Below are 72,089 nucleotides of genomic sequence, written 5' to 3' on the forward strand. Positions count from 1 at the left end.
TAGGAGAAGGAAAAAAAAGGGTAATGGGACAATTACCAATTACTACCGGAACCCACAAAACGTTTGCTCTATCTGGCTTTTCTTGTCTATCACATTTGCATTAAAGTAATACGATATTTGTTGTGTTGTGTGGGATACAGGGCTGTATGGGGTAAGGCAGGCCCTGTTTTCACTGTTATATGATGTCCCAAAAGGGGAAAATTAGATTAGAGTGAAGTAAATTTCCCTTGTTAAATTTAGGTATCATGGGAAGGGTGAGTACTGTTATATGCATGTTCATATAAGTTTGCTAAGGTATTCTTTGAAGAGACAATGGTATAGTATATGAATAATATGACTTCTCCCCTTTGCTAATATGATTGGTTGCTAGTATGTTGGCTATAGAGCTCTGGAATGATAGGTGCTTGATTCTGCTTGAGAAGTGCATAATTTGTTGCACATGTTTAACATGTGTTTTGGTAACTTTTGGAAGGGTATCGGAATGGTATTTTTTGCAGGTTGTAAAATGTATGTGTTAGGTGGAAGGGGGTTGAAGACAGGTGGGTATTTTGGAAGAATGCCCAGGAGCGATGAGATTTAAGTAAGTGAGTAAGATGTTAATTAAGAATATCCTACATTTGTTGTGGGTAAAGTAGTTAGAAGGTAAAGGAGAGATTTGAGTTATTTATTAAAGGAAGGTGTGCATTTTGCAGTTTTTCAATGCATTGTTCTTTTTATATAGAAGCCGGGTATTAGAGCCATTTTAGAACTGACATAGAAAGAAAGAAAAAAAAAGTGAAGGAAAGTTACATTTAAAAACGGGAAGTTAGCAGAGCTTGTTTTGAGAGTTAAAGGGGACATTCTATTTGCGTTGAGGAAATGATTTTAAAGGACAGCCGGGATGGGAGGTTTTGGGCAGGTAAGGAAATTAACACAGAGAGAGTTTTGTTTAACCACTACAGATCCGCGCTATTGCCAAATGACGGCAACAGCGCGGACCTACATTTCCGGGACTACGTCTATTGACGTCGTCCCGGATACGAGTGGCCTGCGCGCCCCCTGAGGGGCGCGCGCGGCGCGCTCTGTGATCGGCGAGTCCGTGAGACTCGCCTGATCACCGATCCGTGCAAGGGGTCGATCCCGACCCCTTATCACGTGATCAGCTGTCAGCCAATGACAGCTGATCATGTGATAGAATGGAGCCGGTAATCGGCTATTATTCCTCCTCGCGCTGACAGCGCGAGGAGAAAAAAAAAAAGCCGATCACCGGCGGCCGTGATCGGGACATCAGTCCCGATCACGGCCATCAATACAAGGGACCACCTGCCACCAGCCAGTGCCCACCTGCCTCCCGCAGTGCCATCCTGAAATTAAATAAAACGCAAAAGTAAGTGCCCCCCGTCAGTGCCCCCGTCAGTGCCCATAGTGCCCACAGTGCCACCCACAGTGCCACCCACAGTGCCACCCAATCTGCCTCAAAGGTGCTGCACCCCAGTGCCGCCCATCAGTGCCCAGCAGTGCCGCCCATCAGTGCCCAGCAGTGCCGCCCATCAGTGCCCAGCAGTGCCACCTATCAGAGCCACCTATCAGTGCCACCTATCAGTGCCCATCAGTCCCATCTATCTGTGGTACCTATCAGTGCCCATCCGTGCCACCCATCCGTGCCACCCATCTGTGCCACCCATCCGTGCCATCTTATGTGCCCATCTTTGCCCATCAGTGCCGCCTTATCTGTGCCCATCGGTGCCGCCTTATCTGTGCCTATTAGTGCCGCCTTAACTATGCCTATCAGTGCCCACCAGTGCAGCCCATCAGTGCCCACCAATGCAGCCCATCAGTGCCCACCAATGCAGCCCATCAGTGCCCACCAATGCAGCCATCAGTGCCGCCTAATCAGCGCACTTCAATGAAGGAGAAAAATGACCCGTTTGCAAAATTTTATAACAAACTATTAAAACATGATTTTTTTTTTTTTTTTTTTTTTTGCATCTTTTTTTGTTTGTTTAGCAAAAAATAAAACTCCGAGCTGTAACTAAATACCACCAAAAGAAAGCTCTATTTGTGGGAAAAAAATGATAAAAATTTCATTTGGGTACAGTGTTGTATGCCCGCGCAATTGTCATTCAAAGTGCATCAGCGCTGAAAGCTGAAAATTGGTCTGGGACTGAGGGGGGTTTAAGTGCCCAGTAAGCAAGTGGTTAAAATAAGGATTTTTAAAGTGTCACAGCTAGTTTCATTTGGATTGTCAGATAAAAGGTGTTGTTAAACTAGGGATGTGCAGATCAGTGCAGATCCCTGTTTGGCAACGGGCACGGGAAAAGGGTTCAACCACGGGTAAAAAGAGAGCGAGCTGGTGGGGAGGCTAGAAACCTTGTTGAAAGCACCCCACCTTGTGAAATGAGCAGCCCTGGTGCTGGGGTCTCGTGAGACTTTTGCGGGATTACGGTACCAGAGATTCATAGAGACATCAAGATGTTGGTTTATTGGGCAGTGAATAAATTGCTGCTGGATGCACTGACAGGGGGACATGGTTACTGTTTTGGGGGGTCTGAGTTAGGTAGAGGGAGAATATGAAACTTCCTCCTTCCCCCTCGGATTTCCCCAGATTCCCTCATTGCTCTCCAATTCTCCACCTCTGAGCTGGTGGGTTTGGGGGTGTGAATTCTCACATGGATCTCCGGTGAGGCACTAGGGTCGCAGTTTTATGGACTGACTGTTTCTGTCGGAGGGAGAACATGTTTAAACACTTCTCCCATGACTGTCTCTGCTTCATGGACTGTTTGTGGACTGTGGTTAGTGGCAGTCCTTGGGTCGCCCTGTTCGCAGTTTCATAAGACGGACACCTGGGAAGAGAGAACTGGTTAATGGAGAGAAATGCTTAATTTTATGTGTATGTGAATTTTTGTCTTGTCCTGGAATTCCAATTTAGAGTATAAGATTGTTTTTGTTTTCTGAATTCAGATGTCCTATGATCCTGCCAAGACAGAGAGCGTTGCTAAAGTGGGCAGGTGAAAGGGACAGAGTAGGGTACTCATCTGTATCTTGTTTCGGGTGGATGAGGGGAACAAACTTCAACTATATTTTCACCACAGGTTTTGTGGGGAGTATATTTTTATATTTGTATTCCATAGTCAGCGAGTCAGGGACTTGCTGAAGTGGAAAATGAATGTTAAAGAAGGATCTGATTCAGAAAAGTTATCTATAAAAGGTACATGTTTATTGTTAAAATGTTGCAACTAGTGTCAGTCTATTCATGAAATATGTTGGGCATATACTAAGCCCATATTTACTCAATAGTAAATTGGGAACATTAAAAGGGGAATGTGACATGTCACTGATAAAATTACCAAATGTTTTTTAAAGGAATCTGATCAGATGCAAATTTTTAGAGTCTGACTTTAAGACTATTTTGGGTGTGGTTGCCTATCCTTACATTATTAGAGTTAAAGTGTGTTTTTTTCTGATAACAGCAAATGTGCTATATTTGTGGAAATTGTTTTGATAGTGTTTAAGCTGTATTAACAATGATTTTGAAATACTGATTTTGACAGGGTTGAGAATATTATAATTAAGAAATCCAGAATTCGAAAGTAAATAAAGGGAAGCTGTATATTCCAGGCGCTATGCCAGAGGAATTGTGGTTAGTAAAGAAAAAGAGAAGTGACTGTGTTGTGTAATTCTGGACACTAGAGAGAAAAATATTAAGGTTTGAAGGTGTTATGAATGAAATTAAGAAAGAATGGAATGGCCAGATGAATGTGGGATGAGAGAGAGTTGTTGTATGTGTGTCTGGAATGTGCACAACAAGGTGTCTCATATTGTGTTTAGGCCCATGTTATACTTTCCCTAAAAGTTTGGGGTTAAATTAAATTAAAAGAATTGATAAAGGGATTTTGGTAAAGGAAGGGTGAAAATGTGAAAATTCTTTTGAAGAAATTAAATGACTGTAATCAAGATACATTGCTGCGTATAGTGAGTCCATGGGGTACTAAAATGTGATGGGAAGGATTTATTTGAAATAAGCAATCAGAATGACTATTCTGGATATCTACCTTTTGAATTACCAGGGTGACAGTCATAGAGTGTTGATGATGAAATGTTGTTTATACATCAATGTTTTGTTTGTTCCTGATGATCAGACATATTTGCAAAGTTGGGAGACTTCTGAGTTAGAATATGTGTTTGGGTAAAATGTTCTGTCCTAAGTCCCTTGGGTCCATTTGGATCCCGGGAATATAAGAAACTAAAGAGGTTTAAGTTTTGTTGAAGTTCTGCTATAATACTGGATTTGGAAAAATGTTTAGTTAAATACATTGAAGCTATATAATGAAAACCCTTGCTGAGAAACATTTTCATTCCTGCATGTTTTACTTATGTTTGTGTCAATTAAGAATATTATTTTTAATATCTCCAATGGTTAAGGCCTGAATTGATCAGGTAGATTCTGTGACTACTCATGTCAGATGAGGAGTATCTGCCCCAGCCAGCCTGCATTCACCCACAGCCCTATTCACATGAAGAAATGCCCACCCCAGTCATACCCTACACCCCATCCATACCCTGCCCTATATCCTGTGCGAGTGAAGTGATGACTACAGCTTTAACATGGAAATCTTTGTTGTTCATCTTTGTTGTTCAAATACGATAGGAGGTGCTCAGATGACTAAAGGCGGACTCCGGCTGGAAAATGTTCCTGCGAATGATACCTCAAGGGGGAGCCACATGACACAAACCTGGGGTACAAAATTCCTGAGAGCACCACATGAAAAAGATCCAGATGTGCCAGCCGAAAGTCCCCGGTTTCGCCCAACGCATCAGCTCCAGTCTGTCTGTGGATATCAGGTTCTGTCCTTACAAATAGGCAGTGTTTTGGGGTAGAGAATTCCTTTCTGTACATATGAGTTATCACAGAATTGAACTAAAAGGTTTTGGAAAAAGTTGAGCAGAATGAGAGTTATAATGTGGACATTTCCTTTTCCTTCCTTTTCTGCAAATCTAATGGACATTCAGAAGCCTTCCAAGAGACTTTTCTTTTTGAGTATTTCTTTGGGACTATTTTTATTTGGCCTAAAGGCTATCATGCCCCTCCCACTTGCTTCTATGGACTGTCACACCCCTTCCTCCCTTTTGCATTCCATGGACAATTGCTATGCAGCTGAGATTACATGTTTGTTGTTTCCTATTTTTGTATGTTTAGAAGGTGATCCGGGTGAGGGTCAGTAGGTGGATGTCAAAGGGGAATGCTTCTGATGTCGTTCCCAGAGTGCCATTGAAAATGAAAGGGTGGGGGCTAGTATCGCCGGTCTGAGGTGGGGAGGGGACAGAGTAGATAATATATTGTGTATCGCGATACCGCTTTTCTCTCCATTAGAAACCAATCTGGTTTAGGGCCGCATGAGTAGGCAGTGGAGACCTGAGCTATTTGTTCCACCTGGTAATACTACCATATGTTCGGAAGGGCTAGGCCTCCCTGGGATTTGAGTCTGAAGAGTATGTCCTTGGAACAGCATCTACCTTTGGACACCATATGAGTTTCAGAATTGAGGATTGGAATTGTAGTAGTTGCGATTTTCTAATCAGGATTGGAAGGGATCTAAAGAGGTACAGGAGACGTAGTAGAAGGGTAATTTTGATGGAGTTCACCCTACCCAGCCAGGATATATCATGTTTGGACCATTTGGACATATCCGCTTCTAGTTTTGTAAATATTGGGGGGTAGTTACTGGAGTAGAAAAGGTAAAATTTGGGGGTTAGGTTAACACCCAAATAAAGTCGGGCTCCAGGAAAATTTTAAGTATACCCGTATACGTTCCAACAAGTCAGGGAAGACTGATATGTTAAGAGCCGAGGACTTGGGGACATTGACCCAAAGACCAGAGGCTGTACAAAACTGTTGAAGGAGCTTAAGGATGTTGGGGGTAGATATAAGGGGTGATGTAACAAAGAGCAGCAGATCGTCAATGAATAGGGCACATTTATGTTCTTGGGGTCCACACATAACTCCTTTAATATCAGGGTGATTTCATATAACAATCACCAACGTTTCTATGGCGAATATGAAGAAAGGAGGGGTTAAAAGACATGGGAAAGTGTGTCTCTTGGAGCAAGAGGACATCTGTTTTTTGGGATTGATAGAGTCTAAATAGTTTTCTTCTTTTGACTGGAGAGTTAAGACCCTGTACATTATGTGAGACTATGTGTAGCTGAGATGAGAAGTGTTATTTACGGCATGGATAAGAGGATGGGGAAGCTACAGCATCTGTGTGGGTCTCACCCTGCATTAACCAGGTAAAAGTATGTCAAAGATATATGCAGGTGTCTATATGTTAGGCAACAAACAGAGGAAACCCGTAGAACTGAAAAACATTCAATGTAAAATTAAGATCAGGAACAGACCTAAAAAGAAGAAAACAAAACACAGAATAGTGCTTTCAGCACTCCTCAATAGTGTTGGAGGGGTGTGGAGGGCTGTGCCAAGCATAGCTTGGTCAAACAGGAGAGGAGAGTAATAATTCTTTAGGAGAATCTGTAAGGATCAGGGTGGACCAACAACAGGCCTTGGCGAGACCCAGGCGATGGACCCTAACTAGGGGGACCTGGAGTCTTTGAACTTCTTGAATGGGTGCTTCTGCCACATTGGGGCAAAGGGGACTGGATGGTGGTAGTCTCTTAGAAGATGATGAGTAGGGGCCACTGCTGGCCGATGCTGTCATATGGTCTTCTGTGATGAGGCCCAGTTGGAGGAGCAGCCCTTCCCCATCTGCAAAAGATGGGAAGTCGTAAGGTTATTCAGGGAGAAAGATAGGTGAAAGGGGAAGGACCATCTGAAGGAGATATATTTCTGGGTCAGCACTTGCAGGAGAGGTTTCAGCGATCTCTGTATGGTATAGGGTGATAAGTCCTCAAAAATTTGTATGGAATGACCCTGGCATGAAAGGGAATCTTCCTCGTGGGAGTGGTACATAACCACCTCCTTTACTTTGTAGAAGTGTGGCTTAACAACAATGTCTCTGGGGAGGGGTGGTTGCAGGGCTCTATAGGCCCGGTCCATCTCTAGGCGGTGGTCTGGGATGTTAGGTATGAGTTACTTTATAAAAGAGCATACTATTTGGTCAGCATCCTTGAATGATTCGGGGACCCCCCTAATCCTGAAATTATATCTCCTCGATCTATTTTCGTGATCATCAATTTTGGAAAAAGTGCTTTCAACCTGGTCATGGAGATCTTGAATTTGGGCAGTATTCTGGTTCACTCTGTTTACAGTCTGGTCCACTTTGGTTTCTATTGCATCAATTCTTGCACCTAAATGCTGTAGATCTGCCTGGATGGCAGTGGTGATTTGGGTAGCAGTTTGAGACAGACCCCTGGAAAGCATTGTGGAAAACATTGCTATCATGGAGGAGAAGTCCTGGGGCATAGAGGGGAGTCCCCATGTGGAAGCATTGTATCCCTCTGGGCTGTAAGTGGTATCCTCCATAGGGGATAGGGGCATGTCCTCCAGGGTTCTGCCTATGAGGGATTCTGTGGAGGTGGGAGACAGGCTGTTGTGGTAGTGTCTACTCACTGTGGGGCCCGAAGGCCTGGCTGAACAGACATCCTGGTCTGCTATAGAGTCCTCTGTCCCCAGCTCTCCTCCTGGTGTACAGGCAGTAGCCGCCATCTTGGATGAGGCCACAGGTCCCGGTCTGGCATCCAGATTGCGGGAATGGTCCCTCCTCGCTATTCCCCCTCCATCCTGGGGAACGCTGCTGTGTCCCCTATTCTCAGGCAATGTCGGTGGCTGGGTCTCTGCCTTGAAAGTGGCTCTAGAGTGGCTATATGGCCAGAGCGGAGCTCTAAGATCAGGCGTCCATCCAACAAACTTTGGAATTTTACATTTTTATTGTTACACTTTAATTCACTAAATTCACTGCTCCTGTAAAACCAATCTTTAAAAAAAAATTTTTTTTCAATGTTACATGTACCCCAGGGTAGTAGCCGGATCCCCATACATTTTTATGTCCAATTACTTGCATATAAGTCTTCAAAATGGGGACTTTTAATTTTTCAAGTTCGGTCCCATAGACTATAATAGGGTTCACCATTGGGGTCAGAACTTTGTCTCTGTTCGGGAGTTCTGGTGCAAACCGAACGGGGTGGTGTTCAGCCCATCACTACTTCTAAGCATAAAAAAACATTCCATTTTAGGGAAAATTAGATAAATATGCAATTTAGCAGGGCAAATAGTCCAAAAAGCCTAATAATCACCTTTGTTCTAGATAACCCCCGCCCGTTAGCTGAACAAAAAAGCGCTTGCACTAAATAGCGTGCTTTCTAACTGGGGGCTGTGGAATTTTAGCAGCTGTAATAAAAGGCTTTAAATATAAAACCACCGCAAACATCAAAAAAAACTCTACAAGGTGGATGAATATTTAAACAATCAAATAGTTGGATTTTATATAATACATAACTCAAAATACTGCATGTAAGGCATATTTGGGGTAGAGTAATTTAAAACAGCCAAAGGTAACTATTGACGATCTCCGATGTATGACGGGGATCGGGCAATGTATGGTCCATTCATTGAGACAGCGATGTGCTCAATGGGAGTGATCTGGTGGATGCCACGGCTTTGGTTGTAAGAGAAGGATGAGGACATGCATTACTTATAATGAAGGTTCTTCTCTTAGTCCGCGTGTGGGGTGAGATGAGAGACAGGTTATGATTAGTTTCGAATCTGTCCTCTCTAATAATGCCCTCTGCAATGAAAATGATGGTTTAAACTCGGGATACTGGGACCAGCAGAATCATGATGTTCTGGTAAATGAATGAATGAACTTATGATATGCCCGCTGGATATAATCAACATCGGGAATAATAGCGCAATATGGACGATCCGACATACCCGCATCGGCGAGTGTGTGAGGGGAATAGATTGGGACCTTTTTGATAAACTAAGTGCAGATTTTTAGAGGCGTCTATAAAATCCTGTGGTGGATGGTTTATAAAGAGAGCTGCTTATAGAATAGAGGGGGATAAAAACAAAACCGTAAAAAACAAATAATTATAAATGTTTATGAAGGGTTAATAGCATACACATAAAAGAAGGGGATAGGACTGGATGCCTCCACCCTCAGATGATGTCAATACGACGAAACGCGTCAGGGTGGAAGCATACAACAGCAGCATAGAGAGACTGACAGGAGGGAGGAAAGACGTGCAGCTAAAACCGTGAGCTATCTTATAGCAACAACTTGTGGCGGCTGATGCAAACATTCTTCCTAATCCTGACTATCGCAAAGAACTATGCATGTAGAATGAACCAATGTTTTTAAAGAATTGTTTGTTTGTGAGTGCAATATTTTTTATTTAAATAAATAGCCTTTTTTTTTACGAGACGGAATTACGCTATGTGTGCTCTTTGCAATTACTTTTTTCCGAGATCTTGAAACACCTGGTGCCTATGATGTGGATGAGATCCAGCCGATGAAGAGTGATTTCTGAAAGCTTGTGAAACCAGGCGGATCTGGTAAGAATAAAATCAAGGGGGGTTGCTTCAGGCTTTTAATTACCCCCCAGAAATTTGGGAGCACTGTATCTTATGGTCGGAAGTCCAGTCACGTTAAGGAAGAGTTATACTGTATACTCCTCATGAACTGTGGCAGAAAACTTTGTTTCAGTTTTGCTTCTCATGAACTGTAGCAGAAAACTTTGTTTCAGTTTTACTCTCACTGGGATGGCTTTCAGTACTAAGTGAGAGTTGATGTATATTGTGGTATAAACTGGTCACATGGACAATTATCATGAATAATTTTGCACACTAATGATTTATTCATATATAATTGGAGTATACATATATGTTAACCGTAGAATATGAGATTGCACCATAACAATATTTATTTTTAATAGAGTAATACGCACTGTTTTTTCTATGGGTAGATTGATTTATTCATCCACCTTGTAGAGTTTTTTTTGACGAGTCCAAAAAGCCTACTAGCAGTTCGGCTGCAGAGCTCTTTATGCAGTTGTTTGGCTGATTGGCTTTGTCCATGCGTCTACAACCATTGTTTTTTTTAAGTGGACAGGATAAGCTCAAGAAATTTGAATTCAATGCCAACATGTTTCAGAATTGGTATTATTACTATTATTATATATATGATGTTAATCTGGAGGTCTTTTTGCAAATTGTAACCACTGAAAGTCAAGGTTGTTGGGATTACAGCCCACCTGAAACATTTTTGATTTTTGGTGCACCTAACATTTTGAAAATCATTTAGATAAGAAAATAGTGTTCCAAACAGATACGTTGGTAAGAAAAATTATGTATTTAGCTCAACATTTGCATGAAAATTAGTCTTTGGAATGGTTAGAAAAGCTATGGTTAGGAAAACCAAGAACACTCTGGAATACAAACTTACTGTTACATTAATTGGTCTTTACTTTTCAGCTACCATTCAACCAGTTGTGTCCTCTTTATAGAAATTTAATTTGAGTATATAAGCCCCAGGTTATTTTTAATGAAAGGAGGAATGTTCTAAAATAATGTAGAACTGTAGTAAATCACAATCTGTTAAACATTTTAAACCATTTATAATTGAATCAAAGAACCATTGATGTCAGTGTAATTTAGCATTATTTTCTTGTAATACTGAAGTACTTCAACATGTATCATGATGATCCTAACTGAATTCATATTGAAATGTATATACATATATATATATATATATATATATAAATTATTTACTTATTTCAGGTACTTGTATAGCATCATCAATTTACGTAGCACTTTGCATATACATTGTACATTCACATCAGTCCATACCCTCAAGGAGCTTACAATCTAAGGTCCCTAACACACATTCAAACACATAATGGGGTCAGTTTAGACAGGATCCGATTAACCTACCAGTATATATATATATATATATATATATAGTCTTTTCCCTATGACGAAGACAGATATGGATCACATAAACATAGGACAAAACTTACAACATAAATAGACCTGAAGTGTGTCTTTGTCATCTGGTCGGTATGCCAAGGAAAGGGGGCATAACCAAGATAAATAATGGATGATTGTGGAGAGAAATGCGCTGAGAAGTCCCCTGAAAAGGGGAAATGGGAGGAAGGGTATAGGGTACTGGAACCAACAAAGACCACAGGTGAGTGGTCTGCTTAAATTCCCCCCGGGCTTCTCCTGTAAATTCAGGCCACCATAGTGGCCACCTTATTTATGGTGGTGGCCATATGACTGTGACAGATATGGATCACATAAACATGCGACAAGACTTACACCATAAATAGACCTGATGTGTGCCTTGGTTGTCTGGTCAGTATGCCAAGGAAAAGGGGCAAAAATACTCAGATAGGGGAGTAACTCTTCATTGGTTCTGTTGTTATTGAGCCAGCTTGGTGAAGGCCTGTGCCATTTCCACCTGAGGATTTGGGTGTATGTAGCAAAGCAAATGGACTTCCATCTGCCTAACTTCTTAATCACATACTCTGATGCTCCATCTTGGGATGCAGCAGAGGCTGCTCCAATCTGGAAGGAATGTCCAGAGAACTTTGTTACTGGGCACCAGGCGTTTTTAGTCTGAAAGAGGCTGATATCAACTCCGGAACGGGTTTGTTGAGTTTGGAGACTGTAAGATGAAGGATGTAATGGTTTTAAAAGCGAGTCAGGTAACGCCTGAGCAGTATCTGACTGCCGGTGCCATTAAAGGTAATTTCACTAGGCCACAAAACTGTAGAAGGCCAAGTAGATGGCCGCATGGGTGACTAAGCTGGCCAAAACCCCAAATGGAAAATGTGTAAGGATTGTAGACATGTCCCTAAAGATGGCACTCGTGATAGGTAGGTGTTTGCCACTGAATACGGGCTGGTGCTTCTGGATATCTTGTAGGAGGGATCTGACTGAATGGGCTGTGAACACTGATGACTTTCTGGGGTCCTGTAAGAACAGAAAATGCTGGACGCCTGCTAGGTATAGCCTGATGGTGTTGTGAGAAGAGCCAACTACATGTGGAAATACGATATAAAGGCTAGCGTCACTTGTTGCTGCTTCAGGAAAAGAGGCTAAAAACCTGCAATAGGTGTACTTAGCAGTCCAGGTATCTGCCTTGTTGATGATGATGGCCGCGACCTGATTGTCTGTAGTGAAGACCACTGTTTATCCTGTCCAGGTGTGGCTCCAGACCAGGGCAGCTGCTACGATGGGGTATAGCTCGAACAGTGATGATGACTGAGTGAAAACTGGGGATTAGGAGGATTTCTGGAGGCCATAGTTTGGCAAACCAGTGATGGCCAAAAATTGCAGAAAAGCTTACGGAGGCTGCAGCATCCATGAATACCTGTGGTGACAGAGCTAAAGCTAATGCAATAAACATGGATACAACATAACAGTTTGTGGGAAACTTGTTCTACATTGTCAAATCTGCTATAGCGGCTGGGTCCAGCTTGAGAATTTGATTGGGGTCTTGTACCTAAAAGAGGAAAACCAAGAGGCGTGAAATGCAGGACCACCCATGAGGGATAACCCTCACATTAAAATTAAGCATCTCTAAAAGGAATCGTGGCTGTCTCTTTGTATGCCCTGCAAAAGGGTAAAGGCGTGAATGACCGACCTGATTCGGACCAGTTGGTTGGGAGGTGAGCTAGCTTGCCTAGGAAGGCGATGGAATGTAGCGGTGAAGTTAATGGTAAAATAAATATTATTGTACCTATATATTAACTTGTCTATTACCCACGTTAGCTAGTCTATTAAAACTCTGACCACGTGTTACTATTGATATCACAATAATACAAGGTTAGCTATGAAACCAAGCACACGGCTTAATAACAAAGTCTTATTTATTTCCCAAGAAGATAGGAATACGCTAACACAAAATACTAATAAGATATTACAATATTACAAATCATATAACCAGAACATATAATACAAGAACATCAAAGATACTCATCTCATGGTCTCCTCGGTTGGACTGAAAATGGTAGAGAGAGAGCCATTAGGCTTAATATGGTGGAGAGAGCCATGCAGTTCAGAGACAGAGAGAGAGCTCTTGGACTTGTTCAGTCCTTTTATACTTCAAACATACACCATCCAAACCCAACCCCATTGCCATCCCATCTAGACTTTTGACGAACTGCAGTATTTATGGGGCAGTCCTTCCCAACAGTTTATATTACTGTCTGTCCTGCTGTACTTTGGCATCTAGGGGCAGCATTGTCCATGTCAATCTTTAGGCGCCTGTTGATTCTTTGATCCTTGTCACCCACCGTCATCAATCATCCTGTCAGCCATGGACCCTTTCAAGTTTACGTTATAGCAATAGATGGTCCAAAGCCAAGAGCTGAGAAACGACATTCCAGACCGCCCCCAGGAAAGAAAATGCTTAGTTGTATCGACCAGAAAGAAACCTTTTTAAAACCATGGCTCTGAATCATGCATAGGTGAAATCTGGGAACCCCTTATGGTAATAAGCTCACCTCAGAGTGTGTGACCAGCTTTTACACTGAGTCTAAACACGCATATGACCCACTATAGGGTTTTCAGCTGTTACACTGGATCAGTAGTATCCTCAATGCAATGATCTCAGAAGCGCATGAAAAAAGGAAAAAGACTAATAGTGCAATACCGTTTTTCAAAATTTAATAGACAAGTTAAAAAACATTCCCCCACCGGGGTAATCACATGTGTAAGGTGCGTCAGTGCACCATACTTCATAAGGCTCAATAAAATACTGTAAACAGTATAGGTATGGTTTGTATATCCTCTAGGCAGGTGTGCTGTCTCTCGCTCCGTCCTGGCCCCTCCCCGGGTGGAGACAGTACACCTGCCTAGAGGAGATACAAACCATACCTATACTGTTTACAGTATTTTATTGAGCCTTATGAAGTACAGTGCACTGACGCACCTTACACATGTGAGTACCCCGGCGGAAAATTTGTTTTTTAACTTGTCTATTTAATTTTGAAAAACAGTATTGTACTATTAGTCTTTTTCCTTTTTTCATGCGCTTCTGAGATCATTGCATTGAGGATACGACTGATCCAGTGTAACAGCTGAGAACCCTATAGTGGTTCATATGCGTGTTTTGACTCAGTGTAAAAGCTGGTCACAAGCTCTGAGGTGAGCTTATTACCATAAGGGGTTCCCAGATTTCACCTATGCATGATTCAGAGCCACGGTTGGATGTAACAAGCATGTCAATAGTATGGTCACTGGAGATCACGTCACCTGCATCTAGTCTCACATCAATCAATATTTTGTGTTTCTTATCACAGCCCAAGACAGACTGCCACAAAGAACTGTTTTTTAAATAATATAGAGACACTTGTATGGTTTATGCACTTGCACCTTTTTATAAGTTTTTTATTTATACATGTTTGCTATCACATATGTATGCATTTAGCACTTTTTCATCTAATATTATTATTATTATTATTATTATTATTATTATTGATATTTTATTTCCTGGTGTGTTATCGTGCATGACACCTTGTAAAGCTAAGGTGTCCATATAACCTCACAGAGTTTTATAGGCACTTGTGCACTTTATATTTAGTTGTGCGCTTTAGTTGTGCGCTTTAGTTGTGCGTTTACAGATTTTGTGCACATTATTTGTTTTGCTATATTTTGCACTTGCACTTTACGCCAGTTGTATGTTTACTATTTTATGCACATTATTATATTGTTATGGATCTATAACTATAGATTAAGATACAGATTATTCAGTGCATAGCCATTCCAGCGCAGCGTATATTCAATTTTGGATTTAATGTGCATGAACGTATGAGACATGTTTAATGTTTGCAGCTTGTTAGTGGCAGATAGATAGGGGGTTCTTTAAGGCTCACAGGATTTTGTTGTTTTGTAATCAGATTATACCTGGATCCACTTTACCTATAATACCGCGTACAGGTAACCGGACTTTCCGGTAGAAAAGGTCAGACGGAATAATTTCATCAGATATTCCGATTGTGTGTGGGTTTCATCTGACTTTTCTTTTCAAAAAATCTGAGGGACCTAGAAATAGAACATGTTTTAAATCTTTCCGAGGGAATCAATTCTTGAAACCGTTCGTCTGTATGTTCGGAGTGGTGGACCAAAAACAACGCAAGGGCAGCTATTGGCTACTGGCTATTGAACTTCTTTTTTCTAGTCCTGTCAAACGTCATTGCATTTTAAACTAACAGACTTTGGTGTGATCATGTGTAGGCAAGTCCGTTTCAGCGCAACTCCATCGGAACTCCGTTGGAAAGACCATCAGAGTTTATTCTGATGGAAAAACTGGTCCCGTGTACACGGCATAAATGTTAGTACCCAATTATATTAAGTACATTTAGGAAAGAATCTAGGCCTTTCTTAAAGCAATCCACTGAGCAGGTGAGAACTCCTCTCTAGGGAGTCCATTCCACACTTTCACAACTCTTACTGAGAAGAAACCCTGGGTGGAGGACTGGCAAATAGCACAGAGCGGGGGGCGTAGATCAGCAAAGTGGTGGCAGAAGAGCTCTTTGTCATAGACACTCCAGTTTGAAGAGCAGCCTGGAGAACTCTGGTATCCTGGCTGTAGTGGGGTAGGGAATGCCCTTGCGCTGCAGCTCTGCTGTGAGCTTGGGGAAGGTCCATCCCCTAAGGGACTGTACGCTGCCACTCTCTGAGCTTGCAGAGGGTGACAGAGGGGCAGAGGTGAAGTCCTCGCTGCCGGCCTGCGACATGGCCCTGGCCATCAGCCAGAACAAGGGGGCGCATGTGTTGAGAGGAGGCATTGCAGTAGGACAAGGAGGAAGAAGGAGAAGTACAGGAAAAGAAAGGCACAGGGAGAAGCCAAGTGTGTTTTATATTGTAGAAGGGATATTTAGCGTAACCGCTTTCATTCTTTAAGAAATTTGGTTTCCATTTTGTGTCTCTCTAACATCCACTTCACAAATAGACATGCTCAAGTTTTGCTAATCTAGTTTAGTTTCTCATGTTACTGTTATCTTCTTTCAGTTGTTTTGTTTCTTGGAAAGCACATGATTTTGAGGAATCACTAGTTTCACTTTTATTGTAGGCTGTACTTGTATATGATTGGATAATCTGTAAGACACGTTCAAAGAGCGGTACTTTCTGAAAGCCCCCTTTAAATATTCACACCAAAGAATAAAGATTAGATTTGCTTGGAGAGACTTTGTTGTTTTGTGTCATTGTCTCAATGGGCTAATCTCCCAGGCCTTTGTGGGTGATTGGACCTCACACTTTAACAGACATGAAGGGGGTTAAAAACCACCTCTAGACAATCTACAATCCCTTCAGTTTGGGGGCTCGGTCTGGGGTCGATTATAATATGTATGGTGAGTTGAATTGATACATGTATCTTCTCTCATCTCTAATCTTTTCTTGTGAAGGAACCTGTCATTTATGAAGAAGTTGTTTTCAGACCCCGTTGATAAGTTTAACTGCTCTCAGAAGCAGTAAAAAAGGCTGTTCTGAGTTAACAGTGATAAAGCCTTGGGTGGGCTTTAATGGACTCTGAGAAGTTCATTTAATAAGACTGCTTTAAGAAGCAGCACTTGTTCCCATGTGAACAAGGAGAAAGCCCTGGGGGGGCTTTCACGGACTATCTTATCTATTGCGTAGAAGTCATAAGATGATTTGTTAACTGTCTGTGTGGAATTTGTCAGCGTTGTAAGGTAAGACAACGCCTTCCACTGCACTGTGTTATAATGGGATGTAAATAAAAGGCGACAGACGCGTCTTGCGGTGAGCTCCCGCCTCCTTTTTGTGGTTGATGGAAGTTCCCCAATCGAAACGTAGAGCGATGCTAAAGTATCCGGTGATGTATTTATGTTTTCTCTTAATGATTTACATGTGAATGCTTTGACTCTAATGTATGAGATAGTGAGCATAATAGCTTTTGAATATTTTGCTTTTTGCCAACAGGGTTCAAGTGCTAATATCTCACTTACCATAATAGATAGTGAAGAATTGTTTGCGGCATTGGTACTACAGCAATTGAAAGTACTGTTTGAACCTGTTGGCACTCTTCCAAAAAGTAATAATGCATAAAGCTTGCTTGTGATCAGGGGAACCTCTGGCAATAAGGAGTGCTTATTGGCATTTTGCCAAGAAAAAAAAAAGTAAAGGAAATAAAAGTCAGAATGTTTAGAAAGAAAAATAAGGATAAAAATAAACATGCTGTGGAGATCCCCGGCTGGATCGAGGCTCCCTATAGCATCCTAGCCAAAACATTGTCCACGATGGGTTTAACAGAGACATGAGATTGGGAATTTAAGGGTTAAATTAACGTTCTCTATGCCTGTACCATGCGCCCCGCCTCCTCCCCCTTACATTCCACAACCAGATCAAGAGTTTCACAAAAGACTTCATTACATGAGGACACACAGCAAATATCAGAGTGGGCTACAAGCACAATAACTGATTTCTGACAGCGAAGGATGTTGCAGGATGTTTTGACATCCTTAAGCAAACACCAGTGCAGACACATTATCAAAATGATTTCTCAGGAAATCAAAGGGGAAACTTTTATAAACAGGGAGGAAGCAAGGACAAAGAGGGGGTTACACACAGAGACAACCAAGAGGGAAATTGTCTAGCCCTACATTAACATTAACCCAGTAAGAAGGCAAATGGTGAATATAGGTTTGTACAATACCTAAGGGCCATCAATAGCCTAATGGTACCAATTGCCCCAATAGTGCCTAAAGTGTTACCAATACTGCCATACCACAGGATGCAGAGTATTTTACTGTGATTGATTTATTGAATGCTTTTTTTTATTTCCGTTGCTGTGGATGAGGAGACACAGCCAATCTTTGCTTTCTAACTAACTAACATGGTGTAGAATGCCCCAGGGCTATGTAGACTCCTCTGCAGTGAAAAAAAGTATTTCAATGACTGCCATTTTATTCTCTAGGGTGTTAGAAAAAAAACAATATAAAATGTTTGGGGGTTCTAAGTAATTTTCTAGCAAAAAAAACTGTTTTAAACATGTAAACACCAAATCTGAAAAAGAGGCCTGGTCCTTAAGTGGTTAAATATTCACACCAAAGAATAAAGATTAGATTTGCTCGGAGAGACTTTGTTGTTTTGTGTCATTGTCTCAATGGGCTAATCTTCCAGGCCTTTGTGGGTGATTGGACATCACTAACAGACATGAAAGGGGTTAAAAACCACCTCTAGACAATCTACATTCCCTTCACGTGGCAACTAAGGTGAGCCAAGAGGTTACTGGCCAGGTAACTGATGCTCTGGTGTCTGTCTATGCTGAGCACAAACCTGTAGACCAGAGCCCCAGAGCATACTGGGGCAAGCGGCAGAAGTCTGGTATTTTCTTCATAGGAATGTTGTGGTCTGTGATGTGTTCTCGGCCTGCTAACGCATGCACTGTCAGCAAACGTTTTAGCGACCTTGTCTGCGTAGGTGAAGGGTCATCCTTTGAAAACAGAGTGTAATGCAGAGACACATGTGACAGTAACTAACGCCTGATGAATCAGTCAAATTTGTGTCTGGTGCCCTAGTAGCAAGGTCCTGGTATGGATTGAGACTTGGTCAACTGGAAACCTGTAGTGGGGGTGACATAAGTGTAACATACTGTATATATATATTTATTTATATTATTTTATTTTCAAAACAAACTGCCCCACCCTTGTCATGCAACTGGCCCTGGTAAAGATGTGATCCCTATGTATCTTTTCCCTGTCTCTTTTTTCTTTTTTTTTACCTGGAGGAGAAAATATCCAACCTGGTGTAGGAAGGAACCTGAACTCGACTAACCTAAGGGAGACATGACAGAGAAAACGAAGAGTGGCTTGCTTGCCACTGGAGATGAATGGCCAACTGAGTGCTGCTACATTATATATAGATTATAGATTGATAAAGGAGTAAGGGATGCTGCCCATCACCTAAAGAGCCATGTGTGTTTGACCTGAATACAGTGTCAACTGAAAACCAGAGTTAAATAAAAATAGTGCCCCCTCCCACAGTCCGTACACTGATGCAATAGGTTCAAGCCGCATGATCAACTATGTATTTATACAAGCATTAGCTCCCTTAGCCACTGGGTGGCACTCTGAAACTAGAAATCTCTGTACTCAGATTTTCAAGGAGAAAGAATTTTCTATAACACCTCATAGTTATGTTAAGGTGGAATTCCACCCACTTTTCAAAGTCCTCGGCATCTCCTGTTGCTCTTTTACCTTAAACAGATTTGGCATATATGTTTTTTTTTTTAACTCACTGTTATATTATTCATATTAATCTCAATTTCCTGTGTTCGGCCTGGGCCTGAGCGAGTCATTCCCTGTGCACTATGCCTCCTGGGAGATGTTTGTCATCAATCCCAGGAGGCAATAGGCATTGCTGGGCCATAGTATCACGTTATTTCAAAACCGGAAATGACACAATGCCGGCACCATTTTAAATAAGGGCAACCAGGTGTGTGTTGCCATTGTTACTCCCCACACTCCACTGACAGTTTCACACACTGAGCGGCTCTGTGCTCAGTGTGTGAAACTGATTTTCAACTGACAGTAGAGAGAGGAGCTTGTAAGGAATCAGTGTGATGTCGGGGGTGGGCGGGACCCAGGGCGGGACCCAGCCCAGCAGCTATCAAGCACTAACACCAGCCAATGGGATGAGATCTGGATGGGTTGCAACGTGTATGTGACCCCGCTTACTTTCTTAAGCAGCCCAAACATTGGCTGGTGTTTGATAGCTGCATGGCCCCACCCTCCCTGGGTCCCGCCCACCCGACATCACGCTGACAGCTGATCTCTGCATTCAGTTACATATAGTGTAACTGAAACTGACAAATCGGCTCAGTGTGAAACTGCCAGTGTGAAACTGCCAGTGCCACCTGCCAGTGTCAGCCAGTGCCAATCTGTGCCACCTGCCAATGCCAACCAGTGCCACCTGCCAGTGTCAGCCAGTGTCAATCAGTGCCACCTGCCATTGTCAACCAGTGCCTCCTGCCAGTGTCACCAACCAGTGCCACCTGCCAATGTCAACCAGTGCCAACCAGTGATACCCGCCAGTGCCAATCAGTGACACCTGCCAGTGCCAACCAGTGTCATCTGCCAGTGCCAACCACCATTGCCAGTCAATGACAACCTGCCAGTGGCAGTCAGTGCCACCTGCCAGTGACAATCAGTGTCACCTGCCAGTGCCAACCAGTGCCAACCAGTGACACCCGCCAGTGCCAGTGACACCTACCAGTGCCAACCAGTGTCATCTACCAGTGCCAATCATTGCCAACCGCCAGTGCCAACCAGTGCCACCTGCCAGTGCCAATCAGTGTCACCTGCCAGTACCACCTGCAAGTGCCAATCAGTGCCACCTGCCAGTGCCAATCAGTGCCACCTGCCAGTGGCATTCAGTGCCAACCAGTGGCAACCAGTGCCACCTGCCAAAAAAAGAAACATTTGCTTAAAATATCAGCCATACCCCCCCCCCCCCCGATTTCTAAATATCGGCATCGGCCAGAGAAAAACCCATATCGGTCGACCTCTAATTGTTACTTTAGTATCCTAAGCAACAAGATCAGCGGCAGAGGAGGATACGAAGTGCAGCATCATATATTTTAGACAAGAGCTTGCTATGGAAACCTGACCTGAAACCTATTACACTGCTTGTGATGTACTGAGCATGTGCGAGATCTGCAAGGCTGAGATCCAGGAAGAAATAGTTTCATATGCCCACACTTAAGATGACCACGATCTGCTGCAAGTTTATAAAGTTACAAAATGCTGTAATAACCTAACAAAACAGACCTTAGTTTACAGACTAACTTTACTAGAATACATTAAGCTTGTTTATTATAGGGTTATTTTTATTTAAAAAGTATAATTGTGGCCGGAACACCTCTTTAACTCATATTTTATATGATAAATTAATAGTTCTCTATAAAGGATTCAACTATGTTCGTTGGCTTGAAAACATAAAATGCCCTTGAGAATCTGGCAGTTTCCTAATTTGTGATAGTAGCATTTACATGGAATTTTTTTTTTTTAAACTGCAACTAGATATACATTTTAGTCCATAATTACCATATTGATGATACACCTAAAAGAAGTAAAATAATTTGCATACTTAAACCACTACCTGATTATGGCTACATTATAACACACACAAAAGGTAAATCTCTAACAATGTTGATCACAAATAAGCAAACCTTATTAACCACTTGACAAAAGGACACTTAAGCCCCCTTTGTGACCAGACCAATTTTCAGCTTTCGGTGCTCTCACACTTTGAATGACAATTACTCAGTCATGCAACACTGTACCCAAATTAATTTTTTGTCCTTTTTTTTCATACACATAGAGCTTTCTTTTGGTGGTATTTGATCACCTTTGGGTTTTTTTTTTTGCGCTATAAATGAAAAAAAAAATGAAAAAAAAATACATTTTTCTTTGTTTTTGTGATAAAATTTTGCAAATTATTAATTTGTCTTCATAAATTTTGGCCACAATTTATACTGCAACATATCTTTGGTAAAAAATAACCCAAATTAGTGGATATTATTTGGTCTTTGTGAAAGTTAGAGAGTCTACAAGCTGTGGTGCAAATCATAAAAAATTGATCACACCTGAAGTACTGCTGTCTCATTTTGTGAGCCAGGAAAGTACAAATACCCCCCAAATGACCCCTTTTTGGAAAGTAGACATTCCAAGGCATTTAGTAAGATGCATGGTGAGGTTTTTGATGTTGTCATTTTTCCCACAATTCTTTGAAAATGAAGATTTTTTTCCCCACAAAATTGTCATTGTAATAGGTTATTTCTTTCACATGGCATGTGTATACCACAAATGACACCCCAAAATACATTCTGCTACTCCTCCTGAGTATGGCGATATAACATGTGTGGGACTTTTCCACAGCCTAGCCACATAGAGAGGCCCAACATGCAGGGAGCACCATCGCGTGTTCTAGGAGCATAAATTACACATCTAACTTCTTGACTACCTATTACACTTTTGAAGGCCCTGGAGCACCAGGACAATGACGCGTGACACTGACGGGGCACTGATGACAAATGGCACTGATACATGACACTGATGACAGGTCACACTGATGTGGCACTGATGACAGATGGCACTAATACGTGGCACTGATGACATGTGACACTGATGACAGATGGCACTAATATGTGGCACTGTTGACACGTGCACTGATGACAGATGGCACTTATATGTGGCACTGATGACACGTGGCATTAATACATGGCACTGATGAAAGATGGAACTAATATGTGGCACTGATGACACTTGATACTGATGACAGAATGGCACTGATACGTGGCATTGATCACACATGACATAATAACAGATGACCTGTGGCACTGATAGGTGGCACTGACAGATAGCACTGATACATGGCATCGATGACAGATGGCGCTAATATGTTGCACTGATGACAAGGGACACTGATGTGGCACTGACGATAGATGGCACTATGTGGCACTGATGACACGTGGCACTGGTGTGGCACTGATGACAGATGGCACTTATACATGGCACTGGGGGCAGATGGCACCGACAACAGGTGGCACTGACAACAGATGGCACTGACAACAGGTGGCACTGGGGACAGATGGCACTGGGGACAAATGGCAGTGGGGACAGATGGCACTGGCACTAGATGGCAGTGGGGACAGATGGCACTGGCACTGACAGTGGGGACATGTGGGCATTTAATTTTTTGTTTTTTTGTTTTTTGTTTTACTCACACTGCAGTGTTCATCTCTCCCCCCTCACACACTTTCACTGTGTGAGGAGGGAGAGCCAGTGATGAGAGATGATCTCATATGTTTACATGGACACGCTGATCGCACTGTAAACAGCCGCTGTGATTGCCCATTTACAGTGATCCGTGACTAGCTGTGTCCACATGGGCAGCACAGAATTTCCCTGATGCGCACTCACGGGAGCACACATCGCGGAAGTAAACAGGAGGACATCCAGGGACATCCTCTTGGCAATTGGCGTCCACGCTGCAGCTGTCTTTCGGCTATAGCACGGACGCCTAGTGGTTAATATTAAGAAACAAATTTTCCACTAATGGGATATTTTGTCAGGATAAAATATTTTTGTATCCACTACACATATATACATTGCAACATTGTATTTAACCCCTTCAAATCTGCGCTATAGCCGAATGACAGCTAAAGTGCAGACCTACTTTACCTGGAGACCATCAATAGACGTCCTTCCCTTTGTACGCTCCCCAAGCGCACCATGCAGGGCGTGCGCAGCGCACGCTGTGATCACCGAATCAATGAGACTCAGGTGATCACAGATCGGAGTAAGGGGTGGAACCGGGCCCCTTACCACATGATCAGCTGTCAGTCAATGACAACTGATCACGTGATGTAAACAGAAGATCGGTAATTGTTTTTTTTTTCTCAAGCTGACAGTGTGAGGAGAAAAAAAGCCTATCAACTGCGGCTGTTGATGAGACATTGGTCTCGAAGAGGAAGAAGCGAAACTGCCTCATTTCTGTCCACCAGTACCGCCTGCCAGTGCCACGCATCAGTGCCACAAATCAGTGCCCACAGTGCCATGAATCAGTGCCACCAGTTAAGAAAAGTGCCAGCAATCAGTGCCACCTATCAATGCCCACCAGTTGTGCCAATCAGTGCCTCATCAGTGCCACCTACCAGTGCTGCCTATCAGTGTCACCTACCAGTGTCTACCAGTGCTGATCAGTGCCCGTCACTGTCAGCTACCAGTGCCAGCTGTCAGTACCACCTATTAGTGCTCTTCAGTGCCACCTATCAATGCTCTTCAGTGCCGCCCATCAGTGCCACCTATCAGTGCACACCAGTGCCACCTCATCAGTGCCCATCAGTGCCACCTATTAGTGCCCATCAGCACCGCCTTATCAGTGCCCATCAATACAGCCTATCGGTGCCCATTAGTGCAGCCTATCAGTGCCCATCAGTGTAGCCTCATCAGCATACATCAATGAAGGAGAAAAATTGCCTGTTTGCAAAATTTATTAACAAAATATAAAACGGCTTTGTATATTTTTTTCTATTCTGTCTTTTTTAATTTATTTAGTGATCAAATACCACCAAAAGAAAGTTCTATTTGTGGGGAAAAAAAATCTAACAATGTCATTTGGGTACAGTGTTGTATGACCGCGCAATTGTCATTCAAGGAGTGATAGTGCTAAAAGCTGAAAATTGGTCTGGGTAGGAGGGGGTATGCATATAACAAGTAAAACTATAAACATATATGCCCTTGAATAGTAAGAACAGAATACAATCTAGATTTGTGGGGGCAGGGAGAAGCGTCCCCCACTTCCAGACACCCCTAATAGATTCTAACTGTGTCATGGGTGAGGGCAGTATACCCAGCCTGCAGGTTGCCGTATAAGCACTAGTATGTTGTCAATAGCTATAGAACTGAAGGAGGAAAAAGTAGACAAAACAAATTAGCGATAGCCATAAGAGTGAGCCTCATCCACAACAAATATAAGAATTCTCAATATAGTGAATTCTGTCACCAACCTTATACCATATGGGAAATCCTGGAACCTGCTTCCATGAGGTCAATTTGACTAGTACCCTTAGGTACCACTTACATTGGAGTTTAACAGAGAAAACCGATGACGTCCCCATAAGAGAATCTGTGGGTCAGAACATAGGTAGGAAAGAAGGGAATGAAAGAAGACCTAGTGACCAAATGAGCCCCTTCTTCTCCCAGGAAACATGGACGGAGTCAATTGGTGAGTTTCAGCTGTATATATTGGGTCCAAGATTCCCAGAAAGCCTCAAATTTCTCATTAGTGTTCTACAAAGTGCTTATTATTAAAGTACTATTTTTTCCTGAGCCATGATCCAGGAAATTTTCCTTTTGACCAAGGTGAAGGAAACATGGTTGTTTCCAGGCTTGGGCAATTGTTAATTTAGTCCCTAGGAGAATAAACAAAATAAGGTGTCAAGCCAGTTTGGTGGCCTTAGGGACCGGGAAGTTGAGCAGTGCTAGGTGGGGAGATTTCTGTATGGGGAGACCCGAGATTTTACAGAGTAAGTGGAAGACTTTGTTGGGACATTCCCACCATATATGCAGTATCGATCCCACGTGTCTGCAATTTCGGAAGCACTGGGGGGAGGATGACGGGTAGATTTTAGCTAGTTTTTGTCACGGATGTCACATCTACCTCAATGCAGGTGGTCAGACACTATAGCAAGCTGTGTGTTTCACCTATAGCAGCCCCCTTTCCCTTAAGACAAGCAGGCATAGCGGTACTTGGTTGTATAAATTAATAAGAATGCGGCGCTACCTAAAAGTGCTAAAACATATAAATGAATAATAATCCCAAAATAAATGTAAATCAAATAATATCCACTAAATGTAACATGGATATAATACGAAATGAATCAATATAAATAATCCAAATTAAAATACGCGTGCAAGCAATAAATGTGCAACAATTAGTGAATGAGAGTCCGTGAAAAAATCAATCAAGTGATTAAATAGAAATAATCTGCATAGATAATCCAAATGTAAACAGGCGTATAAAAAATATATATGTATAAAAATATATAAAAATGTATAAGGTGAAAATTCGTGAAAAAAAGCAAATATAGTGATTATTTAAATAATCAATATACACACGTGATTGTCCATAAATAAAGTGCGCTGATGACTGATAAAATTGCAAAAAATATAAATAAAGTTCATGCAAAAAAGTGTGAAGAATCAATTCCCAAGAGTGGCAAATCACTGCAAACTTCAGTGTTTAATGGGTGCACCAACTATTTCCCCCAGCCTCTCACCTCCAATAGCTGGTAAATAGGCACTGTGTAAAAGGATAACTGCTGGCTTCTTATTCATTCAGTCACACTGCTCCACCGCTGTTTGTATTTCACTGTAAGGCTATGTATTATATGCCCTCCCAATAGCTCCAGGATATCCAAGCCATATAGAATGGAAAAACACAGAGGGCTTTCATGTGTAGTATCTTCGCTATTTTATTGAAATAAAAGGTAAAATCCACACTTACATTAACAAATACAGCAGAGTGTGCAGCAAACGCAGACTTCCGGTTTCGGCCGTAAACCGGAAGTGATAGGTCCGACACCAAATTCCTTCCCTGACGCGTTGCGTTACAGAACGTAACTTTTTCAAAGGGTTGGTATTTGGTTGCCTCCAGGACTGCTATAGTGCACAATGATATAGTGTCTGGCCACCACACCAGGGCAAACGCGAACAGAGCAAACAACAGACTACTTGCAGTTTAGCAGATAGCGTGGTTCTAAGAAGTCCAGGTAATTGGTAGGAGGAGTTCAGGGAATAATCCAATATGCGATCCAGGTCATACACAGTATAATCCAACAGCAAAGCAAGGCATGCAAATGGGAGGCTTGATCAGAAACAATGCAAGTAACTGTCTCTATCACAAGCAAAGGATAGAGTGTTCGGTTTGCTTATATATGGTGACTGATCAGATCAATCATCTTGCAGGTGAATACAGACAGGGGAAAATCAACAGCCAACACCTGGGTGCTGGAATGAGGAACAGGGGCACTAAGTGATCATGACATATCCCCCCCTCTGAGGAGGGGCCTCCGGACCCTCAAAAACCAGTTGGTCATCCAGCACAAGACCATCAGACTGGGCAGAGGTCCGTGAATCCATGGGGTCAGGCTGGTTAGCAGGGAACATGTCACAGGGGTCAAGCCAGGCAGTTGAAACACAAGGGCAATACAGAGAGCCCAGAAAAAAGGATTAAAAGCCCCACCTGGCCGAATGGAGCAGTTTATCCAAAGGGTGGATTAAACCTCTTAGACCGGTTAGAGAAGTATAGTGAAGCCAGGTTACAGAAAGCCCTGAATAAGAAAAAGCATGAGGCACAATGGGAATGGGCCAGACCGGCACAATTAATGCAGTGGCCGACTGAGCTGCATCGCTAAGCTCAGTGACTGTCTGAGTCACATCCCCAGAAGGTCCTGAGTAAGAAAAAACAGGAAGTTCAATGGCCTTGGCTGGACTGGCATAACTGATGCAGTGGCTGACATCACCAGATATGGCGACAGTCTCAATCACATCACTGAAGGGTCCAGAATAATAAAAAGCAAATGATGCATTGGCCAGCTGGGCTGCATCGCCAGGTGTAGCAACTGTCTGAATTGCATCGCCAGGCGCAGCAACTGTCTGAATCACATCACCAGGTGTAGCGACTATATGAATTTCATCGCCAGGTGCAGCAACTGCTTGAATCACATCACCAGGTGTAGCGACTATCTGAATTGCATCGTCAGGTGCAGCAACTGTTTGAATGACACCACTAGGCGTAGTGACTATCTGAATTGCATTGCCAGGTGTAGCAACTATCTGAATCGCATCACTAGGTGTGGCGGCTGTTTGAATCACATGTCCAGGTATAGCATCAGTGGAAGGAGAAGGCGAAGGAGAAGGAGAAGGAGAAGGAGAAGGAGAAGGAGAAGGAGAAGGAGAAGGAGAAAGAGAATAATAATAATAATAATAAGAATAATAAGAAGAAGAAGAAGAAGAAGACTGTAATAGATTCATAAGCTATGGTGTAAAAACTACCCAGCTGAGGGTGATATAATAGGCCACTACCTATAAAGTCCATAAGGGTATCCCATATAGGATCGGTCCTTATATATCCAACTTGGAATAAGAGGGAATTAGTGGCTTATATAATGAGCATCAGATACAAATGGAAAACTCCCAGGGAGAGATGTCCTTGTCATCACATATAGTACTATTGTAGTTTATAGCAAGGCATCTATTGTCCTCCCTTTATCGGTAAATTAATCACATATGAAAACTTCTCCAACTGTGCAATATGTGGTTTTTCATTGCCCAGTGTGGGGTCCATCAGTATAATTTGAAGAGAAACAAAAAGACATTTGACACTGAAGTAAAGGAAATGTACTTAGCCATCCATGTGGATCTTGAAGAGTCCAAGTTTTTTTTTGTAACAGTAGAGGTATATAAGTCCATACCCAAAGAGATCAGTCACTTAAAGGAATGGGGGAGTTAGGGGAGGAGGTATCCCAGACCAAGCTGGAATCCTGACTGGTTTCGCCCACCAGCCCTGGGTTTCGCCTCCCCCCGGGAGGCTTCAGAGACAGCTGCCACCCTTTCATGTGTGGTCTTCTGTAGGGAATATGGCCTCTTACATACATATGTGTGTATATTAGGATAGTGTCATAAGGTCTTAACCTTATGGCTTGGACTTGCAATATAGAGTCCATGAAACTGACTTATGTTATATGAATAATCTGGGCTAGGGAAATAGTAGGCTTTTACAAGCAGTTTATGTTTAGTGGAGGTCTTCCCTCGTGTTTGTTTTCCCAGGGTTGAGACATTGGTGACCCACTGGACAAACAGGCTTGTTAATTGCTGTGTGCACAAATGATACAATGCAGGGTTCATAATTGTTGATTCCTAAATATAGCCCAGTTTCAAACTGATAAGAGATCCTCTCCAAAGGTCTGGTATGTCCAGAGAATTTGTTCTGTAAGCAAGCTTGTTGCTCTATCTACCCTGGTAGTTTATTTCCCGTGGGCTGGTTAAATGTTAATAGGACCCATGTCTATAGCCTGTTTAGACTCTAAGGCCGCGTACACACGGGCGGACTGTTCGCCCAACTTAGTCCGCTGAACAGTGTTTCAGCGGACAGTCCGCTCGTGTGTGGGCTTCAGCGGACAGTTTCAGCGGACAGTCTGACGAACAAAGTTTTTCGGAATTTCCGTAAGACAGTCCGCTGAAACTTGGTTTCAGCGGACAGTCCGCTCGTGTGTAGGCTTGTTCGACAAACTAAGTTTGGCACATGCTCAGAAAGGATTTACACGGCGAAGGTTGCATTGCAGTGTATTGGACGTCGAATTTCTCGTCCCGTCGTACGTGCCGTTCACGTCATCGCGCACGCTTTCAGCGGACTGTTCGTTCATCGTGTGTGGTCAAGTCCGTTCATGCAAATTTTGAGTGGACTGTTTGTCGGATTGTTTGACGAACAAAGTTGGGCGAACAGTCCGCCCGTGTGTACGCGGCCTTATAGTCCAAAATGAAAATGATCACATATATTTTGTTTTCCATAAAAGTTCTTAAACCAGTCTGGAATGCAGATTCTCACCAGCAGAAACTGTGGTGTGGCACTGAAATTCATAGTCAGACCATCTTAGTACCTTAGGCCTTAGTAGCTTCAAATCTGTTATGTAACCAGACTAGGGATCAGCTTCGAGTTTGAGTCGAACTCATGTTCAACTCGAACATTACCTGTTCACCAGATCCCTCCTAAATATCCATACCAGATCATCCGTCGCTGGATAACAAGAGTGGATTACCACCGCTGGAATCTTTTTTTTTTATTATTTGACGCGGGGTTCCCCTTAATATCCATACCACACCTGACGGGCCTGGTAATTGAATTTGGGGGAACCCCATGCTTTTTTTTTTTTATCAATGACTTTCAATGAGTGTTCTCTGCATTACGGGAGCCAACAATTCATTATAGCCGCGAGTGATTTTAAATGACTTTTTTTCTGCACAAATGACACTTTGTGCAGGGACAGTTCTAAGCATGGGAAACATGCGCCTCTTCACTGGCATACTATAGACACCCCCAGGTATGAAATTTAAAGGAATATTACACTTTTATTGTTTCACTTTAATCATTATTAAAATCACTGCTCCCGAAAAAACGGCCATTTTTAAAACTTTTTTTTGCATTGATACATGTCCCCTGGGGCATGACCCAGGTCCCCAAACACTTTTTAGGACAGTAACTTGCATATTAGCTTTTAAAATGAGCACTTTAGATTTTGAACTTTCGAGTCCCATAGACTTTAATAGGGTTCTAAAGTTCACACGAAGTTTAGGTCTGTTTGCAGGTTCTGGTGCGAACCGAACCAGGGGGTGTTCGGCTCATCCTTAAATCAGACCTCTAACTATTAAGTGGCCATTGGATGCCTAACCTGTCTCTAGCTTTTGCTTGTTATTGAGCCCTCCACTAAAACTAGATCTTGAAACCCCAGACCAGAAGGGACACGGTTAAAATACCAGGAGGTGCATATAATTATAATTATTTTAAAATAAGCATGTTCACCTACTAATATACTGGACCATTACACACATACAATAGCATAGACTATCTGGCACTGTGTAAGTGAGATAATAACATTAGGACAGAGATATGTCTGTCACAAGGATTCAGATACATTCTCAAGAAGCTATGGGCAGCTGTAATTAAACTAATAGAACATAAGGATACTTGTCTAATAGTCTCTTCTTTTGATCTGGGTAAAATACAGCAGCCCTTGTATGTATAAGGTCATGTTGGCTCAGTTCAGCCTCTACGTCCTAAAAACTCCCCTTTATTGTATGTATATCTATATCACAGTCTTCCAATCAAGGTTTCTGATCCAGCTAGCAGGGACAGGGAGTACCTTTATACAACCAACTGACTTTGTGTTAAATAACAAAGAACAGCTGTTTACAAATACAGACAGTAGAGGCCAGCAGATCCATACAACAGATATATACAACTTGAAATAATTTTCTATGTAATATTAGGCTTTATCTGTGATGTAAACCAGTAGTCTTGGCTTCACACTTAGCCAAAAGGTCATAAAGGAATAACTTTCATGGCTTTACCCACTATTCTAAAAGGAGAACTACACCCCTTACTTCTCAGATCTGTAGTAAAACGAGACATGTTGATTGGAGAAAAGCGAATGTTAGCATCAATAGTATGCAAGCTCTTGGAGGGGATGATAAGGGACTATATACATGATTTTAGTAATGAGAATGGTATCATTAGCAGTAATCAGCATGGATTCATGAAGAATTGTTCTTGCCAAACCAATCTATTAACCTTCTATGAGGAGGTGAGTTGCCATCTAGATAAAGGAAGGCCCGTAGACATGGTGTGTCTGGATTTTGCAAAAGTATTTGACACAGTTCCCCATAAAAGTTTACTGTACAAAATGCGTCAAAACTATGTAGAATAGTGGGAGTGCGGTACCAGCGTGAAATTATTTTATAGTTTGCCTCTTGAGTGGAGACATTTATAGACCCTTTGTGGATGTTACGGTATATTTTGTCCCATTCACTGCTCGATAATTCTATGTCCAAGTACTTTGTTCCAAGCTTTGCAAGCTCTTCCGTCATCCGCTTGGATATTACTCCAAAATAGATTGTATATCCTGGAGATGACATGACGTTGCGGGGTGTTACTAAAGCCCCATACACACTATCAGATTTTCTGATGAGTTTTTCCTTCAGATTTACCAAAACCATGTAGTAGAAGGGCCTGCCTGATTGCATACACATTGAAACTCCTAAGGTTTGACCTCATATTATATGGTTTTGGTAAATCTGAAGGAAAAACTCAGCAGACAATCTGATAGTGTGTACGGGGCTTAAGAGATAGCTTTTCGTATTCAGTTAGTGTTTCTGTTAGGTCCGTCTTGTTTATAATACTGTCTACATAGTGCTTCAGTTGCCAGTATGTTAGTGCGTTTAATCTTTGCGTGGCCCAAGTTGTTTCTATTTGTTCTTGTGTGAACAATTTGTCTCCATGTGTTATATGGTGTATGTGCAAGCATATTTCTGGTTGGGCTAGGGGATGATGTGTCATACCTGGTGGAAACTATGGATTTGATAGGACTGGTGTTAGAGGACCTGGAACTTTAGAGATGTTAAGTTTGTGGTTGGCTTGTTTGAAGCATTCCAGTGTGGCTCCAATCGTTGGGTGGTACATAATGGTTTGCGGTTGGAGGTTGTATTTTATCCACGGAATCCCAGTTATGGGAAGTGAGAAGAAGGAAATTGCAATGACCACCCAATCTTTTGTCTTTATATGTATGTGCCAGTCTATGATTAGTTGCAGGTGACATTCCCAATAATAGTGCTGTATGTCGGGTAAACCTATTCCCCCTTTAGCTTTAGGTTTAATTAGCTGATTATAGCTAATTCTGGGGCGTTTTTGATTCCATATAAAATTCCTGTTGATACTTGAGATGTTTTTTAAGAATGTATTAGGGAGTTTAATAGGAATCGTTTGGAGATCGCCGTTTTCCCGAACCAGGAGAAATGTGCTTTATTCCATTTCTTTAGGTCGTCCCTAATGGCGTTAAATAGTGGAACGTGATTTTTACGGAAAGAGATCTGATAATTTTGTGGGTAGTTGTATCCCTAAATAAGTCAGTGCGTCTGCTTCCCATGTGAAAGTGGGAAAAGCTATTTGCAAAGTGATACTTGTTGCTCCGTTAGGGTTATATTAAGGGCGTGCGATTTTGAAAAGTTAATTTTGAGATGGGCTTTATATTGGAATAGTTTGAAGTCTTTAACCACTTCCCACCCAGCCAATGTACATATACGGCCGGGTGGGAGCCGTCCACTTCTGATAGGACGTTCAGGACGTCCTTCAGAAGGAGCAGGATCGCGCGCGCGTGCCCGCGCAGCTGCGCGATCCCGATGTGCTTGTGTCACCCGGACACGGCACATCTCAGATCGGCAGGAGGGCTCTGTGATTGGCCCTCCTTATCACATGACAGCCATGTCCAATCACGGCCGTCATGTGATGTAAACAAACAGCCGGTTGCTAGGCAATCGGCTCCTCCTCTCCTCACACAGAAGTCATCGCTGAGGAGAGGAGAGCAGATCTCTGCAGCCGGCTGATGATCAGTGAGTATGAGCTGTTTTTTACAGCTTTTTACTCACTGATCATCAGTCTAGTGTAAACACACAACACACCACACAGTATAAACACAATGTCCCCACATATGTCCCCAAAACACACATGTCCCCAAAACATACATGTCCCCAAATAATAAAAACACATGTCCCTAATAATAAAAACATGTCCCCCACATATGTCCCACTAAAATCACATGTCCCAATGATTATCTGCACACATATGTACGTGATCATCTGCACACATATGTACTTGATCATTTGATCATACAAACCAATTATTATACACTTAACGGGATTTTTTTTACCAAAACATGTAGTAGAATAAATTTTGGCTTAGATTTATGACAAAATTTGATTTTATTGGATTTCTTTTAAAATAGAAAAAAGAAAATATTGTTTTTTTTCCAAATTTCCGCTTTTTTGCGCTTATATCGCAAAAAATAAAAAACGGAGTCGTGAATAAATAACACCAAAATAAAGCTCTATTTGTGCGAACAAAATTATAAATGATTTCATTTGGGTACAGTGTAGCATGACCGCACAATTGTCACTGAAAGTGCTAGAGTGATGAAAGCTGAAAATTGGGCTGGGAAGGAAGGGGGCGAAAGTGCCCTGTATTGTAGTGGTTAAGAAGGTTAGAAAAGGTTTTAAGGGTGTTGGATAGAAATAGGAGAATATCGTCCGTGAATGCAGCTAATTTATATTTTTTCCCGGCTATTGAGATACCGTGTATGTCTTGGTTGTTTCGTAATTTGCATAGGAAAGGCTCGAATGTGATGTTAAACAGGTTGAGGGAGAGAGGGCATCCTTTGCGAGTGCCGTTTTTTATTTGGAAGTCGTTTGACAGGGATCCATTTACTTTAATTTTTGCACTGGGATTAGCATAGAGAGATGCTATCAGGTTTGTCAGGTGTTCACCGAAGCTGAGTTTTTCCGCAATACAGCTCCGAGATAATCCCAGGCTAGCCTGTCAAAGGCCTTCTTGGCATCTAATGATAGGAAGAATCCAGGGGATTTATTGGTAGAGAGCTAGTAATTGATATTTATAGCTTTGAGGTTATTGTCCCTGGCTTCCCTTCCTGGAACAAACCCAACCTGGTTCTTTTATATAAGTTTTGGAATTAGGGGGAATATGTGATTGGCTATGATTTTTATGAATATTTTTAAGTCTGTGTTAAGTAGGGAGATCGGATGGTAGTTTGAGGCTAATTCATTGTCTTTTCCAGGTTTGGGGATTTGGGGATTACACATATATGTGCTTCAAATAGAGTATTAGATGTTATTTTAGGTTGGGATAGTGTGTTGAAAGCTTTTAGGAAAGAAGTTGTAAGTAAGTTAGAGAACGTTTTGTAGTAGGCCATGCAGAACCCGTCTGGGCCGGGGCTTTTGCCTATTTTCATTTGTTTAATAGCTGTAAGAAATTCTTCTGTCAAGGGACTGTCTATAGATTTTTCTTGTTCCGAGGAAATGGGTTTAGGGCTGTTTTGTGTAAGAAGGGCGGGGGGGGGGGGGGGGGGGGGGTGTATAATTCTGTGTAATATTGGGCAAAATGGTTTGCAATGTCATCGCAGATACTGTTGTTGTTGGGGATGATCTGATTTTATGTATTGTGGTATTCGCTTTTTTTGTTTGTAAGGCTCTAGCTAGGAGTCTTCCATTTTTGCTGCTATGCTCTTCGAAGAGCTTTTGGGAGAGGATGACGTTTTTCCTTGTTTTTTTCGCCCAGTTCATCTTTAAGTTGCTTTTGGGTTTGCTCCAATTCCCGTAGAGTGAAGCGGGCCATATTGAGTTTGTGTTCTTGTTCTAGTTTCTTTATTCGATTTAGTAGGTTGTTTGTTGTTTCTTGCTGACTACGTTTGCGGGTGGAGGCTAGTTTAATAAGTGCTCCCCTAGTCACAAATTTTTGTGCTTTCCATTGGGTTAAATGGGATATGTCAGGAGTGTTATTTATTTCAAAGAAGTCTTTGATGGTTTCTGTAACTTTGGCCAAGTATGAGGGGTTAGTAAGTAGCGGCGCGTCGAGCCTCCAGATGTTGGTGCGTTGTGTGTGTTTGGGGAATGATAAGGTGGCGGTAATGGGATTATGGTAAGATAGAAATGCAGGTTCTATGGTTTCTTCTGACAGGTAAATCCCTTTGTGTGACAAACAAATAGTCAATTCTGGAGTGACGGTCATGAGGTTTGGAATAGAAGGTAAAATCTCTGTCACTGGGGTTTAGGGTGCACCATGGGTCGTGTAAAAGTAAGTCCTGTAATTGAGTTTTGATTTGCTTAAGGGCCTTAAATGTCAGGGATGATATTCCAGAGGAGGTATCTTCGAGTGGATTCAGTGCTATATTGAAGTCTCCTCCGAGTAGTAAAATACCTGATTGGAAAGAGGTTAGGGCTATTGCTATCTCCCCCCGAGTTGGGGCTATATATGTTGGCTATCGTGACTGGTTTGTTCCATAATATGCCTTTAATTAATGCAAAGCATCCAGATTCATCTATCTGCGAGTCTGTAACTTCTAGGGGCAACGTTTTGGATATTAAGATCAAGACGCCTTTCGTTTTCGCTAATGGATTAGTCGAGTGGAAGGTTTTCGGAAGGTCTTTGCTTGAAAATTTAGGATTTTTTTCATTTCTGAAATGTGTTTCCTGTAGTAGAATTATATCCGCTTTTAGTTTTTTCATATGTATTAAAAGTTGTGATCTTTTTTTTTGGGTATATTAAGCCCTTTCGTGTTGAGGGAGACTCATTTAAGCTTCACTCTCCTGAGCGGTGAGTTATTCATGGGCATTATAGTGTGTGTAGTACACTCCTAGTTGTGAGGGTAGTGCGGTTTTAGTTATACTTCTGGCCGCTGATGGTGTGCGGGGAGAGAGGGTGATAGGGAGGTGGCAGGTGGGTCAAGGGTAATGGGGAGGTTTTGGAATAGCTGGTGTTTATGCTTGTATAGATGAAGTGTATACCGGCAGCAGGGATAGACCCGCTAACCTGCCTTCAAAAGGTTTGTTTATGCTGGATAAGGTCAGTACAGTGGTAGCTACTATAATGTTGTAGGGTGTGGTAGGATGGGAAAAGATCACTATAGGTGGTGTGTGGTCAAGATAGGTTTTGTTCTTCATGAATGCTGCTCACGCGGTCGCTATCTATGAGAAAATGTGTCTGAGAACAGCATATGGTGACAGTGGTGTGTCTGCAGGGGTGTTTGGATCTTGTGGTTTTTCCGGGGTATTTTATATAAAGTCATGTTTGTCAATGTTTTGGTTTGGTTTAGTTGGCCTTTTGCCGTGGAGTGTAGTGATTTGAGATGAGGTGTGTGGACAATGCACTATGTTAATAGTTAATAGGGCGGGGTAACATTGGGAACTTGCACTTTTGTATGTAATGTCTTTGTTTCTCCAGTGTTTGTAGGTTAGAGGGAATGCACAGACTTAAACTTCTATAATATGAACAGATAATACCTATCTACTCTACATAAATCGTTCAGTAAGAGATAACGATTGTGTACCAAGTATATCCCAACTCCTCCAGGGTTTGCATGAGTGATGTTTTTTTTTTTTTCCCTACAAGTGTAGGGGTTACCTGTATATAATGGGCCTGGATGGTCAGGCTGTTGGGTGAGTTGGGTGTTTTGTCTTGTTCGTTTTTGTGAGGAGTTGGGATATATCTTTTTATGGCTCATTAGGCTATGTATAACATAACCGTGTAAAACATTTATTTTCGCTTTCAAGACAATCAGATTTTCCCCTCGGTTGAGGTGTTCTTCCTCCTGTGTGACGGTTCCCCTTTTTGTGCTAACTGGGCACAGGCAATGTTGGGGAATGTTCATGTCCTTGGGAGAGTTATTGCTCCAGACAAAGTCTATACTTGTATAGATGTGCTGTTTTTGTAGGAATCAGCCTTAGTAATCTGTCGGCCTTTGTGCCTTACTACTATATTTTTGACATCTAGGTCTTAAGCCTGCTAATTATCTGTAGTGTGTGTCCTTAGTGGCTCATGCAGTGCTTATTATCCAAACAAGTTTAGCATAACTGAAGTCATTTAAGCCTAGTCCCGTATGAACAAGCTATACTTAACATATTGTCTTTTTAAATGTGTTGTTGGACTTGTTGTTCTATTTATACGTTTGTATCCCCAATAGGGATGAACTTCGAGTTCGAGTCGAACTCATGTTCGACTCGAACATTGCCTGTTCGCCTGTTTGGCAAACAGTGGACAATTTGGGCTGTTCATGGCGAATTCGAAAAGCTGCGGAACACCCTGTACAAGTCTATGGGAGAAATCTAAAGTGTTAATTTTAAAGGCTAATATGCAAGTTACTGTCCTAAAAAGTGTTTGGGGACCTGGGTCCTGCCCCAGGGGACATGTATCAATGCAAATTTTTTTTTAAAAACTGTCGTTTTTTTCCTTTAAATTTCATACCTGGGGGATATCTATAGTATGCCTGTAAAGGGGCGCATGTTTTCCATGCTTAGAACTGTCCCTGCACAAAGTGTAATTTCTGAAGGAAAAAAGTCATTTAAAATCACTCACGGCTATAATGAATTGTCGGCGCCCATAATACAGAGAACACCATCGAAAGTCATTGATAAAAAACTAAAATAAAAAAAGCGTGGGGTTCCCCAAATTCAATTACCAGGCCCTTCAGGTCTGGTATGGATATTAAGGGGGGAACCCCGCGTCAAATAAAAAAAATGACGTGGGGTTCCCCCTAAAAATCCATACCAGACCCTTTATCCGAGCACACAACCTGGCAAGCCACAGGAAAAGAGGGAGGGATGAGCGAGCACCCCCCCTCCTGAACCATACCAGGCCACATGCCCTCAACATTGGGAGGATGCTTTGGGGTCCCCCCAATGTACCATGTCCCCATGTTGATGAGAACAAGGGCCTTATCCCCACAACCCTGGGCGGTGGTTTTGGGGGTCTGCGGGCAGGGGGCTTATCAGAATCTGGAAGCCCCCTTTAACAAGGGGACCCCCAGATCCTGGCCCCCCTGTTTGAAATGGTAAGGGGGTACAAAAGTACCCCTACCATTTCACAAAGAAAGTGTAAAAAATAGTTAAATAAGACAAACACACTTTTGAAAAAGTCCTTTATTAAAAAAAAAAAAAAAAAAAAAAATGATTCCAGTGGTGGTAATCCACTCTTGCTATCCAGCGACGAATGATCATTAGGGATGAGCCGAACACCCCCCGGTTCGGTTCGCATCAGAACTTTCAAACGGACCGCAAATTCGTACGAACGTTAGAACGCCATTGAAGTCTATGGGACTCGAACGTTCGAAATAAAAAGTGCTAATTTTAATGGCTAATATGCAAGATACTGTCCTAAAAAGGGTTTGGGGGCCTGGCTCCTGCCTCAGGGGACATGGGTCAATGCCTAAAATGTTTTTTAAAATGGCAGTTTTGGCGGGAGCACTGATTTTAATGATGATTAAAGTGAAAAAAAGTGAAATATTCCTTTAAATATCGTGCCTGGGGGGGTGTCTATAGTAAGCCTGTGAAGTGCCACGTGTTTCCCGTGTTTAGAACAGTCCCTGCACAAAATGACATTTAACGGAAAAAAAGTCATTTCAAACTGCTTGCGTTTTTAATGTAATATCTGGTTCCGGCAATATGGATGAAAATCATTGAGAAAAATGGCATGGGTAGCTCCCCCTGCCCATTACCAGCCCCTTTGGGTCTTGTACGGATATTAAGGGGAACCCCGTACCCATATTAAAAAAAGGACGTGGGGCCCCCAAGCCCTATATACTCAGAACAGCAGTATACAGGCAGTGCAAACAGTAGAATCTGTGTGTAATTTTGAACTGGTACATTTTTAAAGTGTAGCTCCAGTCAAAAAATCTATTTTTAAGCTTTTTGGAAAACATAGGGAAGGGTTATCACCCCTGTAAAATTTGTTTTGCCGTCCATCTTTTTTCATCTCACTTCCTGTTGTCTCCTTCCGTTTGCAAGTAGGAGACGTTTGTAAGTTGGATGTTTGAAAGTAGGGGCCTGCCCTATATGCTCTGCAGAACTGGCGGAACAAGGTGTTTGTGTTGCCACAACATTGTAAGCCCTCAAAGTGACTCTTGGTGGGCTCTGGAGCGCCCTGCTGTGAACGATTATATCAAGAATTGTAATTATATGCCATTGTTGAACAGTGGTAGAAAAATTGACCTTTGGTGGTTGTGGTGCTGGTGCCACAACACTATAAGTCCTCACAGTTACTCTGGGTGGGCACAGGAATGGGCCCTGCTGTGAAATATTATTTCAAGAATTGTAATTACATGGCCCTGTTAAACAGGGTCTGAAAAATTGGGCCTTAGGCACTGGTGCTGTTGCCACGACACTGCAACCTCTCCCATATACTCTAGTTGTGGTGCAGGAATGAGCCCTGCTGCAAATATAAATTATATTTTATATAATATCTATTCATGTGACTACACTGAAGAAAAGACTTTGCTAAAATGTAAATTAGTGAGTGTATAGCTTGTATAACAGTGTACATTTGCTGCACAACTCCAACAAGGCAGGATGTCCTCCAGGGGGCAGCTTAAGGGTGTATATATATATATATATATATATATATATATATATTAATACACCTCCTGACGTGTATTAGAAACTGTACACACTGTATAAGATACTGTGTACACCGCCTGCACTGTATTAGCAACTGTACAATGGCTGCACTGCATTGTATACTGTGTACACCACCAAGAGTGTATTAGAAACTGTACACCCTGAATTATATACTGTGTACACCACCTGAAGTTTATTAGAAACTGTACATCACCGAATGCACTATATATATATATATATATATATATATATATATATATATATATATATATATTGATACACCACCGGAAGTGTATTGCGCTGAATGCACTATATATACCCTACACTGAATGCAGATATATATAGAGGCTCTGTTGCTATAAGTTTAGAACTAGCATCTCTCCAGATTCAGTTGTTCATTGAACATTCAATCCTGGGTCCAGATTTTGCTAGACGCCTGCAACCTGGCTCACTACACAGGTGTGCAGGATCATTATATAGTCAGGCCTGAAAATTGCTCAAAGCTCTAATTTTGGAGATAGCTTTCAGTTTGGAGATGGAAGGTCTCACTCGAGGTCAGGGGGCTCCAGCCAGAAGCCACAGGACAGAGGTCTCTTAAAGGGATCAGAGGACCCAGCCACAAGCCAGCAGATCTCGGTTCTAGAATTTAAGTCAGCTCATATCAGGGATGTCAGGAGAACCCCAATACCTAGGCTAGAGGTGGGCCATGTAGCAGGGCACGGCAACTGAAGGCTAGAGAACCAAGTTTGCAAGAGAGCTGAATGACACAGTCAAAGGAATGGTAAGAGGAGCAGCAGTGCTGCCAACATGTAAGCCAGGTGGCTTGGTATTTTCATGAATTCATGTTTTGTGGAAGAAACCCCTGCGTGGGTAACTGGTATATAAGTGAACTTTTCCTTTACTCAATAAAAGTGAGCTGCCACGCCCTAAAACTACAGCTTGGACTGGCGCATTGTAAATGTATCTGCTACTTGAGTTTAACCACTTGCTTACTGGGCACTTAAACCCCCCTCATGCCCAGACCAATTTTCAGCTTTCAGCGCTGATGCACTTTGAATGACAATTGCGCAGGCATACAACACTGTACCCAAATGAAATTTTTATCATTTTTTTTCCCACAAATAGAGCTTTCTTTTGGTGGTATTTAATTACAGCTGGGAGTTTTATTTTTGCTAAACAAACAAAAAAAGATGCAAAAAAAAAAAAAATCATGTTTAATAGTTTGTTATAAAATTTTGCAAACAGGTCATTTTTCTCCTTCATTGAAGTGCGCTGATGAGGCGGCACTGGTAGGCTGCACTGGTGGGCACTGATAGGCTGCATTGGTGGGCACTGATAGGCTGCATTGGTGAGCACTGATAGGCTGCACTGGTGGGCACTGATAGGCATAGTTAAGGCGGCACTAATAGGCACAGATAAGGCGGCACCGATGGACACAGATACTGCGGCACTGATGGGCAAAGATGGGCACAGATAAGATGGCACGGATGGGTGGCACAGATGGGTGGCACGGATGGGTGGCACTAAGGGGCACTGATAGGTACCACTGATAGATGGGACTGATGGGCACTGATAGGTGGCACTGATAGGTGGCTCTGATAGGTGGCACTGCTGGGCACTGATGGGCGGCACTGCTGGGCACTGATGGGCACTGGTAGATGACACTGATGGGCACAGATATGTGGCACTGGGGTGCAGCACCTTTGTTGAGGCAGATTGTGGGCACTGCTGGGTGGCACTGTGGGCACTGCTGGGTGGCACTATGGGCACTGCTGGGTGGCACTGACAGGGGGGGACACATTTTTTATTCATGTGGCACTGGCAGGGCTGGCCGTGATCGGGACTGATGTCCCGATCACGGCCGCCGGTGATCGGCTCTTTTTTTTCTCCTCGCGCTGTCAGCGCGAGGAGGAATAATAGCCGATTACCGGCTCCGTTGTATCACATGATCAGCTGTCATTGGCTGACAGCTGATCATGTGATAAGGGCTCGGATCGGTGATCAGACGAGTCTCATAGACTCGCCGATCACAGAGCGTGCCGCGCGCGCCCCTCGGGCTCGTGCACGGGACGACGTCAATAGAAGTCCCGGCAAAGGAGATCCGCGCTGTAGCCGTCATTCGGCTATAGCGCAGGTCTCAAGTGGTTAATCACCCCAATCTCACTATATATATATATATATATATATATATATATATATATATATATATATATATATATAATTATTAATACACCGCCTGAAGTGTACTATTATATACTGTGCACCGTTGAATGCACTGTATATATAGGCTACACTGAATGCAGAGTATGTGTGTGTGTATATAATATATATACAATAGAATGATTGATATATGTATATATATATATATATATATATATATATATATATATATATATACAGGACCGGACTGGCCATAGGGCAGACCGGGCATTTGCCCGGTGGGCTGGGGCCGCCCGCTCCGTGGCCTGTTGATGATCAGGCCGTACAGCGGGAGGTAAGCTGCGACTGCGGCCTGAACATGGGTAACATAGGCCATGGCCGCCGCTCGCCTACCACCATGTGGCCGTGCCTGTGTCATGTGGAACTGGCGGCTGCATAGGCTGAGCTGTGTGTCTCTCTCACACACAGCTCAGCCTCAGAGCCGCACTGACAATTCCGCTCTCCTCCTCCAGCCATGGGCGTCCGCACGGTGGGGAGAGCTGCAGGCTGCTGTCACGATATTCCCCCCTTGTTCCCCCTCCCCTTCTCGTGTCGGCAGCAGGGGAAGAGAAGGCTTTCCTGTCTGTTCGTTTTCCCTCCCCATTGGCCAAACAATCAGGAACAACTAGAGGGGCATCATGGGAAATGTAGTCCCAGAGATAGGTGGCACCATTGGTCTCAGCAGGGAGCAGACTACAGTCCCCAGCATGCACTCTGCTGGGGTGAAAGAGAAAACCCAGAAACAAGCTGAGGAGTGCTTGTAGCAGCTACTACAGGAGACATGGAAAATGAAAGAGAGGGCTGTGCTGGGGGAACTAATAGCCCCAGCACCACCAGAGAGAGAGCCACTCTCTACCCACACCACCAGAGAGAGAGCTACGCTGTACCCGCACCACCAGAGAGAGAGTCACGCTGTACCCGCACCACCAGAGAGAGAACCTGCACCACCAGAGAGAGAGTCAGGCTGTACCCGCACCACTAGAGAGAGCCACACTGTACCCACACCACTATAGAGAGCCACGCTGTATCCACACCACTAGAGAGAGCCGCGCTGTATCCGCACCACTAGAGAGAGCCACGCTGCAAAGCACCACCAGAGAGAGCCACGCTGCACCGCACCACCAGAGAGAGCCACGCTCTACCCGCACCACTAGAGAGAGCCACGCTGTACTCGCACCACTAGAGAAAGCCATGCTGCACTGCACCACCAGAGAGAGCCACACTGTTCCCGCACCACTAGAGAAAGCCACGCTGTATTCACACCACTAGAGAGAGCCGCGCTGTATCCGCACCACTAGAGAGAGCCACGCTGCAAAGCACCACCAGAGAGAGCCACGCTGCACTGCACCACCAGAGAGAGCCACGCTCTACCCGCACCACTAGAGAGAGCCACGCTGTACTCGCACCACTAGAGAAAGCCATGCTGCACTGCACCACCAGAGAGAGCCACACTGTACCCGCACCACTAGAGAAAGCCACGCTGTATTCACACCACTAGAGAGAGCCACGCCTTACCCGCACCACCAGAGAGAGCCGCGCTGTACCTGCACCACCAGAGAGAGAGCCACGCTGCATCCGCACCACCAGAGAGAGCCACACTGCACTGCACCACCAGAGAGAGCCACACTGCACTGCACCACCAGAGAGAGCCACACTGTACTGGCACCACTAGAGAGAGCCACACTGTATCCACAACACTAGAGAGAGCCACTCTGTACCCGCACCACCAGAGAGAGCCACGCTGTACCCGCACCACCAGAGAGAGCCACGCTGTACCCGCACCACCAGAGAGAGCCACGCTGTACCCGCACCACCAGAGAGAGAGCCACGCTGTACCCACACCACCAAAGAGAGCCACGCTGTATCCACACCACTAGAGAGAGCCACACTGTGCCCACACCACCAGAGAGAGACACGCTGTACCCGCACCACTAGAAAGAGCCACGCTGTATCCGCACCACTAGAAAGAGCCACGCTGTACCCACACCACCAGAGAGAGCCATGCTGTACCCGCACCTCCAGAGAGAGAGCCACGCTGTACCCGCACCACCAGAGAGAGAGCCACGCTGTACCCACACCACCAGAGGGAGCCACCCTGTACCCATGCCACCAGAGGGAGCCACGCTGTACCACACCACCAGAGAGAGAGCCACGCTGCACCTGCAAAACCAGAGAGAGAGCCACACTCTACCGCACTGCCAGAAACAGAAAGAGAGCAGGTCAGTGTCACTGGGCTATGGGCACAATAGGAGACGGACAGCACTGGCATTGTATGGCCACAATAGGACTGGGACACTGTAATATAAAGGGGACTGCCCTGTAAAGGGGCACTGTAATAATTGCAGTGCCCCTTTTTAGTGCAGTTCCCTTTATATCACAGTGTCCCTGCACATTACAATGTGGAAGACCGACACCAGCCACCCCCGCTAATGTCTACCGACCCCCCCCCCCCCCCCTCCGGTCCCTGGAAAAGTTGGCTGCTCAGTCTAAAATGCCCGGGCCTATTTTTTGTCCCAGTCCGGGCCTGTATATATATATATATATATATATATATATGTGTATATATATATATATATATATATATATATAAATGCACTGACTGAATATAGAGTATACACTGAATATATATAGTCTATGCTAAATGCAGAGCATGTGTGTGTGTGTGTGTGTGTGTGTGTGTGTGTGTGTGTGTGTGTGTGTGTGTGTATCTCACGGTGCATTATGAGGTGTTTCCGCGGCACTAGAATTTCCTGCAAATGCCCCATAATGTTCGCTGTTCGGCGAACACTCGATGTTCAAGTCAAACTTATGTTCGACTAGAACATCAAGCTCATCCGTAGTTTAGACTATGCTTATATTTGAGAAATAACTAGACATACAGTAAGACTATTTTGTATTAATGATGGAAATAATGTGGCCCATCATTGTACAGGGAAAAAGCTAGGTGATATCACTGGTTTCTAAGGATGCAGCAGATTCTGGCACCTGTTCCTTAGTAATCTTTGACAGATAGGAAGCTGCTATAGAGAATAGCAGTAGAAATACTGCTGCTACACTGTATATGATATTTGGCTCTTGCCCATCAGGCTAAAGGTCAAGTGTTCAGACGAATGTCCACACAGCAAAAGTCACACCTTGAACTCATCCCTAACTATTTATAAACCTAAGCAATGCATGTATGATCAATGTATCCTCCCTGTAAATATCTGTAATCAACATCATCCTGTTAAAAATTGGTACATTTTTGTTTTCAAAACTATGGAGGTACTTCAAGCTTTCCATAACATGTTTTTTCCACATAGAGTTACTTATAGGAAATATGTTATAAATTACCATAAGCAATAATAATAATACAGGTTTATTGTTGAATAGTGGTTTCATTTGAAGACTGTCTTTTTTAATTATTCGCTTGAGAGCATTTGTTTAGTCTTTGAAAACTATTTATACATTTTTACATATTATTATAGGTTTTTGTTTGTACAGTAACACATATTGTATTCCACCCAAACATTTCATAATACTGAATAAAATGATATATTTTTAACAATAAGATGCAATATATGATTTGTTAAGCAGCAATGACTTAAATTATTTTTTCAATTATTTCAAGTTTGCATATTTAGAAATATAATAGCTCAATTTGATTTTAATGCTTGGTTATTTGAATTATAAATCATTATGTCCCTTCTAGCTGATCATTCACAAAAAATCTTTGAATTTATTTGCATAATGGAAGACAGTACATAAGTATATTCATGCAGTCATGGTTACCCTGCATGCTTGTATAGCAGCAATAATTACATTTTACAGTGTCGATAAAGTAAAAGAATGTACTGTATATAGTATACTGAAACTTAGCCTATTTTTTAAAAAATAATACAGCTATCATTTATTATGTTTCACATGTACTGTAAATATAATTAGAGTTTAGAAATAGATATTGCAGACATATACATATTGTCTTTTCTTTCCTGTCTGTCCCACTAAGCAAAGGAACTTCCCATCTTAGGCATTAGTCCCCACTGGGATTTACCCTCACCCCTTGTTTTTGTAACACTTCTAGAATTTAGGATTTATTTGGTGAGAAAAGTAGACAGACAGCAATAAAAATTTGCAGAGAGTCTAATCCAAAATCTGATGGGTAACATTTGGCAATTTTGCTACAGAGCATAGACTCCAGATTAATAATTATGCTACCAAAATGAGTGTGTGATGTAAATTGCCTCTAGCATTGCTCCTGCTTCTTCTTGTTGGAGGCTGATATTTTTCCAAAGCCAAGAGACCCGGTGTTCTGACACAAAGTGTCCGCCTATCGGATAGTGTCCGGGCCGTACTGCACGGACGTTTTAAAAAAAAAATTTGCATTTATATATGTCCCCTGGGGCAGGACCCAGGTCCCCAAACAAATTTCCAATATATTTATAATTACCCCAACAAGTAGCACCATACCTACTACATACACCTCAAAAGCATAATGTGGTAGTATGATGCAGAGGTTCCCAACTTCACCCATCTTGCTTCCGGGTTCGTTTACTCCGGCTCTGTAACTGGCCAGAGCCACAATAACATCACTCCTGAGCATGCATGCATGAGCCGCTGTTTATGTCACAGGGCTCTGAAGGAATGGCACGGGTAGCCACTCCTTCAGAGAGCATTCACCAGTAATGTCACTGGCTGCATGTACAGTAAATATCTCCTAAACGGCGCCCATTTAGGAGATATTTACCCTCCCTATAGGTAAGCCTTATTATAGGCTTACCTATAGGTAATAGTTGCTCATGGAAGTTTACCTCTACTTTAACCACTTAAGGACCGCCTCATGCTGATGTACGTTGGCAGAATGGCATGGCTGGGCACAAGCACGTACCTGTACGTTGCTTTGTGAGTGCCCAGCCGTGGGTCGGGAGCGTGCCGCCAGTGAGACGCTCCCGACCCGGTCCTGTGCTCCATGACCGTGGCTGCGGGACCATTGGACCCGATCGCCGCTGGTGTCCCGCGATCGGGTCACAGAGCTGAAGAACGAGGAGAGGTCTGTGTAAACAAACCTCTCCCCATGCTTCCCTGTGTGGTCCCTTTTATAGGGAAGGACGATTAGTGACATCAGATGCCAGGCCACGCCCCCTACAATAAAAAAAAAACATAACATCATACATAACACCTACACTGCCCCCTAGTGGTTAACTCCTTCACTGCCAGTGTCATTTACACAGGAATCATTGCATTTAAACAGCACTGATTGCTGTATAAATGACAATGGTTCCAAAAATGTGTCCAAAATGTCCGATGTGTCCGCCATAATGTCGCAGTAACAAAAAAATCGCTGATCACCGTCATTACTAGTAAAAAATAAATATTAATAAAAAAGGCTATAAAACTATCCCCTATTTTGTAAACGCTATAACTTTTGCGCAAACCAATCAATAATCGCTAATTGCAATTTTTTTTACCAAAAATATGTAGAAGGATACGTATCGGCCTAAACTGAGGGAAAAAAACTGTTTTTTTTATATATTTTTGGGGGATATTTATTATAGCAAAAAGTAAAAAATATTGAATTTTTTTCAAAATTGTCGCTCTATTTTTGTTTATAGCTCAAAAAATAAAAACCGCAGAGGTGATCAAATACCACCAAAAGAAAGCTCTATTTGTTCGCCTGTGATCTTTGTCAGTTTCCTGTGCGCAATACTCACCCTCCCATTCCCTTTTTAGGGCATTTCTCAAAGTATTTATACTCCTCAGAGACTACTCATTTTATCTCATTTCATATTTTATTTCATTTCATTCCTCATTTCTTATCTAGGGTATGCCCCCTTATTTTGGTATACCGTACGTTAGACCAAGGCACACTTTCAGGTCTTTTTCATGTGGTAAGTTCTATGTTAACACTGAACGTTATCCATATCCGTATCGGCCATAGGGCTCCAACCATAAATATTGTTACTGTTTTCCACAGAAATATTGTAGTAAAGACAAATTTCTGTGTTTTATCATAACCTGTGTGTTTCTCACTGTTCATTGCACTTATACTATTGCCAGGTGTGCCAGAGGGGCTGAGGCTGTTATTGGGGTTGAGAGACAGAGTAATGGACTAAAGTAACTTAAGCAGCACCTGAGGGGGTATCGATACATTTATATATTTATAATAAAATGTACAGTACAATTATGGAGTTATTTTATCTCTCAGCTCCAGGTCTAGTCATACCTAGTGCATGTATGTCCCAAGACAAAGAGAAAGCACAGCTTAGTAACAATTAATTAAATCTCCCTCTCCGTTTTGTACAGTTTCTAATATAATAAATCTTAATTGGTCACTATAACTAGCAAATGTATATTGGGCACAGCCTGATTGGAGGATCCAAAAAAGGCTGATGTTTACAACCCATGTGAGATGTAATAAGGATAAACAATGGCCAGAACTTTGAAGTGGAAAACTATTTACAGTAACACCAACTGTGAAGCTAGGAATAGTATAATGCTGAACCACACTCAATAGAAATATATTCCCATCTTACTAAAATATAATTCTAATTACAATATTATTTACATCTGTTAACTGAGAATGCACATACATTGATTATCTAACCACTTTTACCCAATGATTAATATGTAATCTCCTTTAATATTCAGAGCTTTTGTCATTGTATTAAGAAAAATAAAACTTTATGAAAAAGCTCTTTAAATACCTGATCTCTAACATCCATATTTCTCAGTCTCAGTATCTGTAGTCCATTACTTGTTCTGGATGTAATAATTCCATAATAATGCAATAAAAAAAATGAATCTTAATTCTTAACAATCCAATAATAAAGTTCTGATCATGTTGCATTTGCTTTTGGAGATCCTTTCATGGAGATTTTAATTTGGTATAATGTTTTCAAATAGAGGCATTTGGATCATCTTTCCTGGTTTTCTGTAGTTGCACTTAATTAGCCTAGGTCCATACACAATATGCACAAGTTTCTAGAGGAGTATTTAGACAAAGTGATGCTTACAGTATCTTGAGATTTTGAGTAATATGAACCTTTGTTTAAAATGGTTACTAGATGTACTGAGATGTAACTATAAGACCCATTCACAATGCCATGTTTAACAATTTGAATAATTAAAAACGTTCAGCCATTTTCCCAGATTCTAACAACACCATCTTTTTCATCCATTGTCATATGCCTGCAAATAACTCCACTGTTGGTGTATAACCTTTACAGTCTCCCTTTACCATAGCAACTCACCACTAAATCCTTTTACTAGGATTTGTATCCAGTTCTACAAACCCTAATGGGCTGAAACCTTGGCTAATACTCCATATTTCTGCACATAGTTACATAGGTATATTTTACATACCGCTTCTGATGATATATTATATGATATGAATGATATTATATGATATATTGAAACATGTAAATTAACCTCAACTCGTATCAGCCCATGGAGGCTCGCAGTCTTTGGTTGCTGCTGAAGCCAGCGGTGCTTGCTGTACTTTATCCACGCTGTTTCCCCCGTGTCGTGTATGACACACAATTAATCCAAATCCCTTTTAATAAACCATTGCAGTTTGGTTTTTACTCTATATTGCACTCTGCTTGTGTTCCCTATATATACATCTGAATCATCTAAAATGGAGAAGACTATGGGACATTTGTATTGATTGTAATTGGAAAGAGGAGGTTTGCACCTTTCAGTTGAAAGATTCCAGGGAGAGGAGATTCCAGTGATCTTTATCTTCACATGTATTGAGTCACTTCAGATTATTTGTTTTTTTTGGACATGAGAAAAGGACTTTTAGATTTTTTTTATTTACTTGCACATTTAGTGCCGGTTCACACAGGGGCGACTCAGATCCGACTTCAAGTCGCCCCAAGTCACCTCAAGTCGCACAACATGTAGAAATCAATGTAAGTGAATGAGAGCCGTCTTAATGCACGCTACTGAAGTCGCTACTAAAACTTCAGAAAAGGTTCCTGTACTACTTCAATCTGACTTGCAGGCGACTGGTACCCATTGATTTCAATGGAGGTCGCCTCCAAGTCGGATCTCTGTCTATACAGAGGCGACTCTCAGAGAATTATCAGCTCTCAAAAGGAGTTCCCCCCTGAGAGCTCATTCTCTGATTGGCCACGGCAAGTCACCTGGCCTGGAGTAGTGTTGTAAGTCGCGTCCAAGTTACGGCAAGTCACATCAAGTCACGTCAGGTCAAGTCACGTCAAGTCACGTCCAAGTTGCCTCCAAAAGTCGTGTTGCCCCTGTGTAAACCGAGCCTTACACCTTGTGGGGATTGCACTTTTTGAACTTTGGACATTATTTGAACTCTTGTTTTTTTCCTTGGGGGGGAAATGTTTTAGACTGAGGGTGGGTGTGTTTTGGATGGGTGTCAGAGGGTCTGTGTTTTTTTTCTCCTCCTCTCTCTTTACTGTTTTTGGTATCTCAAACACACCAACGTGTTGGTCTGCTGTCTGCATAGTAACTAAGTTACCATGTTGGTCGTAGAGATACCCATTTAAAACATACTGGCTCTACCTGATCACAAGTCCTTGAAATGCTAATTTAGGATATATCAAAGAGGGCTGATGGTTGTAAATCAAGAGAGATAATTAAACAGGTACTCAGGTTTTCAGACACTGAGGCACCGGAGTTAGCCTCTTGCTTGTGTGGGAAGCATGCTTAAATTTCAGCCAATCAGGATTCAATGCCACTTCTGAACCAATGAGGTAGTCCAGGGTTTTGATTGGCATGGATAGGTAGAGAGGGAACAAACAAACCAAAGCCTAGTTATGCTAACTCTCTTCACCTCATGGTCTGGACCCAAGAAGGCCACACGTAAGAATGCCTGTGTAATGTATTTTTATATTCCTCTTTACCTTTTCTGTAACTTTTTCTATCGTACGATTTTGCCTTAATATATTAATCTCTATTAATCTCCTTATAGCATTTGTATGACCATTATAGCAATATTTTGTATCATTGGCAACATTGTTGTTTTTAGGAATGTGTCAATTATGTTGTAGTTACTAATGTCGGATTAATACAAGTTACTTTTCTGTAATACGTTTAAATAAATTAGATTGTTACCCTTTTCGCACAGGTATCATTCGTTCTTACTTTCAAGGTTTGATTCATATAGATAAAAGGTTTTTATGACACTTATGTTATGTATCATTAAGCATATAAGTGAGGAAGGTAAAATTAGCCATGTCAAATAGTGCCTCTGTGTGAGAAAGTTTAACGTTTGGGTGAATGCGATTTAGTGTATGGAAGATAGAGCTGGTCTATACAGTCCTAACTCCAGCATTTTTTATGTCTTTTGTTTTCACCTGTCTCTAAATACCCAGACTAACAAACTTCTCAGAACTTTATTTTTTTTCAGCTGTTATCTATGTGAATATTTTGATGAGACTGATTTTAAATAGACATGTGCAAAAGGAAAAAATTAGTTTAGTTTAGTTTCGTTTTAATTCATTAATTAATTAATTTCCTTTAGTTATATTCGTTAAATTAGTTTTCGTATTTCGTTTAGTTTTCTACCGAATTCGAAAAATCAGCCCCTTTGGAAAATATTTCAACCAAATTCGAAAATATTTCTACCGAATTCAAAATGATTTCAACATGATTCGAAATAATTTCAACCGCATTAGAAACTATTTCAACCGGATTCAAAAATATTTTGTGACCCGACTTTAGGGCCATGTATCTCGTGGTCACTTGGTGCTAGAAACCCCAAATTTGTATATGTTGTAGTGCTAGTTCTATTGTGTTTGCATACCATTTGGTGTTTCTAGCTATAAGTAACCCGGAGATATGTGGCCCCAAATTCGGGTCGCAAAATGTAATTCTCTGCTGCAGAAAAGTACTTTCATATTGCCCATATCTGGGGTCGCTTGGTGGCAGGTGCTGTGGCAAGTGGACAATCCACAACTTGGTCACATGCCACTCGTGGCCAGTCAAGTGGCACTCATGTCAGGTCACGTGGCCCTCGTGGCTGGCCACGTGGCACTCGTGTCAGGTCACGTGGCAATCGTGGCAGGTCACGTGGCACTCGTGGCAGGTGTTGTGGCAAGTGGACAATACACAACTTGTGGCAGGTGACCTGACAAGTGGACAATACACAACTTGTGGCAGGTGACGTGGCAAGTGGACAAATACAATACACATTCTTCAATCAGGCATGCTGACAACTTAATTGATACCATAAATATAAATGAAATAAGATGTGTGTGGTTTTTTTTTGCACTGGTACACTGCAAGTATGAAAAGTTGATGTGACAGATATATATAAGTAAGTATAAGTATCTAACCATCTTCCAAAATTTCTAAACTTGCTGCCAAGTTTCACAGCCCATTTAAAACCCCCAATGAATCATAGAAAAACTCTTCATGTGAACAATTGAAACAAAAGGAAAGAGGGGGGGCGTGGCTTGGTACCTGAAGAAGATGGACGCTTAAATCTCTTCTCCCGTTCCCAGAGGTCCAGCATCCTATCGCTACGACACCCTACCCGACTATCATGGGGAGTACACAGCAAAACACCCCCTCTGCGAGCTCCCGACCACCCAGGAGCCAAGAACCCTCGCTAGCCCAGCACATACCTGAGATATTCAGGGCCAGATCCCGAGGCACCGCGCCGGATTCACAGGCCGCAGCGCACGAGGCCCCACAAGCGAGCAGGCCCACGCACAGATCACGGAGCCGCAGCCCTCCGGCCCCCGCCGCTACCCCGCCGACATCCCAGGCTCTGAGCATTGCAGATCTGCGAGCAGTAGCGGCAGACATCAAATCCACGCTTTCTGGGGCCATCTCTGAACTCAGAGCGGACTTCCATGCTATGGCTATGCGGGTAGAAGAAGTGGAAGAAGCACAGGCCCGCCAAGACTCCGCACTCTGCCACGTCCAGCAGGTCTCGGACTCACATGCGGTTCACCTCAGAGAAATTAACCGCCATTTGGAGGACCTCGACAACCGCGGGAGACGCCGCAATTTACGGGTGAGAGGCCTCCCAGAATCTTTTGAGACACAACAATTGTCCCATGAAGTGTCTCTCATCCTCAACGACTTGCTAGACAGACCGCCGGATACAGTGATTGCCTTCGAGTGTATTCACAGAGCACTTCGCCCCAGAGGAAGGGAAGCAGAACCGCCGAGAGATGTAATATGCTGCCTCACAGACTTTCTTGTAAAGGAAGAAATAATGAGAAAAGCGAGAGAGAGAGGCAGAATACTGCACCATGGAGCTGAAATAAAAATCTTCCAGGACCTATCCTCCATCACTCTCCAACGGAGGTGGGAACTGAAACCACTACTGGATGTCCTCCGGTCTAGAGCTATACCCTACCGTTGGAAATATCCATTCTGCCTGTCAGCTTCAGCCAACGGTCACACTGTAAATCTCCGAGTGCCTGAGGATTTGGATCACATTTGTACCATCCTCAACCTGCCTTCAGTGGATGTTTCGGACTGGTACAGTGACTTTCGCTTACCTACCGTACACAGGGCTATCTCCATGGATGGTATAAATGAAGCTGGTAATTTCAACATCGGCCGCCGTCGACGGTCACACCCACTACCAACATCCCCACGTCCTTCAGGCAACCTGCGAAACCAGAGCCCTTTGGCCTCTCCAGACTATAGGAGACAAAGACGCTCGTAAGATAACTCAGGAGGATACCGTGCACGACGCAAGTCTGCTCTACCTGAACTTCCACAGATCCCCTGGCACTCGTCGATAAATTCGACAGAATGGATCATCCACGTTCTCCTCTTCGACTGTCCTCACGACTACTTGGTTTCCACATAAGAATACAGCCCCTCCATGATTGCTACATTGCCTCCCATATGCACCTCATAGTGCAGATTTTCCGAACAACCTTCACTAAATTCTCTGACAGGATCGGTGAGTAAACCTTTCTGCTCCCCACCAGTATCCTGACCCCCCTCTCAGAACGCCTAGATGCCTCCCCGGTTCCCCCGACGAACGCAGTATAACCATTCGGTCAGCCCCACCTCGGGATGGCAATGGACACTATACGAGGATCTTGGGAGACTATCCAGTTAACGTTCGTGGAATTATGCCGGTTCTGTCGGACATACCGCCACCGCGACCATCTTCCACTATGTCTCGCTATTCCAACTCCCTCTTAACTCCTCCTCCCTTGAGTTCCATTTCATCATTCCTTCGCTACTAGCCCAGGGGTATTCGGTCTCTCTCCCCTCCATGTACCGCAGACCCCAGCAAGTCCTTACTTCCACACTCATAATTAACCCGTCCTACACCGGGACATATGCTTTAGAACTGGACACCCAGTGTCACAGCACCTCTCTCTGAGAATTTAATTTTTCGGCTCTCTCATTTAGGGGAGAGCCTTGATCCACAGACTCCCTCCTTATAGTAAGAGACCGACTGCCTCTAGACTACATATTGTACACCCTATGTTAACTGTTTTTTTTTTTATCTATGTACTTTGAACGTCTTATGATGTTTTGTTTTGGGTTAATGTTTTCTGCGATATAACTGAGAGAAGCAGGTGCGGTGAGAAGACTACAGTTTCTTGGTTTAGATTAATTTACTAATTATAATACGTTGTTTAAGAATCCCGCTGTCTAATCTAGATGCGGCTATATTTGCAGGCTTCACGATTACCTCGCTCTGCTCAAATTTTCTACTTCACAACGCCTTCCCACGATCCTATTGTTAAGATGTACCTACTGACCAGTTGTGCACCAAACAGTGGCATCCTCTTCCTGCATACGTGCTACCCCAGCCTACCCACATACCCGGAACCCATGCTGGTTTCTCTGACCTGTTGGACCACAACCAAACGTATATCCCCTACCGCCATACCTTCCTCAGCCACACTCGTATACTAGGGGCCTTTCCCCCCGGTAATCCCAGGGGTCTAAACTTACCATAGACGTGTTGAACTTTAGACCTCCATACCCTCTTTCTACTGTTGTACAACTCTACCTTCATTGCCCCCATTTCCTACAATTGGTCGACAGTGTTACCACCAAAATCCCCTCCACACTATCCATTTTACGTGCACTAGACAGTCGTATACATTAACACTTTGACCTCACGGGAACCTGGACACCGAACTGACTCGACTTCAACACCAATCACCCCCACCCACAGGGCTCTTTATTTAAGATATCCCTGACCCAAACTGGAAAAATATTTTTGTCGGGTGTAGCTAGTCAAGTTACCCCGACCCCAGTTATTGTATATTTTTCCAGCTGTGTACTTCTCTGAATACACAGTTGGGCCCACCCTAGCTCCAGCGGAGCTCCCTAATACACCTCTCCCTCTCCCTCCTTCCTTGCCTCTCCTTATACTTCTCGCCACCTCCTCCCCCCGACTGTTTTCCGCTGTTCTCCGATAACATTGCACTGTTCTCAGATACCAGTGCTTTCTATTAGGGGACGATACTGGTCTGCTACAATGACCTCTCCCCACACTACCTCCACCCACCCTACGCTTAAAATCATTTCCTTAAACGCAAAGGGTCTAAATATCCCGGAAAAAAGAAAACAGGCGCTGATCCACATGAAAAGCCTGAAAGCAGATGTAATATTTCTGCAAGAGACGCATTTCAGCACCCAAAATACACCAAAACTCTTCAATATTTACTATCCATACGGCTACCATGCAACAACACCAAATTCTAAATCTAAAGGCGTATCAATATTACTATCAAAACACGTCCCCATACAAATCTCAGATACTCTAGCTGATGAACAGGGTAGATACATCTTCCTCAAAGGCACATGGCACTACAAACCGATAACCCTTGCTAATGTATACAGCCCCAACAAAGCACAAGTGCCTTTCTTCCGGGAAGTCTTCACTAATTTGCTCAACTTCCAGTCAGGAATGCTATTACTAGGTGGAGACTTTAACGCCCCGTTAAACCCACTCATGGACACCTCAACAGGCACTTCTCACCTTCCATACAGCGCCCTCCGACAAATAAAACTGATCCTCCAAAAGCTCTCTTTACATGACACCTGGCGCACTATGCACCCTAAAGAGAAAGATTATACCTTTTTTTCTACCCCCCATAACTGGTACTCACGACTTGACTACCTTTTCTTGACTCAACCAGACCTCTCATACTTGACGACATCGAGTATAGAACCAATGACCTTGTCAGATCACCACCCTATCTCAGTCACACTAGCACTTCCAGACTTGCAGACACATACACGAATTTGGCGACTAGACCCCACTCTCCTTACAGACACAATACATACGACAGAACTCAGACAGTGCCTAGTAGACTACTTTACAGAAAACAACACTCCAGACACATCCAATATGACCCAATGGGCTGCCCATAAATGCGTAATTAGAGGAAAGCTGATCTCAATGTCTGCTAAAATCAGAAAAGAAAAATAAATTCGCCTCCAACAATTATTCGACAAACTAAAAATCCTAGAAGCAACTCATAAACAGACTTTAGCCTCGCAGGCCCTTCAGGAGTTACTAGACACCAGGTCTTCCATCAAGGAAGAACTGGGTAAATCCATCAGGAAAAACGATGTGCTTTCCCAAAAGCAATTCTATGAATTCGGCAATAAAAGCAGTCGCCTCATGGCCAGGGCCCTCCACTCTAGACATACGAAATCTACCGTACATAACCTGTGTTCTTCCTCAGGTGATATCTACACGAAGAATACAGAGATTGCTAGGGAATTTGAAAATTACTACACCAAATTATACAACCTTGATGGGACACATAAACCCCTCCACCCTTCTCAAGCCAGAATTCGTGACATTGCGACATTCCTGCGTAAATACTGTCCTCAACTCCCACCAACAGAATTACTTCAGGAAATTGATAGCCCTATCTCACAATTGGAATGGGATACGGCACTCAAACAAACTAAGTCTGGTAAAAGCCCTGGCCCAGACTATCACGGGCTATCATCGATTTACTACAAAACCTTCTCTGACATTCTACAACTCCCTTTCAGGAAAGCCTTAAACTCCCTCTCCACCTCCAGTGATCTCAATGCGGATATGCTCGAGGCCCACATCGTAGTTATCCCTAAGGAAGACAAAGATCCCACACAAGCTGCCAATTATAGGCCCATTTCCCTATTGAATGTAGACATCAAAATCTTCGCGAAAATATTGGCCAATAGACTCCTTCCCCTTATACCCACACTCATCAAAAACGACCAGGTAGGGTTTGTCCCTGGCCGAGAAGCCAGGGACAATACCATTAAAGCCATTAACCTACATCACCTCATCTCAAGCTCCAAACAAAAGGGTTTCTTCCTATCCCTGGATGCGGAGAAGGCATTCGACAGGGTGGCATGGGATTACATGCAAGCTGTCCTACAAACCATTGGCCTCGGACCTAGATTAACTACTTTCATTCAATCACTCTATCACAATCCAACAGCCAAAGTCAGAGTCAATAATACCCTGTCGAATGCCTTTCCCATACGCAATGGAACTAGACAGGGATGCCCTTTATCCCCCATCCTCTTCATACTCACCTTAGAACCACTTTTGAATAGTATACGACAAAACCCTGACATAAAAGGTATCCAAACTAAAGTTAAGGAATACAAACTGGCTGCATTTGCTGATGACATTCTACTATTCCTAACGCAACCCCATACAACAATTCCGATCCTCCTGCAAGAATTTCAAAATTTCAACCAATTATCCAACCTCAAGATAAATTTCACCAAGTCCTATGCCCTCAATATTTCCCTTCCCCCAGACGACGTCACCCTTTGCAAAGCCAACTTCTCATTTCACTGGCAGGAAGAACACATCACCTACCTAGGTATAAAAATTACAAAGGACCTAAACGATCTCTACGCATGGAACTACCTAACCTTGATACGACAACTCACGCTTGACCTGAAACGTTGGGATAAACCGACATTTTCCTGGTTTGGTAGAGCCGCAATACTAAAAATGAACGTACTCCCGAGAATTCTTTATACCCTACAAGCATTGCCGATACACCTCCCCCAAACTCTATTCAGATCTTATAGAAGCATGTGCACCAGATTTCTCTGGAGTTCCCACAGACCCAGAATCAACTATGACCAACTATCCTTGCCCAAACATCTCGGCGGCATAGGACTCCCAGATCTCTCCAACTACCACAAGGCAGTACATTTGACAAGGATCATAGATTGGAATATCCACGCGACTAACAAAGACTGGGTGCACCTAGAATCCTCATTCATGTCTCTTCCACTCAGATCTCTACCATGGATCCAGTCCTCTCTATGTATCAAGGAAATCAAAACGCACCCACTCCTAGCTCCAACACTACACTGTTTCAGAAAACTGTGCACACACTCCACCCTTTCTACCATCACAGGGCCATTGACACCACTGAACCTGAACCCCGACTTCCCACCGGGATTACACCAAACTTTTCTTCAACCACACTGGTCACAACCACAAATTCTATTACAACACTTTTACAAGAACGGAAGCCCACTGACACGAGCCCAAATAGCTACCATTATGCAAAAACCCCCTATACCTACCTGGACATTCCAACAAATCACCCACTACCTACAGTCAGTAAGGAAAAAGACAGACTGCTCCCGTAAACTGACGCCCTATGAGACCCTTTGCTCCTCGACTACACCCCTATCACATCTTATCTCCCAGACGCACTCTCTACTGTTTCAGGACCACGACACCACGACTTCCAAATTTTGCTCCTCGTGGGAGAAAGATCTAGATATCACTCTTACGACAGAAGACTGGGAAAGAGCCTTCTTCAATATCCACAAAGGCTCTATAAACGTGTCCACTCAGGAAAACGGTTACAAAGTATTATCAAGATGGTATAGAACACCAGACAGACTACACAAATGGGACCCCTCTACCCCGGAATGTTGCTGGCGGTGCCACCAGCATAGAGGTACATTACTTCACATTTGGTGGCCCTGCCCCCTGCTCCAACCTTTCTGGAGGTTTATCCATAAGCTGATTAAGGACATAACGACCTATGAACTACCCTATACACCGGCCCAATTCCTGCTACATCACACTACTCTGCCGCAAGCGTCCTATCGCAAATCAATAACGATCCACCTGATCAATGCAGCCAAACAATGCATACCGACCCACTGGAAGTCTCAGACCGTCCCTTCTACTAAAGATTGGCTGCATAGAATACACAGAATCTCAGAAATGGAGGAATTAATCCACATAGCAAGAGATACCCCTGATAAATATAACACAAAATGGGCGTGTTGGAAACACTTTAAAACTACACCCGAATATATCCGCATACAAAGTCACTTAATATAATTTGTCGAACCTTGTTCTGCCCTTCGCTGTTCATTCAGGCAATACCACTAAGACCCGTACACATTTACCCTATCATGTTACCCATGCCATGATTAACCGTTTTTTTTTTTTTTTTTTTTTTTTTTTTATATTACCAATTTTGGGGGGGGCGTGGCTCGGCGGCGTTCCGAGATGGCGGCGTAGTCCTGGAGCTCCTGTCCTCGAGGCCCAGCACACTGTAACCACGGCGGGGAAAAAACGCCAAAAGCACAGCGGTAAGCAGGGGCCACCACAGGGGATGTCGGCGGCTAGATCCCGCTCCCCTCCGGAGCAGCATACCCAGCCGAACAGGCAGATCCCGGACCTCTTCCGCGCGAGGCCTAGAGGAGGCTCGCAAGCCGCGGCCTCGAGTAGATCGCGCTCCCACAGCAGGAGCCCGCTACGCGCGAGGGCAGATCCTGAAGCCCGGGAACCGCAAATGCTGACAATTGAAGACCTAAGGAATGTAGCTGCCGACATCAAGGGCACGCTATCCGCTGCCATTGCGGATCTAAGGGAGGACATCCACTCCATGTCTGTCAGGGTGGAAGAAATTGAATCGGTCCAGGCCCGCCATGATGCCTCCCTGTGCCATGTTCAGCAGATTACTGAGTCCCACGCTATCCATCTAAGGGATATCAACAGGCACATGGAGGATCTGGACAATAGGACGTCGGAACCTTAGGGTGAGAGGTCTCCCCGAATCTGTCGAACCTGACCGCCTTACTCAAGCTGTCACCCACATTTTCAATGATTTGCTGGAAAGACCCCTAGAGACTCCAGTGGCTTTTGAGCGCATTCACCGAGCGCTCCGTCCGAGGGGTAGAGATGCAGACCCCCCGAGAGACGCAGTATGTTGTCTGATAGACTTTCAGCTTAAAGAAGAGATTCTCCGCAAAGCCCGTGAGAGAAATCAGCTCATGTACAGGGGAGCCTCCATTAAAATTTTTCAGGACCTCTCCGGTATCACATTGCAACGCAGAAGGGAGCTAAGGCCCCTCCTGGAGGTTCTCCGGCGTAGAGAAATTCAGTACCGTTGGAAGTTCCCTTTTGGCCTGTCAGCCTCTCACCAGGGCCGTAGCGCAACCCTTAAGGTACCAGAGGATTTAGACCACTTCTGTGCAGCCCTGGATATTCCTGTTGTGGAACTTCCTGATTGGTACAGCGATTTCAAGCTCCCTTCTTTAATGAGAGTTTCTTCCATGGAAGGTCTGGAGGTAGCTGGTAATTTCCACCTGGGACGTCGGCGCAGAGACTTCCAACAGCCTCCCCCTCCTCGTTCGCCACGGAGGGTCTCGGACGCCCCACGGAATGGTAGTCCCACCGATTCTCCTGTTCACCGAAGGCCTAGACATAATTGATCAGGTACTCGACGTGTTCTTACCCACATAGCATGTTCTATTTGACCTGAGATTGTTCATCGATTTCTCTGAAACCATATGTTCCGCCTCAGAAGAAACTTACTTACCACTTGGCCACGTTGGTCTAGGCGGGTCTGGAGACCCCACGTTTGGTTTATCTCAACCCCACTCAGTGACCCTCTCTTTTTATGATAGACTTGGTTTCCTCATATAGGCTAGCATCTACCAACGCAAACCTCTGGTCCCTCTTCAAGCTGACTCTATGTCCATATGTCAATTTGACTTCCACAGACACTTTTGCAGAGGTCCCCCCCTCCATAGCACAGATTGACTGCTGTAGAAACCACTTAACACAAAGACTCTCTATTAGAGGGAGAAGAAGGGGAATTCTGTGCTCCCTAGATGCCACAGCTCTTTCCCTCCTCCACTATGTTATTCTCTTCTTGCTCACCTCTCCTGTCTCCTTTGACTATACCCTCTCCTCATCGTGTCTTTTAAACCTCTGCCTACTTTTTCCTCCTCTTTCAACCTCTTGCTTGTTTCCTCTGTCTTTGGTTGATGGTTCTTGGCAGCTTGAGCCGTAACCAAACTGTTATATTATACACCATTGGCTCTGTTTTCTATTGCAGCCCAGCTCACAATGAAGAGTTTGATCGCTAGATAGCACTCGGGGGGAAGGAATCTGGTTCAGTATGCCTGAGGGTGAGTCCCCCTCCTGTTCGGAGGTTTCCCAAATTGTGGAGAACATTTCCCAGGTATTTTATCTTCTATGCTACACATGTGGGCCCAAGCCCGTGTTTCGCCTGACACATCAGGCAATTTGGTTTCATAGGTTCCAATAAGGGTTGTGAGATAGACAACTTGCACAGATTCCTTCCCCTCACATTTGTTGGTTTCGTTCTTCTTTCATTTTGCCCTGTGGTGTGGGTACTAGAACATTGGTTCCAACGTTATGGTTTCATTACTCTGTTTTGTGTTTTTTTTTCTTTATTTTTTTTTATGCAAATTGTATCTTTCTTGTTGATAAACTCATTGGTACCGACAAGGTGATTGTTTGCTCAATTTAAAATCTTGCCATTCCCTAGTGATGTCGTAATATATGTTATTTAAGCTGTTATGCCCAGTACCATGACTTTGCACTACCCTTCCTCTGATTATCCCTTCTGCGTGATAGTCTTACTCAACCAGGTAACAGGTGACTGCGCTCCTGAATTAGGCCGTTCCCGGTGAAGGGTGCAAACTCTGAATCCCAGGCATTTTGTAAACCTTAGGAATTTTTACCTTCCACTAGATGACACCCTTCCACATTCTACCCTAAGCACACCGCTTGTTTATGTGCGTTCTTATGGACGCACATGCCCTACAATATCTAGTTTAACCTAGGGTGGGCTACTCCTCCCCTCTAGCTGTTGCTTCTAATAAAGTAGTCTTCCTTCTGATTCTTCTGTAGGGGATGCACATGATAGGGTGATAGAGTTGCTTGTGGCCCCTCTTCCCCCATCTTGACTTTCCATCTGTTATATATGTCACCCCGCCTCCCATATATCACTACCGGCCTTGTTAGGACCCAGAGCTCGTCTCCCCTCGAGTTACCCCGTCCGCCACCCCCACACAACGGACGCTGGTAGTCCCTGTTGACCACGCCGAATTTGGACTCTTTGAGAAGGTTGACGAGCTCAACCTACTCTTCGGCTTGATCCTTGTCTCCCCTCTCCCCATTCCGTAGAGACCCATCTATCCAGGCCAACACCCTTCCCCCCCCTTCCTCTCTTTTCCACCTCTCCTTTTTCCTTTCTTTTTTTTTTTTTTTTTTTTTTTTTTTTTGTGTGTGTCTTTGCTTGGTTATTTGTTGTTGTCTATCCTCTTCTCAGTTCCCCTACTGACAATGCCTGCTCCCACTCCACGTCAACAGTGCAATAGACTAAAACTAGTTTCTCTGAATGTGAAAGGGCTTAATGTCCCGGAGAAACGCACTCAAGTGCTCTCCCTTATGCGATCTTTGCAGGCAGACGTCGTCTTCCTGCAAGAAACTCATTTTTGCTCTAAGTCGATCCCGAAATTATTCAGTCCTAGATTCCCCATTTGCTACCATGCCACTTCCCCCACCTCGAAATGCAAGGGGGTATCCATTCTCCTTGCTAAGGATTCCCCCATTCAAATAACAGACACACTAGCTGATGAACAAGGTAGATTCATCTTCATCAAGGGTACATTTAGAAATAGGAACATTACACTTGCTAATCTTTACAGTCCTAATTCTGCACAAGTGTCTTTCTTCCGTGAGACGATAAACAGACTATCCGACTTTCAAGCAGGCCTTTTGATCCTAGGCGGGGATTTTAATGTTCCACTTGATCCTCTCATTGATACGTCTTCCGGCACCTCCAGCATCCCTTTCAGAGCAATTAAGCAAATTAAGAAATGTTTTCAAGAGGCGTTCCTTCATGACACTTGGCGCTTACTCTTCCCAAAAGAAAAAGATTTTACGTTTTTCTCTATTCCCCATAATAGATATTCGCGCCTAGATTACATTATGGTTTCTCAACAAGATCTCCATCATCTAACGAGAGCTACCATAGAACCCATGACAATCTCGGACCATCATCCTGTCACCACAACTCTCTCATTTCCCGACAAGCTGACTCGCTCTAATATATGGCGACTAGACGCAAGCATTCTGACGGATAAGATTAGGGAGATGGAAATTAGAGATTGCTTAAGACATTTCTTTCACGAGAACGATACACCCGACACGTCTTCCCAACTGCAATGGGAGGCCCACAAATGCGTAGTGAGGGGAAAAATGATTGCTATTACTGCCGCAATGCGTAAAGAGAAGCAAGCTAGAATGACAGCTCTATTGGCCAAACTTAGAAAATTAGAGGCGCAACACAAACGTTCCCTTGCCCTAGATACTCTGGCTGAATTGACAGAAACCCGTACTTGCATCCAGGAAGAGCTAAATCGCCACACCAAAAAGAAATACATCTTAACCCAGAAGCTCTTTTATGAATCGGGCAATAAACCAGGCCACCTACTGGCGCAAGCTTTGCGGGCACAAAGGGTCAAGAACACAGTACACCAAATCCGATCTCCAACGGGTGATATACATGAATCAAACCCCGCAATTGCGCGTGAATTCGAAAAATATTACGCGTCCCTTTATAACTTACACGGGCATTCCTCACATACTCAAGATACACAACAGAGGCAGCAAAACTTTAAAAAATACCTAGAAAATTTACCAGTAGGAAAAATCTCGAAAGACACTTCGGAGGCCCTAGAAGCCCCGATTTCCCCCACAGAATGGGTAAAGGCAGTGAAACAATTGAAGCCAGGTAAAAGTCCTGGGCCGGACGGTCTGACGGCAGCTTACTATAAAATTTTTATGGAAACTCTCCAGACCCCTTTTTTAAAGGCATTCAATACCCCCCATCTCTCTAGATCTCTTTCGAAAGGGCTTCTTGAAGCACATATTACGGTCATACCTAAGCCGGACAAAGATACTACTAACGTGAGCAGTTATAGACCCATATCCCTCCTAAATGTGGACATCAAGATTTTTTCAAAAATTTTAGCTAACAGGCTCCTTCCACTTCTTCCCTCGTTAATTTCCACTGACCAAGTGGGTTTTGTCCCTGGCCGTGAGGCGAGGGACAATACAATTAAGGCTATTAACCTACACCATTTAATTACTAAATCAGGGCAGAAAGCCATGTTTCTTTCCTTGGATGCGGAGAAGGCGTTTGACAGAGTTGCATGGGACTACATGGAAGCGGTGCTATTAAACTTGGGTTTGGGTCCCCACATGCTCAATCTGATCATGTCCCTGTACTCAGTCCCAACTGCTAGGGTCAGGGTCAATAATACTCTGTCAGACGCCTTCTCCATCCTGAACGGCACGAGACAGGGCTGCCCTCTTTCCCCAATTTTATACATATTGACATTGGAGCCCCTCTTACAAAAAATTAGACTCAATCCAGATATTAAAGGAGTACGATCCCCTTATAGAGAATTTAAATATGCTGCTTTTGCAGACGATATTCTTCTTTTCATTTCTGAACCCGTGACATCCATACCAGTGGTCCTCAAAGAATTCGAGTACTTTCAGTCGATAGCTAATCTTAAAATCAACTACAATAAGTCTTATGCTTTGAACATCTCTCTACATAAAAAGACGAAAGACCAATGCAAACTTAACTTCCCCTTTCACTGGAAAAGTGACTGTATCCCCTATCTGGGAATTAATCTCCCATCGGACCTGTCTGAATTATATACTAAAAACCACCTACCCCTACTGTGTAAATTAACAGACGACCTTGTCAGATGGAATAGACCCACGTTTTCATGGTTCGGCAGGGCCGCCATTCTAAAGATGAATGTGCTACCTAGATTGCTATATGTGCTTCAAGCTATCCCTATACAACTGCCTAGCTCCTTTTTTAAGTCCTATAGGAATATATGCACCAAATTCTTGTGGGGGGGAAAAAACTCAAGAATCAACTTCAGACATCTCACCTATCCGAAACATTTAGGGGGGATCAGCCTCCCCGATATTTACAATTACTATAGGGCGATCCATTTAACTAGAATAGCGGATTGGAATCTTCATAGTCAATACAAGGACTGGATCCCATTGGAAGCTTCCTTTACCAATCTCTCTCTAGCCACTATCCCGTGGCTAGAGCAGACCCACATCCTGCCGGAACTATACCAACATCCACTAATAGGCCCTACCCTATTGTGCTTTAAGCAAATTTGCTCCCAAACAAAGCTATCGTCGGTGACAGGCCCCCTTACGCCACTCAGGCTCAACCCTAACTTTCCCCCGGGGATGTCTTCCCAATTCCTCGCAGACAGCTGGTCGAAAAATTTTGTTCAGGCCTTTCACTTCTTCGACGCGGGTAAACTACGTACGACCCAAGACATTGCGACTCAAATGGATAAAGTGCCCATACCTCCCTGGTCTTATTTGCTGATTGTACACTTCCTGAAATCGATAGACAAAGATTCGGTTTGCTCTAGACCTCTCACCACATTTGAAAAACTATGCACTCAAAACACCCCACAGCGGCACCTTATCGCCATCACACACAACCTCCTATTCGAAGATATACATCCCAGTTCGAGTAAGCCCTGCCGGAAATGGGAAGAGGATCTCTCTATAACGGTGACGGATGATCAATGGGAACACATATTTAAGCATATACACTCAGGTTCACTCAATGTGAACACGCAAGAAAACGGGTTCAAGATTCAGGTTCGGTGGTATCGCACGCCCGCTCTCATTAAAAAATTTTACCCTTCGGCCTCTGACACCTGCTGGAGATGCCGGAACGACATTGGAACATTTCTGCACATTTGGTGGGAGTGTCCGTTGATTCAGGCTTTCTGGAAAGATATTTGTCAAATTACTTCCCAGGTGACGACATACCAGATAGACGCAACTCCAGCCCAATGTTTGCTTCACCTGACACCTCTAGCACATCGCACATACCATAAATCACTGGCAATGTTTATGCTTAATGCTGCGAAACAATGCATTCCCATACTATGGGGTTCCCCTAGGGTTCCCACACTGAAAGACTGGTTTAATAGGATCAACAAAATTGCCGATATGGAAGAACTGATTCACATCTCCAGAGATACAACTCAAAAATTTAACATGATCTGGTCCTGCTGGAAACATTTCACTTCCACCCCAAGATACACTGAAGTTATGGCACCAACAAGAATATAATTAGGTTCCATTTCTTGGTTTATTTCACGAACATATTAAAGCAGCCTCTGAGTTGGGGGAAGTGGCAGAAATGATGGTGTAGCAGAAAGCGACATTCTTCTCCACACTTTAAGGTTGTAACATCCTACTCTTATATGTTTGCCCCTGAGTGCGTGCAGGCTTCCCCCCTCCCCCCCCCCCTTTTTTTTTTTTTTTTTTTTTTTTTTTTTTCTCTCCCCTTTCTCTCTTTCCTTTTCTCCCCTCTTCTACCTCCACTCCTTTGCCTACCCCCTCCCTTCACCTATCCCACACTTAGTCATTCCTGAGAATATGGAAACGTGCATCTCACCGTGTAAAATACGGAAACCGGATACATTTCTATATTAAGTACGTCTGAAGAACTCTAAGGTGATAGCTTATCAGGAGTAGTTTAGGTAGTGTACTCTATACCATGATACTATTTACTCTTTACCTGTCACCATTAGACCGGGCTTCTTTGAAAGTTGTCTGGGGAAGATATTCCAACTACGTAAAGAGATTAGACTTACCCCTCCCCGAGTACCACACACGATCTGGCTACACCGCACCTACTAAGTAATTGAGGTCTGTTCTTTTTTTTTTTTTTTTTTTTTTTTCGATTGTGCATGTAAGTGTTCATTTGTTAACTTTGATAACTGTTCATGTTATTTGTTGCTTTACGGCCTCTAGATATGTGTTTCCGTAAGATATGATGGAATGTCCTGTACTTTCTTGTATGCCTATGTTACTTCCCTTGTTTCCCCCAATAAAATGTTTTAAAAAAAAAAAAAAATATTACCAATTTTGACCAGACCTATGCCATAAAGGATTTGACCTAATACATGATACTGTACGTTTCTATATGCCCCATCTTTACCATGGAGAACATCGGTGAACGGACCCTTATTCCCCTCCTTCCCAACCCCTACTACCCCTCTGTCTTTCCCCTTCCCACCCATCCCATCCCCATCCACGTTACGGGTACTACTTTATGCTCCATGCATTGAATATAGCTGATACACCCCCCTTCATACCACTAGTTTGGTCCTGCTCCTTGAGTTCTAACTGATGAGAACCTCGACTAGCTGACTATTTTTGGTCCTTACAACTTGTACCGACAGGACCCTATTATACAAATATGTTTGTTATTTACTAGTTATGTACTGTTATTAATGCAATACTAGACTCTATTTTGTGTTGTATTATGCTCCGTATTATCTCTGTAATATGCGGGCTGTACCAACCTGTGTTCTTTTTTTTTATATATACCTTCATGTATGTTTACTGATATTGTACTCTCTTCTTTATTCAATAAAAATCTTTTGAAAAAAAAAAAAGAGATAGCACAGCAAGCCAGGGGAAGGGAATGATGGAATCAAGGGAGAAAAGCCTCCTCAGTTGCAGAGACCATATTACTGTCTGCGAGCCAGCATTCTCCCCTAGACGGCATTTAACAAACAATTCCTCTGTTGTAAGCAATACTGGCAGTTCTGCTATGGAGTACACTGCCTATGTACCTTTACACCCCAAATAACTAGAACCCCACAGCAAGGACTTGGGTGGTTTCATTCTAATAGGGAAAGGATATCACCCAATGTGGGCACACCTTTGTACCATGGGACTGTTAATGCCACCCTTCAGGGCACTTTGCAGTTGGATAAATTGCACCCACCTGGCAGAAACAATCTTCCCCAGTCTTACTGGTATCCTGTGATGGAATCCGAAAAGACCAATCAACAACTGATATCTTTTTCAGATGACATATCTGTCTATCCTGTAAGAGAACAGGTGGTTTATGATAACAGTGGGAGATCCACTGGAAAGGTGACACATCACGTGGTGTGGACTCCCTCTGAGATGAAGGGATTTCTGAGTGTTATCCCCATCCAAGGACAGATCCCATTAAATTTGCCAAAGAGCTGCTGGACATCCAGGCAAGCTGCAAACTGGGGGGATATAATGAAGGTGTTAATGATAATGAAGGGTTAATGATAATGATAATGAAAAGGATTTGTGGAGATGGGGACTTTGATGAAAATCTCAGTAAAACTAATATTCCACGGACCCTGTATGTTGACTCCAGGCATCAAGGAGATATACTCACTGACAGAAACCATGAACCAGACTGAGACAGAAGTACAGAAAAAATCACACTTGTTTATTAATAAAAATGAAAAGGTAAATAAAGTAAGCATAGTCAAAGCATAGCCAGAGTCCAGTAACCGGATCGGGTAGTCAGCCAAGCCTGTGTTCAGTAACCAGATCGGGTAATCAGCCAAGCCAGAAGTCAGGGATCAAAGTAGAGGAAAAGCAAGCAAGATAAGGAGCCAGAAGCAATGTCAGGAAAGCCAGTCTATAAACAGGAACGCAGGAGATGGTTTCTTGTGATGTGACCAAGGCGAAGGCAGAGATCAAGTGAGCTGGATTGCTTTAAGTAGGTAGGACTGACGAGCAGAATAAACAACAGCTGGGTAATTGTGGAGAGAGATGGGAGTTGGCAATTAGCTGAAAGCCTAGCGGCCAGCTCAGAGAAGGAAGAGCTGAGCCCAGCCCTGACAGTACCCCCTCCTGAATGGCCCCTCCCCCTCTGAGAACCACTGGGCTTGGGGGGAAAACATCTATGGAAATCACGGAGGAGGACAGGAGCATGTACGTCTGAGGAGACCTAAGAGCGTTCCTCCGGACCGTACCCCTTCTAATGCTCCAGGTACTGTATGTGCCCAGGGAACCTACGGGAGTCAACAATGGATTGTACTTCATATTTCTCATGGTTCTCAACCTTTATAGGGTGAGGACATGGCACCGAGGGGGTAAAGCGGTTGCAGACCAAAGGTTTCAATAAGAAGACATGAAACACATTTGAGATGCGCATATTAGGAGGAAAGTCCAAGGCATAAGCCACTAGGTTAATCCTGCGAAGGATACAGAAAGGCCCATTAAACCAAGGTTCAAACTTCAAAGAAGGAACATGAAGTCAGAGGTTGCGAGGTGACAGCCAGACTCTGTGCCCAACCTGGTAGGGAGGCGCAGGCAAGCGTCTACGGTCAGCATGGAGTCTGTATCTATGCATGTTGCAAAGCCTCCTGAACTTGTGCCCAAGTGGAACGAAGACCACGGGGGTGCTCCTCTAATGCAGGAATATACTGTGGAACAAATGAGTCAGGCAACATGGAAGGTTGGAAACCATAATTCGGCATAAACGGGCACAAACGGGAAGCAGAATTCAAGGCACTGTTGTGAGCAAACTATGCCCAACTGTGCACAAAAGGCTCACCAGAACCGGGAGACAACCTGACTACCTCTGTCCAAGACAATCACCCTGGGTAGCCCTTGTAAGCAAAAGATCTCCTTAGCAAAAAGCCAGTTCCTTAGAAGTGGGAAACTTCTTAAGTGGAAAACAATGACGGATCTTAGAGAACTGGTGCACAAAAGGCTCACCAGAACCAGGAGACAAACTGACTACTCCTGTCCAAGAAAATCACCTTGGGTAGCCCATGTAAGCGAAAGATCTCCTGAGCAAAAATGGAAGCCAGTTCCTTAGAAGTGGGCAACTTCTTAAGTGGTATACAATGACACATCTTAGAGAACCGGTCAACCACCATAAGGATAACAGTGTTGCCTTGGGAGTTGGGTAACTCCACAATGAAATCCATAGACAGGTGGGTCCAGGGCCTCTCTCCATTGGGTATGGGTTGTAGGAGGCCCACTGTAAGGTGTCAAGGAGTCTTACTCTGAGCACACACAGAACAGGCAGCTTTGAAGGCAGTTACATCAGCCCGTAGATTATGGCGCCAGGTTGAAGGTCAATTGCGCAATCATAAGGTCGGTGTGGAGGCAAACTACCAGCTTGACCTTTGTCAAAGACATCGCTAAAATTGCAGTACTCCTCCAGAAGAGAGGAGAGTGAAGAGGTGCACAGGACCTTGGCTACCTTCTGGAAGCATGTCTCACTGCATTGTGGTGACCAGGAGAGAACCTCAGCACGGAGCCAATCAAAGGAGGGGTTGTGTCTTTGTAACCAAGGATAACCAATAACCAGCAGAAACCTAGGTGAGGAAATAACTTGGAATTGGATTATCTCATGGTGAAGAGCCCCTATGGCCATGGACAATGGAACCATCTCATGAGTCACATGGGCAAGCTGTATAGGTCCCCAGTCAAGAGCCTCAATGGCAAGTGGAGTGTCACACAGCTGCAGCAGAATACAGTGCTGCGATACAAAGGCAGCATCAATGAACAGGCCTACAGCCCCAGAGTCGATTTCAGCCTTTATCTCGATGGACAACTCAGCCCAAGAAAGGGTGACCGAAACCAGGGGCTTATCCTCCTGGATAACTGGGGACAAAACAACGCCACCTAAGGTCTGTCCATGACAGGACCCCAAGGTTCGGGCGTTCCCTGGGTGGGTAGGACAAGACTTAAAAAAATGACCTGCCTGGGCACAATGAAGGCACAATCTCTCCCTCTTCCTAAAGGCTCTCTCATCTGCAGAGAGACGCGTGAAGCCCAAGTGCATGGGTTCATCGTCACTGACCGACTCAGTACCAGGAGGCATGGGAGGTGAGGGAGGCATAGGTAGGACTGCAAAGCTCGGAGGCAAATGTATAGGAGGCTTCTGCAAGCGCTCCTTAAAAGAGAGTCTTTCTCTGAGTCTGGAGTCAATGAGTATGGCAAACATGGTCAATCTCTCCAGCTCAGTGGGTATATCTCGTAGTGGCTGCTATTTTGTCCTTGATGGAATTCGAGAGACTGTAAGAAAAAGCAGTCACAAGGGCCTCATTGTTCCAAGCAAACTCTGCTGCCAGAGTACGGAATGCTATGGTGTAGTCGGCAACAGTTCTCATACTCTGATGGACATGAGGCCCTTGGCAGCAGAAGCGGAGTGTGCCCTATTAAAGGAGGCCACAAAGTCAGGGTAACTCAAGACAACAGGTTTTTGTGTCTCCCATAGAGGGTTTGCACAGGCCAAGGCTCTCTCAGAAAGCAAAGATATCACAAAACCTACTTTGCTTCTGTCCATGGGAAACGCCTGGGGCAGCATTTCAAAGTATATCTCAACCTGATTGAGAAACCCTCTGCATTGAACTGGATCACCATCAAATTGCTCTTATAGAGCCCCCACAACATACCTCTTATAGAGGTAATACTCTAGGCGGGTGCCTGCACAGAGACTGGCACAGCAGCAGGGACGGCCTGCGACTCAGGTTGTACCGGAGAAGCCACCATGGGGGATTCCAGGTGAGCCGTGCGATTCAGGAGTGTTTGTAAAGCCAAGGCAAACTGATCAATGCGGTGATCTTGCTCATCCAATCTGGAAAAAATATTACCAACAAGTGGATTGACTGTATCTTCTTAATTCATGGCCTTCACGTACTGTCAGGAACCATGAAACAGACTGAGACAGAAGTACAATCAAATCACACTTGTTTATTTATAAAAATAAAAAGGTAAATAGAAAAAAGCGTAATCAAGCATAGCCAGAGTCCAATAGCCAGATCGGGTAGTCAGCCAGTCCAAAGTTCATAAACCAGATTGGGTAATCAGCCAGTCCAGAAGTCAGGGATCCAAGGAGGGCAACTGCGAGCAGGATAAGAAGCCAGGAGGGATGTCAGCAAGCCAGTCTTGAAACAAACAGCAGGAGATGGTTCCTTGTGATGTGACCAATGCAGCATCTCAAAGTAAATCTCAACCTGGTTGAGAAACCCTCTGCATTTAACTGGAGCCACAGTGGGATTTTCAAGGTGAGCCGTGCGACTTAGCAGCGTTTGTAACGCTATGGCAAACTGATCCATGCGGTGATCTTGCTCATCCAAACTGGAAAAAATATTTTACCAACAAGTGGATTGACTGTATCTTTTGAATTCATGGATCGGGTAGTCAGCCAAGCCAGAGTTCAGTAACCAGATCGGGTGATCAGCCAAGCCAGAAGTCAGGGATCAAATTAGAGGAACAGCAAGCAGGATAAGGAGCCAGAAGGGATGTCGGTAAAGCCAGTCTATAAACAGGAACACAGGAGATGGTTTCTTGTGATCTGACCAAGGCGAAGGCAAAGATCAAGTGAGCTGGATGGCTTTAAGTAGAAAGGACTGATGAGCAGAATCAACAACAGCTGGGTAACTGTGGAGAGAGATGGGAGTTGGCAATTAGCCAACAGCTGAGCTGCCAGCTCAGAGAAGGAAGGGCTGAGCTCAGCCCTGACACTCACTAAGCAATTGGCGCAGTTGATTAAAACAGTCTATCCTTGGGGGCACATGCGCAAAGCTCAGCATGGAGGATGTGTTCCACTAGAGCTCTG

The sequence above is a fragment of the Lithobates pipiens genome, unplaced genomic scaffold (assembly GCF_037356315.1).
Source record: "Lithobates pipiens isolate NorthernLeopardFrog02 unplaced genomic scaffold, aLitPip1_a1.2 Scaffold_8, whole genome shotgun sequence".
NCBI classification, from domain to species: domain Eukaryota; kingdom Metazoa; phylum Chordata; class Amphibia; order Anura; family Ranidae; genus Lithobates; species Lithobates pipiens.